The sequence below is a fragment of the Theropithecus gelada genome, chromosome 9 (assembly GCF_003255815.1).
Source record: "Theropithecus gelada isolate Dixy chromosome 9, Tgel_1.0, whole genome shotgun sequence".
Lineage (NCBI taxonomy): Eukaryota > Metazoa > Chordata > Mammalia > Primates > Cercopithecidae > Theropithecus > Theropithecus gelada.
The window spans coordinates 43,578,126-43,650,214 of NC_037677.1; the positions used below are offsets into that span (position 1 = coordinate 43,578,126).

At 41.6% G+C, this 72,089-nt stretch overlaps 2 protein-coding genes across 3 annotated transcripts in view; one reads left to right on the top strand and one right to left on the bottom strand.

The window, feature by feature from the left end:
* Nucleotides 1-2,969: 2,969 nt before the first annotated feature.
* LOC112631028 (WASH complex subunit 2A-like) lies at nucleotides 2,970-34,135 on the top strand. Its single transcript, XM_025395531.1, has 17 exons — nucleotides 2,970-3,152; nucleotides 3,265-3,387; nucleotides 4,865-5,029; nucleotides 13,970-14,032; nucleotides 16,059-16,232; nucleotides 19,374-19,467; nucleotides 20,796-20,857; nucleotides 22,111-22,158; nucleotides 25,120-25,230; nucleotides 25,770-25,857; nucleotides 26,482-26,553; nucleotides 27,590-27,708; nucleotides 28,179-28,236; nucleotides 29,452-29,511; nucleotides 29,901-30,074; nucleotides 30,900-31,019; nucleotides 34,047-34,135. The coding sequence occupies exons 1-17, from the start codon at nucleotides 3,150-3,152 to the stop codon at nucleotides 34,133-34,135; spliced, it is 1,623 nt and encodes a 540-aa protein (XP_025251316.1). The 5' UTR covers nucleotides 2,970-3,149.
* A 27,399-nt stretch (nucleotides 34,136-61,534) lies between these two features.
* TIMM23B (translocase of inner mitochondrial membrane 23 homolog B) overlaps nucleotides 61,535-72,089 on the bottom strand; it is a 258,583-nt gene continuing 248,028 nt past the window's right edge. For both annotated transcript variants that reach the window (XM_025397912.1, XM_025397910.1), the window contains one exon: nucleotides 61,535-63,382. In XM_025397912.1, the coding sequence (XP_025253697.1) occupies nucleotides 63,330-63,382 (53 nt within the window). In that variant the 3' untranslated portion in view covers nucleotides 61,535-63,329. The remainder of the gene's footprint in view (nucleotides 63,383-72,089) is intronic.

Sequence of the window (72,089 nt, forward strand, 5' to 3'; positions counted from 1 at the left end):
GAGTGAGACCTTGTCTCTAAATAAATAAATAAATAGGCTACCCTATTCAGGAGAAGTTCAGATTTTGAAGTCACAATGTTTCAGTGATAAAGTCCAGGGTGTGGGACGTAGATTAAGGGTGTTAAGTACGTGGCCACTGAAGTTGCCCATGATGGTGTTAGATGAAATGCAAGTTTGGTAATTGACTCGCCTCAACTTTACCAACCAAGTTCCAAGTTCTAAAGAGTGTGTGTGTGTGTGTGTGTGTGTGTGTGTGTGTGTATTTTAATGAATGTGAGGGAAGTGGAAGAGCTTGGTACATGGTGACTTAAAAATGAAGTCCCCTTAAGACACTAAGACTTTTCTTGCAGATAGCAGTCTTACTCTTTGTCCAGGCTGCAGTGCAGTGGTGCAATCTCGGCTGACTGCAACCTTGGTCTCAGGGCTCAAGCAATCATTCCACCTCCATCTCCTGAGTAGCTGGAACTACAGACCTATGCCACCACGTCCAGCTAATTTTTTTTTTTTTGGTAGAGGTGGGGTTTCACCATGTTTCCCAGGCTGGTGTCAAAACTGCCTTGGTCTCCCACAGTGCTGGGATTACAGGTGTCAGCCACCACGCCAGCCCAGCCTTAGTGTTAACAGTTATATGTTACTGTAACATATTGGTTCACAGTGTGGGTTCTTGGGTCTGTCTCTTTCCTGGTTACTTAATCATGACTAAGTTGCTCCTTTCTGTACCTCAGTTTCTTCAACTATAATCTGGAAATAATATCCCCTCCCTCATAGTCATTGTGTGAATTAAATGAAAAATGTATAAAGTGGTAAATACTGAACACTTGATAAATGTTAGCTATTACTAAAGGAGAGACCAATATTTAAATGATTACAATACAATGTAATACCTTAGGATAAATACATCAATAATGACTTTTTTCCCTTCATTATTTTACAGCTTTTTTACTGATTTCCCTCTAAAAAGAGACCCAAATAAATGTGGAGTTGACTCATTATCTATAGGGTAAGGAATCACAAAGTACCATAGTGACATAACAAAAGCAAAAAAAAAAAAAAAAAGATAAGCAATTGTTTTACCTTTCAACTGCTGATGTTATGTACGATCTATCAAAAGAAGCATAGCTGTGCGTTCATGAGCTGATTGTATTAACCTCTAGAATTTTAGAAACAAGCACATCTAAGCATATGGATAGTCTCTTACCTTACAAAGTAAAAGCAAGCATTTTCTATTTTAAAATTTTTATTTCTGTGTAAAACGAAGAATTCCTAGAGGTCAAATAAGAAAAATATACCAAACACAGAGCACTATTAAGTCATGAAACAAAGAATATTCTGAGGTAGAAGTCAAGCAATATAATCCACAATTTCAGGTATTCCCAGCAACCATCACATCTTGCAAGTAAGATCTATTTTTTTTGTCTCAAATTCCAAAAAATCAATAATCCATTCTGTAAAATCACATGGAAAACTATGACCGACAGAAGACACCCAAACTTTTGTCATAGTAACAGAGTAAATGCTCTTACTAAAAGCTGCCAACATTTCTATTAGTAGCAACTGTAAGGAGGCTGCTGGTTGTTAACGTTCATATTAGTGGGGATAGTAAGGTTCTTGATTGTGTTGTGGGTAATTGTTATCCCAGAATTGTCCACTCTGCTGATTGGATCGGTTGTCACTTTGCCACTCTCATCTACCGTCCCTGCCTCTGAACTGTTATCTTGCAACCGATTGCCTGTTTATTTGGTTCCCATCAGCTCTGCTATTCCATTACTGAACAATTGGAGGGGACTCAGGAGGGTGTTTCAGATATTCCTGATACTCCTTGTCATCTTCTGTGAATCTACTAGCAAACATCTCTTCAAAATTTGGAACAGCTTCAGCAGTGTCAGTCATTCTGAAATTCCCAAAGATTTGAGGCAGCTGTATTAATGTTTAAATCGGTCGAGGGCTGTGTCTATCTAGCTTGGGCTGAACGCCGCCGGCGAGACACTGAGAGGCCGCAGGAGAGGTGGCCTCTTGCCCACCACACCGTGGAACTCCAGACCACTCCAGCTCTCCAATGTAGCGCAGTCCCTTCCGCTAGCCATCGAAAATAACTTAAGTCACTTAAGCTGCACTTGGGATAATCAGGTTGTTATTTAAAGAGGTGATAACTGAGGTGACTACAAAAGAAAAGTCGGAGATTGGGTGTGAGCAAGCTGCATGGGGGCAGTAGCATGTTCTAGGTTGAAGGCTCACCCTAGGCCAAGCACCGTGGCAGATGTTTTACAATATTATCACTTTAATATCACATCCTTGCAAGATACGTAGCTTCGTTTCACTGAGGAAAGCTCAGAAAAGTTAAATAACTCGCCCTTGGGCACACATGACTGGAAAGAAAGTGGGATTTTTATTTCAATAAGTAAGTTTGTCTGGCACAAGGGCGACTCAGCAGAGGGAACTTCAAGGAAATGTGAGACAGAACAGCTGGAGCCCTGAGCTGGGAGAGTGGAGGACGAATTATAAAGAGCTTTATGCCTGTCATAATGAAAAGCTTGTCCTTGAACTTGAGAGCAAGGCTGAGAGGGCAAAGCAGGCCCTACACAGTAGCAGCCAAGCAGGTCATAAAGAGCAAGATGATGCCCAGGCAGATGAGGATTCTCTATCTACAGAGCGCCCGCCTGCCAGCTCCTTCACAGCAGCGGATTTTGCTGCAAGAGCAGAGGCAGCAGGCCAGGCCTTTTCCTTCGCCCACAGCGCCGACGTCGAAGGCTCCCAGACTGGTTGCTCCACTGGCTGCTTGAGGTCCCCTCTCTCCAGACCCGCCGGACTGGCGGCCCGTGCTGTGGCCGATCCCGCGCCTCTGCCTCGGGCCTTAGGCCGCAGCGCCACCCGGCCAACCCGCCTCTGCACCTTTTCCTGGCGTCTTCCCCTCTCCTCCAGCTTCCTCCGCCCCAACCTAGCGTAGAACCCCAAACTCCAGCCCCAGTCCACTTCCGCAGCTTCATCTCCTCAGCATCGCAGGTCGGATCACGTGCGGGCTCTGTCACGTGACATCAGGTCACGTGAGGCCGGTCACGCCCCGGGCAACTTGGTTGGGGCTGGGCTTCCGGGGCTCTGCGGTCCTCTGCGCGTGCGGGTGGCCTCGGAGCCCACCGAGCCGGGCGGCTGGGATGGTGAGGGCTGCTGGCCGGGCTGCGGCCGGGCAGGAGAGGGGCCGGCCTGGGCTGGGGTCGCCGTCCGTGCTGCCCTCAGGCTCAGCCTGTCTTCTCGTTTTTTTCGCTGCAGATGAACCGGACGACCCCAGACCAAGAGCAGGCGCCGGCCTCGGAGCCCGTGTGGGAGCGGCCGTGGTCGGTGGAGGAGATCCGTAGGAGCAGCCAGAGCTGGTCGCTGGCGGCCGACGCGGGCGTGAGAGGCGGGCCCCGGGGACGCGAAGGCGGCAGGGGTGACGCTTGGCCTGCGCGCGGGAGGACCGGGCGGCGACTGCCCCTGCACCTGGCCCGTCCCGTTGCCTGCCCTCTTAGGAACACACGCCCCGCTTAGCCCCCGAGAATGCCACCCTGGCAGTCCCCGGCCACGAGGGATGGGGCAGACCCTGACCGCGGCCCAGATACGGCGTTCCCTTCACGGGGTTTCTGGCAATGCACTCAGCTCCATCCAGAGGGGGAGATCCGTTTCGGCCACGCTGAGGGATTGCTCGGGCACTAGGGAGGCGATTCCTGTTGGGACCTGGACTAACTGGGGTGGGAGGCAAGCCAGTATGTGGATATCCTTTAGTGGGATTCTTCAAGTCGGGGACCCAAAAAGCTCAGAACTGTTCCAGTGTCCCAGATGAATAGCATTTTTGAATAAGAGTGGTGGTTGATTACCTCACCCTTGGTCTGTGATCTCTGTAGATTGACAACCAAAGAGGACTTTTAAAAAGAGACAGGGTTTTGCCCTGTCACCCAGGCTAGAGTGCAAGTGGCTCGATCTTGGCTCACTGAATCCTCCGGGGCTCAGGTGATCCTCCCACCTCAGCCTCCTGAGTAGCTGGGACTATAGGCGTCCACCACACCTGGCTGATTTGTTTATTTATTTAATTTTAGTAGAGATGGGGGTCTTGCTATGTTTCCCAGACTGGTCTCCAACTCCTGGACTCTAGCGATAACACCGCCTCAGCCTCCCAAAGTACTGGGATTACAAGCGTAAGCCACCACACCCAGTGCCAGACAAGGATTTTAAATTTTTCCAGAAACAAGATCGGTGTCCCATTAGCTCAATGCCACTCTTTTGATGAGCTTTCTTAGAGTTTTTCAATGTCACGTGGTCTTAGTACTTGTCAAAAGCAGCATTCCGGCCAGGCGCGGTGGCTCACACCTGTAATCCCAGCACTTTGGGAGGTCGAGGCGGGCGAATCATGAGGTCAGGAGTTCGAGACCAGCCTGGCCAACATGGTGAAACCCTGTCTCTTCCAAAAAATACACAAAATTAGCTGGGCGTAGTGGTGGGCACCTGTAATTCCAGCTACTTGGGAGGCTGAGGCAGGAGAAGTTTAAAGTTAAACTTCCTTTAACAGCAAAGGAGTACTCATGAGTTTGAAAAATAACAAGTATTCGGCCAGGCGCAGTGGCTCATGCCTGTAATCCCAGCACTTTGGAAGGCCTAGGCGGGCAGATCACCTGAGGTCGGGAGTTGGAGACGAACCTGACCAACAAAGCCGAGATGACGCCACTGCACTCCAGCCCGGAGGACAGACTGAGACTGCGTCAAAAAAAAAAAAAAAAAAGCATTTCTTTAGCATTCTCACACTCCAAGGTGAAAGGAAATGGGTTCTTTTTTGATATGACATGCAAAATAGATACATGTAACACTGATACTACTGTATGTTTATTTTTTAAAATAGCTACTACAGTTTCTACAGGAATTCTCGCAGCAAACTATCTCTAGGACCCATGAAATCAAGAAACAAGTGGACGGACTAATACGGGAAACCAAAGCCACAGATTGTCGCCTGCATAATGTCTTCAATGACTTCCTTATGCTCTCTAATACCCAGTTCATTGAAAATGTGAGTTATTTAGTTATATCATAATTCTTTTTTTGGGAGTAGGAGATACTGTAATTTTAAATAACAGTGTTAGGTTCCCTCCTAAATTTTGGTGGAAGTATGGTTCTTGGTAATTGCAGTTTTTTTCTCTGGGATTAATGCCTCTTTTTTATTTGTAAAGTTTTAAGTCCTTTTTTCCAAGCCTCTAAAAAAGTCTAATGATAAAATTTTCTTATACTTTAGTGCTTCCATCTTTTGTCAGTTTTGAGAGTAGTCAGCAATTGTGCTGAATTTTGTGGCACTCACACTACCTTTGTTGTGGCGTGATCTGTAAGGACAGCTGTATACCTGGTTAGACCCTCTGGACACCAGCATGTGGTTTCAGTTGTTGATTGGGTTCATTATGTTCTGATAAATTATATTCAGGGGATATATATGTCTACTTGCAATATTCTCAACTAAAGTTTATGATGGTTGAACTTATGATATGGAATCAGCTGTAAACAGATTACTGAGCTTAAATCTATGTGTGATTTTTGTCTGTTTACTGAGTTTCTTCTAGATGGTAGGAATACACAGGTAAATTAGATAGAGCCTCTCCCTTGGCAAATAGTGTAATTCCAGCATACAAAGGAAGTAAGTGTGGCTGGAACCGAGTGGAGACTTAAGAGATGAAGATAGAGAGGAAGCTTAGGTAACAGACCTGTGTTTCTCATAGGGTGTCCCAGCTTTCTGAATATCAGCGTTCATTTGTGGAAAAAGGATTATTGAAGTAAGCTATCTCCTGAGATTGTTAGATATAAAGTAATAAAATTTTCAGAATCACAAAATTATTTAAAAAGTCTAAGATTTAGAATAGTTAAGAGAACACCAGATAATGCCATGTCGTCAGCTTGTGCAGCATGTTTGTGCATTTTTTAGTAGCTCGAGTTAAGTGACACTTCCTGTCTTTTTTTGGAGAGCTATATGTAAAATAAAGATATTAATAAAGGTCTTAGAGATCTCTTTGCCAGTTACTTCCTTTAACAGCAAAGGAGTACTCATGAGTTTGAAAAATAACAAGTATTCGGCCAGGTGCAGTGGCTCATGCCTGTAATCCCAGCACTTTGGAAGGCCTAGGCGGGCAGATCACCTGAGGTCGGGAGTTGGAGACGAGCCTGACCAACATGGAGAAACCCCGTCTCTACTAAAAAAATACAAAAGTAGCCAGGCATGGTGGCATGTGCCTGTAATCCCAGCTACTCGAGAAGGCTGAGGTAGGAGAGTCACTTGAACCTGGGAGGCGGAGGTTGCGGTGAGCCATTGTACTCCAGCCTGGGCAGCAAACGAAACTCCATCTCAAAAAAAAAAAAAAGTATTCAAGTGAAATCAGTAGTTTTCTGATTGTCTACACAGAATGTCCATGCTTGGTCCTGATCATTTATCTCACTGGAAGAGTCAGGGACTCAAGACTCAACTTCTCTGGTGTGCATAGCCCCATAATGTTTTCATCAAGATTAATTTGGTGTCCTTTTAAGCACTCCTGTTCTTTTCATTCTGTACTTTTCTTGCTGGATCAGGTAGTCAGCACTTCCCTACAGTCAGTGCTGCAGCACCAGTCGCAAAGGATATGGGAAGTTTTCTTTTTTTTTTTTTTGAGACAGTCTCCCTCTGTCACCAAGGCTGGAGTGCAGTGGCGCCATCTCGGCTCACTGCAAGCTCCGCCTCCCGGGTTCACGCTATTCTCCTGCCTCAGCCTCCCAAGTAGCTGGGACTACAGGCGCCCGCCAGCACGCGCGGCTCATTTTTAGTGTTTTTAGAAGAGACGGAGTTTCACCGAGTTAGCCAGGATGATCTTGATCTCCTGACCTCGTGATCCGCCTGCCTCGGCCTCCCAGAGTGCTGGGATTACAGGCCTGAACTACCCCGCCTGGCAAGGGACATTTTCTTTGTCCCCAGTGTGCCTGTACCGGGTTGGTACTAGATTGGTACTAGATTGGTACCAGATCCACACTTCAGTGGGGAGAAATGGGGAACATCATACAGTTTTTCTGAATCACAGTCTTAGGTCTTGTCTTTTCTCGAGCTCTTCTTTTGTAGCCAAGTTTTCGTAGATTCTGAATTTTCCATGATGTAGTTTTTGTGGTTTTGTTTTATTGTGTTTTGGTAATTGTTCTTTATTTCTGTCCACTACTGGGGATTTCCTGTTTTCCATCCATCTCTCCATCCCTTTAGCCTTAGCTTTTTTTTTTTCTTCCAAGACAGAGTCTTGCTTTGTCACCCAGGCTGGAGTGCAGTGACATGATCTCGGCTCACAGCAACCTCTGCCTCCCGTGTTCAAGCAATTCTCCTGCCCACGCCTCCCAAGTAGTTGGGATTACAGGCTCCCGCCACTAGCCTGGCCAATTTTTTTTTTTTTTGTATTTTTAGTAGAGACAGGGTTTCACCATGTTGGTGAGGCTGCTTTCAAACTCCTAACCTCAAGCAACCTGCCCACTGCAAGCTCTGCCTCCCTGGTTCAAGCAATTATCGTGCTTCAGCCTTCCAAAGTGCTAGGATTACAGGCGTGAGCCACTGCGCTCGGCCCTTAGTGTAAAGTCTTGATGCCCCTTCGCCTTCCAGTCTGCTGCCAGAACTCTTCTCCGGATGTGCTGGTTGCCACTGCCAAATCTTAATTACTTCCCACACCTTCTGTAAGGCCACATGCTATGTAGGTTTTTTCCATTTGTGGCAGAGCATGATGATACTGAGAAAACAGTTAATGCTTAATAAAACTGTGAAAAAATCTACTTGCTGATATATATTTGTAAGTGATCTGGCTTTTTTTTTTTTGTTTTTGAGATGGAGTCTCACTCTGTCACCCAGGCTGGAGTGCAGTGGTGCGATCTCGGCTCACTGCAAGCTCTGCCTCCTGGGTTCATGCCATTCTCTTGCCTCAGCCTCCTGGTGGCAGGGACTATAGGTGCCTGCCACCACACCTGGCTAATTTGGCATTTTTAGTAGAGATGGGGTTTCACCGTGTTAGACAGGATGGTCTCGATCTCCAGACCTCGTGATCCTCCCACCGTGGCTTCCCAAAGTGCTGGGATTATGGGCGTGAGCCACCATACCTGGCAATCTGGCTTTTTAATGTTTTTTTTTGTTTTGTTTTGTTTTGTTTTGTTTTTTAAATCCTGACATCAGTACTTAGGTCTTACAATTCCAGCTTGAATTACGGTGCCATTTGGTTTCATGGTAATTTATCAGAAACATTCAAAGTCAGATAACTTTCTGGGTTTTATTAATTAGCCTCAGAGGCAGCCACAAAGTTGCAAACTGTATTATAAAGTTAGTGAAACAATCTGGACTTTCTAGGGCGAGAACAGTCAGGACTTTCTAGGGCAAGAGAAATTAGTACCATTAGTAAAGGCTCAAGAGGGGACTCGGAGGGAGAAGAAATACTAATTAACATTGGCCAGTGTTATAGTGTCTAATTAGAAGGCAGCACAATTCTAAAGGCTTAATTAATCTGTTAATTTAGGAATTGCATCCTGAAATACCAAGTGCCATAGTTAATGACTTTAGTTTGTTAAATGAACTGGTGAGGGAGGATTTTTTCTTTTTAAAGTCAATTGTTTCAAAATCTTAGCTTTGTAAAATTAAAAAAAAAAAAAATTCCAGAATGAAACAAATTAACCCGTTTATGCCCAAGGTTCAATTTTTTTTTTTTTGTGAGAAGCCAGACCTTGGCAATGACTTTGAGCAGTAAGATATATGTAACTCCCACAAGCTTAGCGTTCCAATAATGGGACACTAGGCATAAATGGATTAATTTTCCAGATCATCTTCCTGTTAATTTATGAAAGCTGAATTTTGGTCATTTTTCCCTCCTTTTCTACTTTTCTATTGAAGAAACAGACGGAGTTGCTGAAACTGTCAAGTACTCAGCAATTAGAGAGAAGGAGGTAAAGCCCAAAAGCCTTATTGGCATATAATTTCCTGCACAGGCTTCTCCCTCACCACCTAGACCTGCTTTGTTTTACATAATGCCTCTTGCTTTTGACACTCCAGCCTTCTCATTCCTTGGAAATGCCATATGCCCTGCTGCTATGAGGCCTTTGCTTACATTGCTTCCTGTGCCTCTACCCTTTGATTGATATCTATCTGTCTTCTAGGTCTCTGCTCAATTATATTACTTCCTCCTGGACCCTCTGCACTAGGCAGACCCCCTGGATAAAAGCACTTGAAGCATCACATTCTTTAGTAGACTTCTTATAATTGTAATTTTACAGTTATTGATGGGATTTGATGAGTTGAACCCTCCTGCTAAATCAAGCCCCATATTTTTAACAACAAATATATTTGAAGGGTCCAGCACAGCCTGATATTTAGGGACCCAGTGAATACTTGAATGAATGAGAGTACGCATGAATGAAAGGGACCGGGGCTGTGTATAATCTGTTACTCTCCAGCCCTGGTTCCTTTTTCCCCACTTCCCCACTTTCCCCTTTTACCTTGTCTCCCCAGATGAGGATCAATAACAAAGATACTTAACAGTCCTGGGTATAGCTATCTGACTGTAAATTGATCACAAAACACATGAAGCTGTGAGTTTAGCAGGTGAGGATAAAAGAAGTTAGCATTGGTTATCTGCTGGATATAAAGTACTTGAGACTGCATAGTCCTGCTCACCCTGAAAAGACCCCATGGGCTTTAGGTACCATGGGTTTAGGTTTCTTAGATGTCGTGTTTGGCTTTCTAGCTGCAGGCTGCTGCTAGGTGACCTTGGTAGCTGCCAGGTCTTAAAGTCTCACTTTTGAGATTTACTTACCTTTTTGGGGTCCTGACTTTAAAAATTGCCAAAGTGATTTCTGATCTATAGAGCAATTAGGAAAAGTAATAAAAAGAAAAATCATGTGAAATTTCCTCAGCTGAAGGGGAGACTCCCAGTGTTTAGTACATATAGTCTAATTCCATTTCCCATGCAGATGTCAGGCTTCAAAGAATTGAACCTACAGTAGGCCGGGCATGGTGGCTCACGCCTGTGATCCCAGCACTTTGGGAGGCTGAGATGGGTGGATCACGAGGTCAGGAGATCGAGACCATCCTGGCTAACATGGTGAAACCCCGTCTCTACTAAAAAAACAGAAAAATTAGCCAGGCATAGTGGCAGGGGCCTGTAGTCCCAGCTACTCGGGAGGCTGAGGCAGGAGAATGGCGTGAACCAGGGAGGCGGAGCTTGCAGTGAACCGAGATCGTGCCACTGCACTTCAGCCAGGGCGACAGAGCGAGACTCCCATCTCAAAAAATAATAATAATAAATAAATAAATAATTGAACCTACAAAAAATCAGCTATTCCAAATTAACCAACCATTGAACTTTTCAGTGTATTTCTTTCTGTCCTTGTTTTTTAACTTTAACTTTTTCTAGATGACTTTATGTGTGTGTGTGTATTTGCATTTGCAGCCTACTTTTTTTCTTAATGTGAACTTATTTAACCCGTCTTTGAGACTTTTGTGAACTTAATTTTTTTGTTCTTAAACCATATCATAATTTATTTAATCTCCCAGTATTTATGAAATGTTTCATAAATAACATAAATGTTTCATAAATAAATAGTAAACTTCAGAGAGAAACCACAAGTGCTAAGAAAATGTAGCACCTAGCATCAGTAGTTTCATATTTTGCCACATTTGCTTGAAAGATGCCAACCCTGCATATTTGTCCTTGACTCTAATCATTTTGGGTGGGGATTCCTTGGTGTCTCTGCCTTTTTATTCTTTTTTTATTTTTGAGACAGGATCTCCCTCTGTTGCCCAGATTGGAGTTCAGTGGTGCAAACAGCTCACTGCAGCCTCAAACTCCTGGGCTCAAGCCATCCTCCTACCTCAGCCTCCCGAATAGCTGGCTGGGACCACAGGTGTTCACCACCATGCCTGGCTAACTTTTTATTCTTTTTCCCTAGAGAGAGATTTCATTTTTATCCCTTATAGATAACCTTTATTGTGTAGTTGTTCTTTTCCTCATTGACTATTACGTATGAATGTTTGTGTGTGTTTATGTGAAAATAAAATCAGGCCTCCATGGAATTGTGGGTCTATTTCTGCCCTCTACTGGGCAGAGTTTGTTTTGTTTGTCTGCTATCTGCCAGTATCATAATCTTAAATACTGCAGATTTCTGATGTCTTATTAGGGCAAGTCCCCATATTCTCTTTATTCAGAATTGTCATGGTTATCAGTCTTTGGCTTTTTACTTTTCTGTGTGAATTTGAGGATTATCTTTTACTTACTTATTTTTTTCGAGATGGAGTTTCAGTCTTATTGCCCAGACTGGAGTGCAATTGCGCAATCTTGGCTCACTGCAACCTCCCCCTCCCAAGTTTAAGCGATTCTCCTGCCTCAGCCTCCTGAGTAGCTGGGATTACAGGCGCCCGCCACCACACCCAGCTAATTTTTATATTTTTAGTAAAGATGGGGTTTTGCCATGTTGGCCAGGCTAGTCTCAAACTGCTGATGGCAGGTGACCCCAAAGTGCTGGGATTACAGGTGAGAGTCTCCCAAAGTGCTGGGATTACAGGCATGAGCCTCCCAAAGTGCTGGGATTACAGGTGTGAGCCACTGCCCCCAGCAGGATTATCTTACTATATTGTGCCACAGAATATTTTATTAGCATTTGATTGGAATTGCATAGAATTATAAATTTGGTATTTGTGACTTTCTGCTGGAAATCATGACACCATGAACATTCTGATGTTTGCATTTATGATAATTTTCATTGGAGCTAAATTTCAAGAAGTAGAATGTTGGGTTAGAGGATATGATCATTTAAAAACAACATTGATCAGATTGGCAGATACTTAAAGATGAGTGGACAGGAGCCATTGCTGGCAAAGATTTGGGTAATGGGCACTTGAGTATGCTGCTGGTGACAGGGAATTCTACACATTTGTGCACAGAATCTGGTAATGGCTATTAAGATTTATTTATTCCCTCTCTAGGTAAAATCCCTCTCTACGTAAAAAGAATAAATAAATAAATAACCAGTTTCAGCCAGGCACAGTGGCTCACACCTGTAATCCCAGCACTTTGGGAGGCCAAGGCTGACGGATCACTTGAGGTCAAGGAGTTTGATACCAGCCTGGCCAACATGGTGAAATCCCCTCTCTACTGAAAAAAAAAAAAAATGCAGGCCAGGCACGGTGGCTCATACCTGTAATCCCAGCACTTTGGGAGGCTGAGGCGGGTGGATCACGAAGTCAGGAGATCAAGACCATCCTGGCTAACACGGTGAAACCCCATCTCTACTAAAAATACAAAAAAAATTAGCTGGACGTGGTGGCGGGGAGGCTGAGGCAGGAGAATGGCATGAACACATGAGGCGGACCTTGCAGTGAGCCAAGATGGTGCTACTGCACTCCAGCCTGGGTGACAGAGCAAGACTCCGTCTCAAAAAAAAAAAGGTAAAAACAAATTAGCCGGGCATGGTGGTACGCGCCTGTAATCCCAACTACTCAAGAGGCTGAGGCAAAAGAATCGTTTGAGCCTGGGAAGTGGAGGTTGCAGTGAGCCAAGATCGTGCCACTGCACTCCAGCTTGGGTGACAGAGCTCGACTCGGTCTCTAAATAAATAAATAAATAAGCAGGAAGGGTAGGAGAGTTCTAAATATGTGCACGTGTTTGCTTATATTTGTGTTAAGAGGCTCAGGAAACGAGCATACACACCAGGCTTAAATTGGGTATTCCAAGGATCAGTTTGGGGGTAGGGAGGGAACTAGTTTAAAATATGTCTCTTTTACATATGCCTTTATATTGACTTAAAATTTTAAAAATTGAGATAGAATTCACATACCATAAAATTCACTCCTTTAAAAAGTATACAGTTTGGTGGTTTTAGTGTACTCATAAAGTTTTATAATCACAGCCACTAATGCCAGAAGATTTTCATCAGTTCATTTATATTGACTTTTTATTTCTTTCTTTTTAAAAAATTTTAATTTCATTTCATTTTAGTTTTGAGATAGGGTCTCACTTTGTTACCCAAGCTGGAGTGCAGTGGTTCGATCAGGGCTTACTGCAGCCTTTACCTCCCCAGCTCAAGAGTTCCTCCTGACTCAGCCCCACAAGTAGCTGGAATTACAGGTGCGCACCACCACACCTGGCTAATTTTTCTATTTTTTGTAGAGATGAGGTCTCACTATGTTGCCCAGGCTGGTCTTGAACTCCTAAGCTCAAGTGATCCCCTCGCCCCAGTCTCCAAGAGTGCTGGGCTTACAGGCATGAGCTACCGCACCTGGCCTATACTGACTTTTTATAACATGCGTGTTGTACTTTGGTAGTTTTTAAAACATAAAAATAATTTTAAAAACCAAGAATCACAGTGATCTGGCAGAGCCGTGGGTCTGTTCTGGAAAAGAGAGTCATGCCTACCCATGCTCTCAGGGTCAGTTAAGTGCCCAGCCTTTCTGGCAAGTCAGTGGTAGATTTTTCTCTCTGCTTTCATACAAATGGGATAATAAACATTTATCAACCATTTTAAGCAACTGAATGAAAATAAGTTTTGCCTTTACCATTTTACTTGTTCAAAATCCTAAAGTTCTTGTTTCCTAGTTGATAAATTATACCAGTTAACATTCTCCGTAACCTGGGGCGAGAATACTGTATCATTGCCCATCAACATTATTAAGTTAAATGAAAAGGTGTGAAAACTGATATCATACTGTTTTTGCAGCTCTTGGTTTACAATGAGGTTAAAGTTTCATCATGTTTCCTAGTCATTTGTATTTAAAATTTTTTTTTTTTTTTTTTTGGTGAATGGACTACTCTTTGTTGTTTGTCCATGACCCACTGTTACGGACACCCACTAGTAGTAGTCTCAGCCCTTTGTTGAATAACCATCTCCTTCCCCATCTTTGTCCTTAGTTACTTCGTGTTTAATTCTTATATTGTGATTTATGTCCAATGAGATGCTGACCTTTTAACATTGAGTTTGCTTCCATATTTAGCGTGTATACGATGAAGAAGTGGAGGAGCCAGTACTCAAGGCTGAGGCAGAAAAAACAGAGCAGGTACTTGTATGAAATCACTCTTCAGCTGAGTTTCTGACTTTGAAAAGTGTGATGGAGATTGATGTGTTTTGTGGGAGCTGGGGGATGGTGGGTGGGGGTGGAAAAGGGAGGGACTGCTCCTGACAGCAGCGTAAGAGGGGATTCTTTCTTTCGTTTCTGAAATGCAGTGTATTAACTAATACAGAGATCAAATCCTTGAATTCTGGTATAAGGATAGAGTAGAAGTCAGCAAATTTCTTCTGTAAAGGGCCAGATAGTAAATATTACAGATTTGGAGGGTCACAGAGGTCATTTTTTTCCTGTGGCTTCCTGAATTACAGATGGACCAGCCTTCTTCCTGAGGTCCTCACACCAGAGCCCAAAACATAGCTTAAGAGGTTCTGGGTCACACTGACTTCTTAGCACTCCAGCGGAGATTCCTATTTCTTCCACTCAGGAAGGCACATGGACTGTGAATAAGTTTATTATTGGAGTAGCTTTGAATTTGTTCTCATTTATTCAGAAAATATGGATTACCTGTGAAGGTTGGCGCTTTGTCAGCAATTATTACTTGTAACAGATGAAGCTGTTAGACTAGGAAAAGGGTATTCGAAACCAGCTATCGTTTTGCCTGTTGCCAGCATTAAAAAAAAAAAAAAAAAAAAAAAAGTTATTTTATTTTATTTTATTTTATTTTTTATTAAAAAAAATTTTTTTTTGAGATGGGGGCTCTTTGTCGCCCAGGCTGGAGTGCAGTGGCACATAATCGGCTCACTGCAACCTCTGCCTCCTGGGTGCAAGTGATTCTCCTGGCTCAGCCTCCTGAGTAGCTGGTACTACAGACGTGTGCCACCACCTCCCCTGGCTAATTTTTTTGTATTTATGTAGAGACAGGGTTTTGCCATGTTGGCCAGGCTCGTCTCAAACTCCTGACCTCAAGTGATCTGCTCGCCTTGGCCTCCCAAAGTGCTAGGATTACAGGCATGAGCTACCATGCCCAGCAGATTGTTTTATTTTTAATAGAACTCAAGGATTTGCTAGCCATTTAAGTGCAGTAGTATCTGGTTATACCAATTCAGGGTTTAATTTGAAGGTGATAGGTATTTAGTGAACTATTTTTAAAAACCGCTATATATTTCATACACATTTTCAGAAACTCAGTACAATATTAGCTATTCAACTCAGAATCAAGCATATCCAAGTAGAAAAATACACAACCAAGATAAAAAAAGTTCAGTTAGAAAGACTTCAGTACTTGAGATAAAAGACTAAAATACTCATAAAGTTTTTTTTGCCTTTGGCCCTCAGAACAACCTTCTAGAATATTTGTGGGGGGTGGAAATGATGCTAAATATTTTTCGGTATTTCTCACAACGGCACACTTGTGTCTGCAGGGACTGCCCCTGAGAGCTGCTGTTGCAGGAAGAGGACACCTGAGGGAGATTCTCAGCCTGTTGGGGATATGAACAAACCTTTTTTCTTGAGTGGGGCATTGTTGTAGGGTATACACAGAATACACCAGAGATGAAAATGACCCCTTTTGATGTAGAACAGATTTATAAAATAATTGTAATTGTCCAATTTTTTTTTTTTTGTCTTTTTAAACTGGTAATTGAAAAATGAGACCTCTGTGACCTTCCTTCTAAGTCTTAACACCTAAAATTACCCAAGGGATAACCAGGGCTTGTGGGATAGTCATGGTGAGTCTGAGAGTCTAGGCCCTCCAGCAGTGGGGAAACAGCGTGCATTCATTGTTAGGATACTTCTCCACACAGTAGTTGCACCTCTGCTTTTGTAGACAATGACCCTGGAGCTCTGGAACCTTGGGTAGTTTGATGCATGTCCAGAAAGGTGCAAACTTGGGATTTAAAACTTGCAGTCTTACTCCAAAGTCTGTGTCAAGGCATTCAGCAGAATTTGACTTTGTTAACATTTTTAAGTAAGTTTTTTTGGAGCTTGAGGCTAGGCTTTAGAGAACATTCACAGTATTCTCTTGGGGTGGTATCAGTATGTTGGAGATCCATATTGCACGGTATTTATTTTGTAGGAGAAGACTCGGGAGCAGAAAGAAGTGGATCTCATTCCTAAAGTCCAGGAGGCTGTGAACTATGGCTTACAAGTATTGGACAGTGCCTTTGAGCAACTTGATATCAAAGCAGGAAACTCAGACTCTGAGGAAGATGATGCTAATGGGCGAGTGGAACTGATCCTTGAACCAAAGGTGAAGACATTGAACTTAAATATTTATTGCACACCTGTTAATGTTTGGGCTATGTTACTTGGGCACACGATTAGTAAGTGATGGACTTAACCTCTGGGATGTGAGTATGTCATTTAGTAGTGTCACATTGACTCCACCAGAAAGACTCACTTTACCCGAGCACTGATGGAGTACTTGTGAGGTGCAAGGCAACATGTCAAGTTGGGGGTGCAAAGATGCAGAGCATGGCCTCTACTCTCAAGGTGTGTGTTGCAGTTTGGTGGGAGTGAGGAGACATTCATACGAGTAACCATTGTAAATTCCCTGAGAGAGAACTGACTTCCAGCTGGAACTTTGGGGCAAAGATGATATTTGAATTGGGGTTTGAAGGGTGGGGAGGCTCAAGAGAGATAGAGTGTTGGGAACCTGAAATTATGTAGCTTGGACTAAGGAAGACTGCAGAAGAGCTGAAAGGCATTTGGGTTGTTTCCGGTTTGGGCAATTATTAAATACAAATGAAGCTACTGTGAGCATTCATGTCCAGGCTCCTTCATAGCCTAGTGAGTGTTGGTTGCTTGACTAAGACTTTCTCCCACATTGTTCAGAGAGATAATTGGGGCAACACAGAGTCTCTCAGTAGTGAACACGAAGTTACCACGGTGATTTATAGGAAGAGGCCTTGTGACACATAAGGCCTTCCGAATTAAAACATGCCACGGAACCAAACTCTTTTTTTTTTTTTTTTTTTTTTTGAGACGTAGTTTCACTCTGTCCTCTAGGCTAGAGTGTGTGGTGCAATCTCAGCTCACTGCAACCTCCGCCTCCTGGGTTCAAGCGATTCTCCTGCCCCAGCCTCCCTAGTAACTGGGACTACAGGCACCCACCACCATACCCAGCTAATTTTTGTAGTTTTAGTATAGACAGGGTTTCACCATGTTGGCCAGGCTGGTCTTGAACTCCTGACCTCAGGTGATCCGCCTGCCTTGGCCTTCCAAAGTGCTGGGATTACAGACATGAGCCACTGCACCTGGCCTGAACCAAACTCTTCTAGTCATTCTTTAGCTGAACATTTCTCATCCAGTTTGAGCTTTGCTGAGTCACACCAAATTGAAGCAGATCATTTGACACTGACCGGTACACTTGCTGCTTGGATTTTCACTGTATGTCTTTAAAAGTCAGCAGTGGACTCTGGGAAATGTATTGCCTGGACCACATGTGATACTTCCAAGACAGATAGCACTTTCTCTCTTTTTTTTCCCCTGGCAGAGAAAGTTGTGGAGGTACACTTTTCTTTTGTAGGAGGATCTGGGGATGTCTTCTGAGTCAGTGAGAATTAGTCCAAATTCACGCTGTCTTTGCCTTATACTCCATTGGTTGCTGTGACATCATTGAACCTTTACATTAACCTTCCCAATCTTTCTGTTGTGTGAAGCATCAGAATTATTCTCCCCTGACCCAGGGTCCTTTGACAAGGAAGAGAGATCATTGCCGAAGGGCAGTGCCTCACAGGGGACAGCATTTCCTTCAGCAGTGGAGGTAGGAGGCTGTACAAAGAGTGGAGCACTTTCTTGACCCTTGACCCTTTTTTTTTTTTTTTGAGACAGTTTCACTCTTGTTGCCCAGGCTGGAGTGCGGTGGTGCAATCTTGGCTCACTGCAGCTTGTCTCCTGGGTTCAAGCAATTCTCCTGCCTCAGCCTTCCAAGTAGCTGAGATTACAGGTGTGCGCCATGACACCTGGCTTATTTTTATATTTTTTAGTAGAGATGGGGTTTCACCATGGTGACCAGGCTGGTCTTGAACTCCTGACCTCAAGCGATCCACCCACCTCAGCCTCCCGAAGTACTGGGATTACAGGTGGGAGCCACTGCATCCGACCGACCCTAAATTTTTAACGTGTGTTTGGTGTGGGACTGACAGGAGAAGATGGCTGACATGGGCAGATCTCCAGCATGTGCTGCTGGGGCCACAGTCTCCTGCACCTCACTCTGTTTTCTCATCTGGTCTTATTTTACCAACTTCACTTTTCTAAATTCGACAGTGTGGAACCATTAGGGGGTATTGTTCTTCTGTTTCTTGGGTTATAATTTTTTTTTTTTTTTTTGAGACAGAGTTTCGCTCTTGTTGCCCAGGCTGGAGTGCAGTGATGTGATGTTGACTCACTGCAACCTCCACCTCCTGGGTTCAAGAGATTCTCCTGTCTCAGTCTCCTGAGTAACTGAGTAACTGCACCACCACACCTGGCTAATTTGTATTTTCGGTAGATACTGGGTTTTACCTTGTTGGCCAGGCTGGTCTCAAACTCCTGACCTCAAGTGATCCACCTGCCTCAGCCTCCCAAAGTGCTGGGATTGCAGGCATGAGATTGCCCGGCCTAATCTATCTTTATGTTTTTATATATATATAAATTATATATATATATATCTCTATATATAATCTCATTAGTACTATCTTTTAGAGGACAGCTCGCCAGAATGTTCAGTTTCTTTCCTTGGTCCTCCTCTTGGACCTTATAATAGGAGGTTGTACCCTTTTCCCTGTTTGCTTGCTGCTGATAAACTTTTGGTAGGCTTTTGCCATTTTTGTTAAATTTTGTTAATTAGGCCCTTGGGGAGGGAGATTCTGTGTGATTCAGCTTTACTTCGGCATGTTTTTTTTTTTTTTGAGATGGAGTTTCGCTCTTGTTGCCCAGGCTAGAGTGCAGTGGCGCTATCTCAGCTCACTGCAACCTCTGTTTCCTGGGTTCAAGTGATTCTCCTGCCTCAGCCTCCCGAGTAGCTGGGATGACAGGTGCCGGCCAACTTGCGTGGCTAATTTTTTTGTGTTTTTAGTAGAGACGGGGTTTCGCCATGTTGGCCAGGCTGGTTTCAAACTCCTGACCTCAGGTGATTCACCCGCCTCAGCTTCCTGAAGTGCTGGGATTACAGGCGTGAGCCATGGTGTCCGGCCTTACCTCCTTGGCATCTTTACCTAGGATTTGACTTTTTTAAAAAATCAGTGAAAAACGTAATTTTTTTTTTTAACTTTTAGTCCTGCTGTGTTTCTTATTCACCTTCGTTATGTAGCTTGTTTAGGCTAGTCAGATGGAACAGGGTATCAGGTGGCACATGTAAGTTTGTTTTCAGCTAAAACATTTGATAGTTTATTCCTTTCATGATGTACAGGATCTATACATTGATCGTCCTTTGCCATATCTCATTGGGTCAAAGCCGTTCATGGAACAAGAAGATGTAGGTCTTGGAGAGCTGTCCAGTGAAGGTACTTTTCTTCACCAAGTACTTTTGTTCCTTTACATTTATTTTTTATTTTAAAATAATTTCAAATTTTACATTAAAGTTTCAAGAATAGTTCAAAGAACTCTCATATACCCTTCACCTGGGTTTACCAGTTAATATTTCACCACATTTGTTTTATTGTTCTTTACATATACATAATATTTTGTCTTGAACCTATTAGGGAGACATCATGCTCATGCCGTGTTACTTCTAAATGTTTCTCTGTGTGTTCTTTTTTTCTTTTTTTTTTTTTTTGAGACGGAGTCTTGCTTTGTCGCCCAGGCTGGAGTGCAGTGGTACGATCTTAGCTCACTGCAACCTCGGCCTCCCAGGTTTAAGCGATTTTTCTGCCTCAGCCTCCTGAGTAGCTGGGACCACAGGTGTGCACCACCACGCCTGGCCAATTTTTGATTTTTAGTAGAGACGGGGTTTCACCATATTGGCCAGGCTGGTCTTGAACTCCTGACCGCATGATCCACCTGCCTTGGCCTCCCAAAGTGCTGGGATTATAGGCATGAGCCACTGGACCCGGCTCTTTTTCTTTTTCTTTTTTTTTTTTTTTTTGAGCTGGAGTTTCTTCTGGTCACCCAGGCTGGAGTGCAATGGCGTGATCTTGGCTCACTGCAACCTCCGCCTCCTGGGTTCAAGCAATTCTCCTACATCAGCCTCCTGAGTAGCTGGGATTACAGGCACCCGCCACCACGCCTGGCTAATTTTTGTATTTTTAGTAGAGATGAGGTTTTACCATATTGGGCAGGTTGGTCTTGAACTCCTGACCTCAGGTGATCCTCTGTGTGTGTTTTCTAAGAACAAGGACATCTCTTGTGTAACCACAGTAGAATTACAAAGCCAGGATATTTTCCTGGACATAAGGGTATCATCCAGTCTGCTGCTATGTTCACATTTTGCCATTTGTCCCAGTGACGCCCTTTTCAGTCTCTCTCTTTTGTTCTCTGGTCCAGGACTCAATCCAGGACCAGCCACCACATTTAGTTGTCAAATCTCCAGTTATGTTTTAGTCTGATGCCATTTCTCAGCCTTTCTTTGCTTTTTATGACCTTGACACCTTTAAAGAGTACAAGCAAGTCTTTTTTTTATTTGTAATGAATAATTTTTTGGGAGGGAGATACTTCAAGACTACATAAATATGTAATTCCTCACCATAATGAAGACACTTTCGATTCCAGTAAGTGGGTATAGATGGTTTTATCAAGATCTCTGTGATGCTGTTGTATGGTGGTTTGTGATTTTGAGCTAAGGACATTTTCTTGTGAATATTGGTGTGGTGACCCTTGTCTCTCTTCTCAACAGAAGGCTCTATGGGCAGTGATCGTGGCAGCATTGTGGACACTGAGGAAGAGAAAGAAGAGGAGGTAAGGGCTGTTTGGTATGACCAGGTCACAGTGGGCAGCAAACTTAAGATGGGCCTAGCAGGTTGAGTAAATAGCATAACTGTGAATTCGTAATCTGCTTCTGTAAAGCTTTTAACAGTGATAGAAGCCACATTCTGATTATTTTTTCCCAAGGGTTAGATTTCCTTTTTGTCTTATGTACAATAATAAGGAAAGCTGCTTTAATCTCTTTCACTATTATCCTCTCTCCTACCTTACCACCAAATATCTCTTTCACCCAATGTATTTTTGAGAAGGGCAACTTAGATGTTTTGGTGGAATCTCTTCCTAGGATATAGTCTTAGAGTATATTCTGTCTTTAAATAATTCTAAGGAAAAAAAATCTACGTTTAAAATTTTTGTAAACCATAAAACCTAGAGCAGGATATACTGAAAGCAACCACTTACATTCTATTTTGCTGCTGCCTCTAGTGCCTTCATGTCCACAGAGCATAATCTCATTCCCTTGCCTAGAGTTTGAGGTTGTGGGCCTTGACTACAGTTGAATCTGCAGTTGTTCTTTAGATGGGATGTTCGTTATTGCAGGGGACACATCCATGTTGCAGGAGAGTCCTCGAGTATGGGATTTCTGAAAGGAGACAGTGTTGTGTGTGTGCTTTTCCCTTCCCATTGGTCCCGCTTTCTGCACTCTCCCTCCCCTGCCCTTCTTCCAGTCCTCCAAAGAAAAACCTAACAGCTGGAAATAAGCTTTTCTTAAGTACCTTCGTATAACAAAAGCAGTGCTCATTAGCGGAATCCCTTGCTTTTAGCCACCGATGTAGCACTTTACCAAGCTGCTGTTAGCAAATATTGATGTTCCCTTCTTGGAGCTAATGAAGTAGTTACCCTAATGAGAGGAAGTAGAGACAGTATAGTCCGAAATGTAAAATAACACAAACTGACTTTCAGTAATTTAGTTAAATGTGCAACTCTTACTTTAAATCCAAAGGCAAGAGTTGAAAGTGCAGGTGATATGAACAAATTGTCAGAGGCATTTAAGTGAACCACAAAAATTACATGTTAACTGGAACAACCCTTCACAATATTGCCAGCTACCCAGCTTATCTGCACCGTAATACTTAAAGTGACCAGTAGTCTGTACAAAGAGACAGAGTGTCAGAGCTTTTTCTCCACTTGACATAGAATCAGCCCGCCTCAGAGACTTAGACCTGAAATCATTTCTGTGCTTCTAGGTAAAGTCTGTTTAACAACAAAGCCTTTTTTTCCCCCAAAAGGAGTCAGACGAAGATTTTGCCAATCATAGTGACAATGATCAAAACCGGGTAAGGCTCATGTACTCAAGTGACTTCGTTTTTACATTTTAATTGAAGCATAGTTATATACTAAAATTACTTTGGAATGATTTATGACAAAGTAAGGATTTTTTTCATGTATACAATTTATTTTCCTTTAAGCATTTCATGTATTTAGGCTAACTACCTCCTTTGTATATTTTTTTTTTCAATTTTGCTTTATAGTTTATTTTTCTTAGAAAACAAAGAAGTAAAAAACAAAATTAGAAAACAGCCTCTAAAAAAAGACTCAGTTACTCAAACTGAACTACTTTGCATGAGTCCCTCTTCTGTTTTAAAATTGGAGACAATCTAGCAGTAACATTAATGAATATTCACAAGATGAAAACTTTGATCCTACTGTCTTAGCACAGTTATCTTAATTTTTGAATATTTGTCTAAGGGCATATTCTTGTCACAGTGTGCATCGTTTATTTTCTGCCGTTTTATGTTAACATTTTATAAATATTTCCTTATGTATTTATTTATTTATTTATTTTTTGAGACGGAGTTTTGCTCCTGTTGTCCGGGCTGGAGTGCAGTGGCATGATCTCAGCTCCCTGGAAACTCCGCCTCCTGGGTTCAAACAATTCTTCTGCCTCAGCCTCCCAAGTAGCTGGCATTACAGGTGCCCACCACCATGCTCGACTATTTTTTTTGTATTTTTAGTAGAGATGGGGTTTCACCATGTTGGCCAGAGTGATCTTGAACTTCTGACCTCAGGTAATCCATTCACCTTGGCCTCCCAAAGTGCTGGGATTACAGGCATGAGCCACCACACCTGCAAAATAGCCTTTGCAGTTTGCATTGTAAACTTCTATACTTTTAAACATACTGAATATGATACTGTCATGGTCTCTAAACGTATAAGGGAAAGAGTTTATTTCTAGAGTTGTACTTTTGATGTAATAATGTATTCAATATTTTCTTTTTCTTTTTTATTTTATTTATTTATTTATTTTTTTGAGACAGAGTCTCGCTCTGTTGCCTAGGCTGGAGTGCAGTGGTGTGATCTCAGTTCAATGCAGTCTCCGCCTAAAGGGTTAAGCAATTCTCATCCCTCAGCCTCCCTGAGTAGCTGGGACTACAGGTGTGTGACACCATGCCCAGCTAATTTTTTGTATTTTTAGTGGAGTCGGGGTCTTCCCATGTTTTCCAGGCTGGTCTTGAGCTCAGGCAGTCTGCCCACCTCACCCTCCCAGAGTACTGGGATTACAGGTATGAGCCACCATGCCCAGCCAATATTTTTATATATAGAAATCCTTTGCTTCTGTGAACTGTTTCTTCAGAATAAGGTGGTATAGACTTACATTAATAACTTAATGTCTGGTGGACATTCTACATTAAGTATTATGCATGTTGATTTTCCTACAATCTCATCAGTGGGGTGATTAAATTTTTTTTAGTTAAAAATTTGCGTTTGAATTTCATAACTGGGAAATATTTTTTTCACAAAAATGTTTAACTATCAAATGATGGATTTTACACTTTCTGGTTGGTACTGTATTTTCCTGGTTGTATTCATAAATGTTGATCTTTATAATTTTAATGATCAGTCTTCACAGGATATTTGTTTCTGTGGAATTTCCTATTAACATCTGTAAATACAAAGAGTTTTTCTTTTCTTTCATTTTTTTTTTTTTTTTTTGAGACGGAGTCTCTCTCTGTTACCCAGGTTGGAGTGCAGTGGCACGATCTTGGCTCACTACAACCTCCACCTCCTGGGTTCAAGTGATTCTTGTGCCTCAGCCTCCCGCATAGCTGGGATTACAGGCATGCGCCACCATACCCAGCTAGTTTTTATATTTTTAGTGGAGACAGGGTATCGCCATGTTGGCCAGGCTGGTGTTGAACTCCTGACCTCAGGTGATACACCTGCCTCAGCCTCCCACAGTGTTGGGATTACAGGCGTGAGCCACCATGCCCAGCCACAAACAGTTTTTCAAAAACAGTACTGTATAGAGAGTAAAAGCACTAGCTTATGCAACAGGTTGGTTTTGTGTGCTGCAGCTAACCTCAAAGTTGTAAGGATTAAATTAGATAATAAAGTGCTTTTAGTAACATGCCTGGCACAGTTCGTTGATTCAGACATTGAGAAAAAAATTTTTAAATTATGCATGGTAGTGTGTACCTTTGGAAAAATTAGAACTTAACAGATAAGGCTAAGTTTGAGCCTTCCAGTCCTTTCCTTCGCTGCATACTCTTCAGAGGTAACTGGGATCGTGCTCTGGGAGCATGTCTTTCCAAGTCTGTTTCTTTGCTTTTATAAATACATCTGTTTCCATAGAAATGCTGTAGTGTTTGCAGAGGGGTCGTGGTATCATCCTGGATTTGTTATTCTGCTAATTGTTACAGCTTTTACCTTTTAACTATTATTCAGTATTCTTACTAAGGTAAGACTATGCTGATTTTGTTTATATTTCTCTAGTAAAAGGCTGTGCGCGGTGGCTCATGCCTGTAATCCCAGTGTTTTGGGAAGCCAAGGCGGTCAGATCACCTGAGGTCAGGAGTTTGAGACCAGCCTGGCTAACATGGCGAAACCCTCTCTCTACAAAAATACAAAAATTAGCCAAGCATGGTGGCAGGCACCTGTAAGCCCAGCTACTCAGAGGGTTGAGGCAGGAGAATGGCTTGAACCTAGGAGGCGGAGGTTGCAGTGAGTTGAGATCACGCTGATACACTCCAGACGGGGTGACAGAGCAAGACTCCATCTCAAAAATGTGTGTGTGTGTGTATATATATATATATATATATATTTTTTTTTAATTTAGATTTGAAGTAAATCTTGTGCATTATTTGTTCCAGCACATCTTTTGCTTCATAACTTGCTGCGTCATGATTATGATTATTATTTTTAAAAGCTGTTACCTTTTTGAAGGAGGAGCCTAAAGGCTGACAGTATCTCTTTAGCTTAATAACTAGTAGTTCTAATTTGGTATTTTATACTCTTAGCACACCACACAAATGAGTGATGAGGAAGAGGATGATGATGGCTGTGACCTTTTCGTTGACTCCGAGAAGGAGGAGGAAGATATTGAGGACATTGAAGAAAATACTAGACCTGTAAGGAAGATTGTAGTTGCTATCCCTTGGCAGGGTTTTAGAACCAATGACTTGTTTCTTTTATTGTCACTTACTTTGTACCTCTCTCATTTTTGCATATTTGTCATTTCATTTCCACTTTGGAAAATAATGGCAACCTTCTCAAATTGCCTCACAAGTACCACTTTCTTGTCCAGATATTATGGTTTTATGAGTCAGATCATTCAGAATATGTCTGGTTCCAGAGTTTGAAGACTGTAGTGGTCCTGTCTCTCTGCCCCTGCACTTTTTTCTTACTTTCTTATTTGGATTTTTAAGTATTAAAGTGAAGTATTAAAAAAATAAGGAAATAAAGAGCATCTCCCTTTGAAGGAACATTTTATGAGTCCTGTTCCTTGGGTGAGCTGTGTAGGGTATATATGTTTAAATTCATTTAATTAAACTGTTTTCTCCTCAGTTCAATTTCTTTGCTCTTGTATACACAACGTTGTTAGGTGTCCAAACTTGAAGTGTACTAGTTTGTTACAAAAAAGCAATTCTTTTGATTTCTCCTGCTGTAGAAAAGAAGCAGACCTACATCGTTTGCTGATGAGCTGGCTGCCCGCATCAAGGGGGATGCCGTGGGCCGAGTGGATGAGGAGCCTACAAGTGAGCCCCAGACGCACTGACGGGGAGTCGGGGAGGGGTAGTGCAGGGCCCTCTGCTGGCTTCATCAAAGGCGGATTTCCCTTTTTATTAGTAATTACTATGGCAGAAGAGGCTTAAATTGTAGCGCTTATTCCTTTTTTGGTTAGTGGACTCCTTTTGATAACTAAACACTGTGGACCCACAAGAAAAACGTACATGTACACATGTAGATAACACTTTACATATAATTTCAGGGGATTAATGGAAACCAGAGAACGATGGGTAACAGCTTAAGAATTCCTGTCTGAATATTTACTCCTGTATTTTGAACAAATAAGAATGTGCTATATAGCATATTCTAGTTATATAACAGAGTAGAAAGATAACATAATAATTCTTTCAACAAATACAATCCCGTTATGCACATGAGCCTGGTATGAAAGCAGAAGCCTTCGGCTGTACAAAGAGACTCTTGAGTGCCCACTATGGGCAGGGCAGGGGGTTCAGTGCTCTGGTGGAGCTGAGATGAAAGGCAGATGTCTTGCTCTTAGCTGTGAGTTATGAGGATGACAGATGTGGAAAGAACCAGGATGTGTATACTGAGGGAGGACTTAGTACTATTAAAACTGTGAACTATTCTTCAAGCCTTATCCTCAGGAGAAGCAAAACCTCGGAAGACACTCAAAGAGAAGAAGGAAAGGAGAACTCCTTCAGACGGTGGGCCTTTTCCCTCAATTTTGTTATTTTAGGAGCCCTTTGACTCAAGATTGTTGCTTACATAAATCATAAAGTACTGCTTTACATGCTGTTTTCCCTCTGACAAGTGGGTCTGTCTCCATTTACTTTGCTAAAGCCCCTGGGCTGGGCGCAGTGGCTCACGCCTGTAATCCCAGTGCTTTGGGAGGCCGAGGCGGCCGGATCACGAGGTCAGGAGTTTAAGACCAGCCTGACCAACATAGTGAAACCCCGTTTCTACTAAAAATACAAAAAATTAGCTTGGCGTGGTGGCAGGTGCCTGTAGTCCCAGCTACTTGGGAGTCTGAGGCAGGAGAATCGCTTGAACCTCGGAGGCAGAGGTTGCAGTGAGCCTTGATCACGCCACTGCATTCCAGCCTGGGTGACAGTGCGAGACTCGGTCTCAAAAACAAACAAAAGCCTCGGAAGGCATGTTTTGGAGTGCTGGGAGGAGATGTGGGTGTGGGGTAAAAATTCCTGTAGAGATTTAGTTTATTAGATTTTACAGCAATCATTTCTTGTCTTTCTAGAATTCTTTAGAAGTATAGAAACTTAGGGATCTCTAGCTTTTGTTTTCAGTAAAGGATACACCAGGCCTTTTCCTATTGAACAGCCATGTCCATTACATTTCGCTTGTCCCTGTGTCAGTCTGCAGATCCCTTTGTTTAGTCTGCCCTTCCTTCCCCCAGATTTGTGGGGAAATGGGTCTTGAATGTGACATCTGACCTGAATGCTTGCTTCAGAGTAAATCTAGATCCAGGGTGCTGACCTAGAGAATGAATGCTGTCTGCTGCAGACATTGACAGACTTGAGAGTGGAGGCCCAGAGAACCTTTTGAGTGTGTCAGTGGACTGTGCCAGGGGTTTAGTGTGAAATTCGTCAGACTGCCTCACGCTTTGTTAAATAGGGTCAGATAAACTCCATGCCAGTTTGGAGACGTTGCAGATGCCAACCCGGGAATTTGAGTTCTAGACCCATCTTTAATGCTCTCTGCAAAACACTGCTTTCTGTTTGCTAGATGAAGAGGATAACTTATTCGCACCCCCCAAGCTGACCGACGAGGACTTCTCGCCATTTGGCTCTCGAGGCGGCCTGTTCAGTGGGGGCAAGGGGCTCTTTGATGATGAGGACGAGGAGGTGAGTCCATGGTACCCAGCAACACTCCCTGCAGCTAGCTGTGTCGGGGGTCCACAGGGAAGAAATAGGCTTTGTTTGTTTACTGGGGGAAAAACAGCTCAGTTGGAAGTTGCTTCTAGTTTCATATTTTGCGACATTTTGAATTAAGAATCACTGAGTGAAAAATACCATATCCTTCTATCCTTTGTTAGGTGAGGAGAAGATATGCACGTGTTAATGTGAATAATTTACTAGGTGATTGTTTCTTGCCTTATCTGTTGTCTTCCGTGTTTGTTTTTAATTCCTGGACAGGCCTAAATTATTTTAGGATCTGATTTTACCGTAGTTATCACTTTGCAACTGATTTTCTGACAGAGTAGTAAATATGTAGCTTTAAATCTTGTGGGTTACTTTTCCTTAGAAATCCTCAAATGCAGCTATGCTTTCTCCTGGTTTTTAAAATTCTTTGTCATATACCTTATTACAACCAGAGTGACCTCTTCATGGAAGCCCCCCAGGATCGGCCAGCTGGAGGCTCTGTTAAGGATGGTAAGCTGGGGCTGGTCAGCTGCGTCTCGGTGTGCGGAGTTCCTTCTCACTAGGAGATGGAACCCCAGGGTTGTTCCCAAGCCTCGTTTCTGTGTTAAGCAGGAAGCTGTTGTTTTTACCTTGGTCCAATTGAAAGTAATTCATCTTCACTAATTGATGTCTTGGAAAAAACAGAGTACCATCTGTAAACTCGTATCACAGTCCTGCCTGTTTGTTAGGAGAGAACTCATAAAAAGTCAGATAAGAAAAGTACCCTAGAGCAGTGTTGAGGATGGTTTTCATTGAATGAAGTTTAATTTCAAGAAACATTTTTAACATTCTCTATAAAAGTTGGAGACCAGTAATTCCCCAACGCAGTGTGCATTAAAATCTTCTGTGCAGTTTGGTGTCTTTTTTGTATTTTTAGTAGAGACAGGGTTTCACCATGTTGGACAGTTGGACAGGCTGGTCTTAAACTCCTGTCCTCAAGTTATCACCCACCTTGGCCTCGCAAAATGCTGGGAATACAGGCATGAGCCACTGCACCTGGCCCATTTGTGCAGTTTTTTAAAAACACAAATACAAATATATTTTTTAACATACAAATGTCACTCAATAGGTTTGTGGTAGTTCTCCAGACTTGGGAATTAGTGATTCTAAGTGCCGAGTCTTCCCGGCACCCGCATCAGAGCTGGGCCTTGGAGGCCACTCCTTGTGCTTGCTGTGTGGGCTGCTAGCCTGGCTCTGCTCTGCTTTCTGCTGTCCGCGTTTTGGCATCAGTGACTTGCTTGGTTTCCCCCTTTGCTCTTACTGTCTATTTTTTTTTACTGACGACTCACCTTTTTGCGGTTCTTTTTTTGCTTGTTCATTCTCATCCAACTGGAATGGGTAGAGCTGGAACTGTTTGGGGGAGCCTTGGTCGTTCTGTCCCTGCCTCTGCCAGCTGTGCTCACCACCTCCCTTGGTGTCCCCCAGCTGACCCACTGCTGTGACTTGATCACAGTCAGCATGCTCTTCCTTTGGAGTCACAGCTCAGATTTTGTTAATCCCAAGAAAAATGTCCTGACATCGGTAGAGAGGAAAATACTAAAGAATTTTAAAATGGCTTGTTCAGGAAAAATTAGTTTCAAAAGGTCTGGTAGTAGCTGTGTGTTACATTGCACACGTTTCAGGAAGAAAATAGCAAGAAAAGTTATTTCCCTTGTGAAATGGTTATCACTTGCTTTCTCATTCTAGAGTCTTCCTCATCCAAACCTGGAAAGAAAATCCCAGCAGGAGCCGTTTCTGTATTTTTAGGTAACATAACTTAAGGTTTGTTTTCTAAAAACTGTACAAATACTGTTTTTTCATTTTCAAAATTATCTTCTAAAGCCTGGCTGGGGACGAGAAAACACCTGGGAGCTTCAAAGGGCTTTGAGCAGCTTATAGAAAGAGCTCATTTCCTGATGTTAGCTCTTATTCTCCTAGAGCTCAGTGGCCTTGGACTTTTTTGTGTGTGAATGACCTGGTGATTCTCCATGGTGAGATGTTCTGTAGCAGTAATGGATAGAGGCTATCTGGCCCCGTTAACGCACTTTGTGGATTAACTGAAATGAAAAGTACTTGGTGGGTGATAATTATTTTCTGTAAATCCAACAGGCGCACACTGGCTCACAGCTGTGGCTGTCTTGTCCCTCCGCCCACAGGAGACACGGATGTGTTTGGTGCTGCCTCCGTTCCATCACTGAAGGAGCCCGAGAAGCCTGAGCAGCCCACTCCAAGGAAAAGCCCCTACGTTCCCCCTCCCACTGGCCTCTTTGATGATGATGATGATGACGACGACTTTTTCTCGGCACCCCGCAGCAAACCTTCCAAAACAGGTACCTGCTCCTGCCTCTGTTTCTGGGACTTCAGCCAGAAAAAGAATGTTGCCTAAAAAGGACTTAAGCTCCCCTAGTTTTGTATCTCTTATAGTACCAGAATCCCTTCTCCAGCATTCCTGTCATTGAACTGTTGTGTCTGTACTTACATAGGTGTGGTGCCTGGCAGGTCTGTTTTGTAAACCAATCTTTTCTGCTCTGTATGCTGATTACTATGATTATTTTCCCTATAGAGAGCAGAAATCCTTTTCCCTATAATTTTTGCTTGCAATTTCCAGTTCTGACCTTTTGTATTGTAAAGTTTTAATCATACTTTCTTCCAGCCGACCTTAGTTAATTACATGAGCTACACGTTGCATGCTGGCCGTTTAGTTCCCAGCTTCTCTTCTCTCTGCCAAAATGCTCGGGTGGCCTTGGTCTTTCCTCAGATGATGGGGTTTTCATCCCCTTGGCCACTTTGGCGTTCTCCTTCCTTTTCCTCTTAAATGTAAGTCCTGTGTTCCTGAAGTCATTCCTGTAAATCATTTGTTTTTAAATGTGCAGATGAATCTCCCAGAGGCTTTTGTCAAAATGAAGATTCCGATTCAGTAGGTCCAGGGTGGGGCCTGAGAATTTACATTTCCAGCAAGCTTCATGGTCTGTAGATCACACTTGGAATAGCAAGACAGATTCGTTGACTGCTTTTCTGGAAAAGAAAGGTAGCTCCCTAAGGTGCACAAGATTTTCAGCAAGTTGAAAAAATAAAAAAGGATGGTATAGGAATAGATGGAACTGAATATATTTAGAAGCAGACTGTCTGGACTCACTCTCCTTTTCAAACGTTAGATGTAGAAAGTAAGGATGGAAGCCGAAGTGTGAGGGAAAACGATAGCCTAGTTAATCTAGAAAGAGTGCAAATGGATACAGAATGCACGCAGGTCTCAGTGAAGTTGACAGTGAGTGAAGGTANGAGCTGAGATCATGCCAAAGCACTCCAGCCAAGTGACAGAGTGAGACTCAGTCTAAAAAAAGAAGTACAACTATCATTCTCAAAAATAAATGGAGAGGTTGTCCCTTCAAGGAAAATAAGTATTTGTTCCCAACGATAAAATGTAAGCTTTCCTGAGGACTTTGAAAAACTTCTTCCTGCTACTAGGCTTGACAGCTTTTCAATAGTTAAAGGTGTTTTAAAGTAAGATTGGTGGTTAAACTAAAAGTGATTTTTGACATAATAAAACATAAACCAATATATTCCAAGTAACTAATGCATAACATTAGAAATGCAAGTATGGGAGGAAAGATCCATTTACTGTGCAAGAAAGATCAATGAGTACTGATGGAATACATTTATTAACATGGAAAATGCCACTGTAACTAATTTAAGAAACTAGCACTTGTGAAGTTTTGATTTAGTATTAAAGAATACCCATAACTAGGCAGTTAATATTTTTAAAGTTAAAACTTTAAAAATACACCTTTTACCAGCTACATATTTATATGAGGTTAGGTCATCTTACTAGTGCTTTTTTTCTTTTTTTGAGACAGAGTCTCCCTCTGTCACCTAGGCTGGGGTGCAATGGCGAGATCTCAGCTCACTGCAACCTCTGCCTCCCAGGTTCAAGCGATTCTCTGGTCTCAACCTCCCAAGTAGCTGGGACTACAGGCAAGCACCACCATGCCCAGTCATTTTTTGTACTTTTAGTAGAGGCGGGTTTCACCATGTTAGTGGGGCTGCTCTCAAACTCCTGATCTCAAGTGATCCACCCATCTCGGCCTCCCAAAGTGCTGAGATTACAGGTGTGAACCACTGCGCCCAGCCATCTTATTTTTTTTATTTTTATTTTTTTGAGACAGAGTCTTGCTCTGTCACCCAGGCTGGAGTGCAGTGATGCAATCTCAGCTCACCGCAAACTCCGCCTCCCAGGTTCAAGCTGTTCTCCTGCCTCAGCCTCCAGAATAGCTGGGACTACAGTGCGTGCCACCACGCCTGGCTAAGTTTTTGTATTTTTAGTAGAGATGGCGTTTCTCCATGTTACCCAGGATGGTCTCCATCTCCTGACCTTGTGATCTGCCCGCATCAGCCTCCCAAAGTGCTGGGATTACAGGAGTGAGCCACTGCGCCCAGCCTCTTATTGCTTCTTTAAAGCAAATTGCAAAGAAAGATCTAGAGAATCCAGTTGTCTCCTATTAAGCTCAACATGAGAGACTTTAAATAATATAAATACATGACACACTTTTTACTCAACTTTTTATTGTAGAAAAGTTATTTTTCAGTGGAAAATTTCTGTTAAAAATATTGTTCTCAAGGAATATTTTCTGGTATTACAACCTGGGTCAGGGTTACTACTGACATCTAGTTGGTAGAGGCCATGAAAGCTGCTAAACTCTCTGCAATGCACAGGACAGTCCTCACAACAAAGCATTATCTAGCTCATAATATCAACAGTGGTAAGGCTGTGAAATCTAAACTAAAAAGATTTTGAAAAAAAATCTCAGTTTTCTGTTTCTACCACAGTCAATATCAATATAATCAACATAAACACACTCTTTGAGATGCTCAATCATTTAAGAATTAAGAGTCTTAAGGAATAAAGAACACAAATAATTTGCTTCAATATTTTAGCAGGCACAATACAGCTTATGATGTCTACAGCTGTGACCTAACACTGAGCTTGATATCTTGCAAAGTAATTAGCCAGAATAACAAGACAGGTTTCTAAAAAGCTCACCTTTGCGTGATATCATGATGTATCTCCAAGGTCACTCTGTGGAAGGAAAAACAATTCACAACAATAGATGTTACCATTTGTTAGGCCTGAAGACATTTTTTAAAAAGGGGGCAGAGGAAACTCTCCTAGCGGCCCTGAAATTCAAATCTTCTAGTTCAGAACAGCACCATAAGGGCACTTTGTTTTCATTTCTTGGTTTTTCACAAAAATATAAGAACCAAAATGTGAGGCAATATGCTGTTAAGAAGACATTCTTCTGTTGATGATTGTAATATATAAATAATAACAGATTTCCCCGTTATATGCTCTTCTACCCACAAAACCTTTCGTCCCATGTGATTTATTTTATATGTTTGTTTATTTTTTGACGTAGAGTCTCACTCTGTTGCTCAGACTGGAGTGCAGTGGTGCGATCCTGGCTCACCACAACCTCCATCTCTGAGGTTCAAGCGATTCTCATGCCTCAGCCTCTCAAGTAGCTGGGACTACAGCTTTGCACCACTATGCCCAGGTAATTTTTTTGTTTTGTTTTGTTTTTGGGATGGAGTTTCACTCTTGTTGCCCAAGCTTGAGTGCAATGGTGCGATCTTGGCTCACCACAACCTCTGCCTCCCAGATTCCAGCCATTCTCCTGCCTCAGCCTCCCAAGTAGCTGGGATTACAGGCATGAGCCACCACACCCAGCTAATTTTGTAGAATGAGGCTCAAAACAACTGAGGGAAGGCAAATCTCAATTTTAGTTACTAGGTCTACACAATATTAGCACTTTTTAAAAAGCCTGTAACATTAGCATGTAAGATGGATATGTCTATAGTGCTTCAAGTAGTTTTCATCTCTGAAATAATTTCACAATCACAGAATTTAAAGTTACATGCTGGAAAGGACCAATGACCTTACATGATATTTAATTCAACACTCATTTTACAGATCAGGGAAACAAACCTTAAAACTGACTTGCCCAAGGTCCCACCAAATAGGAGCAGTTTCTCGTCCTAAACTCAGATTAAGCCGTGGCTCTCCAACTTTGCTGCACATTAAAATCACCTGAGAAGCTTTAATAACGGCCTCATCTTCAACATGAGACATTTTAATGTAATTAGTGTTGGGAATGACTCTGGGCATCAAGATTGTTGGTAGAAGTTTCCCAGGTGATTTCAATGTGCAGCAAAGTTTGGAATGATTGAGCTGGGGTGAAAATCAGAATCTTCTGGGATGCCTTTCTTCACATAAAGATGCCTCACATCCATCCCTATTTTCCTAAAAGGCTTCTCAGTGCCTAGAGATAGAGGGAAAGTGGAGCTGGGAAGATACATGTGTTTGCAGACCTGTATTTTGAAAAAAAACCTTGCATAAGTGATCTCAGTGAGTTCCACCTATCCCACTGACAACACTGCACTACTGACTCATCATAAACATTTTTCAGAATCTTTTCTTGAAGCCAATTTGCCCTATTCATTTGCTTAATAAACCTTTATTTCACCAATAGTTAATATACCAAATAATTATTTCTCAAACTTGCTGATGGCAAATTAAAACTTACTTTACTTTCAAAAGTAGACTTCCAAAAAGTAGAATAATGAGGAAAAAAGCATGAAATTTGTTTAAGCAAGATTAATCTTCAAAGGTACTTTTGAATTGTATGCTAACACATCAAAATCTTTTGAACTCAAAGAAGCCAGGGACTCTAGTCAAAGTAGTTTTGGTGTATGTGTGCTCAAAGATTTCAGAGACTTGGCTGACTACAGACATTTAGTGATTACTCAGTAGGTCCCAAAGCTCAGGACTTGAGACAGAGTTTGAGTCCAGTTTTTGCTGAAACACAATTTCATCACAACTATTGTTAAAAGGGAGAGAAGAAAGTGACATTATTATGAGTGTAAACTTGCCATTTTTAATTGAAGTAAAAGTTACTGACAATTGAATTAGCTAAAAAGGCTAGTGCATTTGAAACAAAATGGTTTATAAGCTAGTTATGTTTACAGAATGAAAAGTAAAATTAAAGATAAAGACATTAATATTCTAAATTACTACTTTCCAAACTGTGTTCTAAAAATCAACACTCATAACCCAAGGAGATGATAATAACGTACAATGGAAAGCCCTTATGGAGCTGGTGCTGGTGTTGGTTGTTGTTCCTTTCAAAATAAACTTCATCTCAGGGTGCTCTCAAAGCGCATCTTTGTGGCCCATGAGGTGCTCATGCACAATGGGAGAAATTCAAATGCAGATACACTGTGGTGCCAGAAGAGGAAAAGCTGTTCCTTCTTCCAAGGCTACTGTCCAAAGTAGTACACACTGATTTAGGCCTATAATGCACTGAACGACTAAGTTTTCATGAAAAAATTCAATAAAAGGAACCTCTCCTTCTCACTGCATTCAACAGTGTCTCAAGGCATAAAGGCATCAAAAAAATACACTTTTTCTGGGACTGTTTCTTTGCTAACTGATTTTTCCTTCCACCATGACATCTAAGATTAAAAGAGAAATTGATACTTAATATATACTTAATATATAGAATCTGGATATCAATATATAGTTGACTCCAATTTCTTAAACTGATTGCTGAAGAGGACAACCAAATGGCTGAAATAAGTTTAGAATAAAGGAATCTATCCCTTGGCAGTATAGTTGTACTCACGATATTATTGTCATTGTAAGATAAGACTCGCTGGCTGTGTTGTCATCAAGGAGTATTGTCGAACATGAGCTGTATTGTTGACTGAAACGCACAGTAGATACCTGAAGGGGAAGGGAAGTGTAAGTTAAACTTATCAAAGTGTATTTTTTCTTGGTTAAAATGTGAAATGACAAAGCACTAAGATATTTCTTACACTCCATGAACTGCCTGAGTGCGGCATCATGTGCACTCTACAGAAAACCCATTGGAGGCTCTTAACTTCCAGAGACGATGTTTAAGATACGGGTTATAAAATGCTGCCCTTAATATGGTACCTGCCATCAAACCTAACAAGGATTTTATGAATTCCCTTTAAAAATCATGAGAAAAGTTTAAAATAAGATTTCATTGCTTTTTTCTATAGCAATATAAAGCAGCCAAGAATTTCTATTTCTATGATTTATTTACTACGATAAAATACAACGTATTAAATAATACTGGTACAAGAGCATTTTATTGCAGTGACTACAAGACTAATGCATATACTAAATTACTCATTCTAAATGTATTATTTCAGGCGATATTGTGACAAAACAAGTGTTTCAGATTCAGAGGCTCTGTTGTGCCAGGGTTGCTAGGCCACCAACAAGCGAGGAAGCCATAGGTTTCTCTAGTCCTATTTTCTTATGTGGAAGATAAAAACAGTATCACTTAAATATTCTCTCACACCCTGAAAACAGATGACAACTTTAAAAATCTTTTGCTTCTGGCCCGGCGCAGTGGCTCACGCCTGTTATCCCAGCACTCTGGGAGGCCGAGGCGGCTGGATCACGAGGTCAGGAGATAGAGACCATCCTGGCTAACACAGTAAAACCCCGTCTCTACTAAAAAGTACAAAAAATTAGCTAGCCATGGTGGTGGGCGCCTGTAGTCCCAGCTAATCGGGAGGCTGAGGCAGGAGAATGGCGTAAACCTGGGAGGCGGAGGTTGCAGTGAGCCGAGATTGCGCCACTGCACTCCAGCCTGGGCGACAGAGCAAGACTCCGCCTCAAAAAAAAAAAAAAAAATCTTCTGCTTCATGTTTAAATAAGACTGCCATGACATGCCTCAAATGAGACTCTCAGAGAATACTTTCCGTTCATTTCAAAACTTGATCAATTTCATTCTGTAAATCATCTGACCTGCACCTAGCCATTTTCCTGCTCTACCCCTGCTCTCTGCCTAGAATACTGCTTTTCTCTTTCCTTGCTTCAGCAAGCTCGACTCCATCTACCCTCTTGGATCTCTTTGTCCGCAGTCACTCAAAAAATGTTTTTTCTACACTAATTAGTCGAATTCACAAGATACGAATTCTTGCAGAGTGTTCCCCTCATGAGAAAGTACACCTCTCCATAAGAGTACAGGAGGGCCCTTACTCTTCCTACCTCCAGTGCTGAGCACAGAATTTTGAGTAAATCCAAAACTTCGACAAGTGTTTGACAATTCAGTTGTAATTTGGAAGATAAGTCTTACTACATTTAATTACAGCAAAAATATTACTAACAGTTTACTGTTTATAGGTATTATTTAAGGTAGTCAGAAAATAGAAACGAATAATCTAACGTCAGTCAGCATAAATCAGACTATGAAATTTTATGATCTTTAACAAGAAATGGAAGGGGTTACTTAGTAGTTTTAAGGTTTAATAACAAAAACTAGAAAATAATTGTACCTAGTAATTTAGTAAGTCAAACCCAAAGCCTTACCATCAAAGGTCCAGTACCCGTTGGACGCTGATGCCCACCCACTGACTTCTTCCGCTGTGCTGCCTCTCATTTTAACCCATTAAAAATATTAAAGTTGTTTTCCTTGTAGAGGTCTTCATCTCCTTGGTTAGGTCTATTCCTAAGTATTTTATTTTATTTTATTTTTGCAGCTATCATAAAAGGGGTTGAGTTCTTAGTTTGATTCTAAGGTTGGTCGCTGTTAGAGTATAACTGAGTTACTGATTTGTGTACATTAATTTTGTCTCCTGAAACTTTCCTGAATTCATTTATCAGTTCTAGGAGCTTTTTGGAGGAGTCTTTAGGGTTTCCTAGGTATACAATCATATCATCAGCAAACAGCAACAGTTTGACTTCCTCTTTACCGACCTGGATGCCTTTTATTGCTTTCTCTCATGTGATTGCTCTGGCTAGGCCTTCCAGTACTATGCTGAATAGAAGTGTTGAGAGTGGGCATCCTTGTCTTGTTCCGGTTCTCAGGGGGAATGCTTTCAACTTTTCCCCATTCAGTATTATGTTGGCTGTGGGTTATTACATTGAGGTATGATCCGTGTACACCGATTTTGCTGAGGGTTTTAATCATAAAAGGATGCTGCATTCTGCAAATGCTTTTTCTGTGTCTACTGAGATGATCATGTGATTTTTTTGTTTTTAATTCTGTTTATGTGGTATATCACATTTATTGACTTTTGTATGTTAATCCATCCCTGCATCCCTGGTATGAAACCCATGTGATCATGGTGGATTATCTTTTCTTTGAGATAGAGTCTTGCCCTGTCACCCAAGCTGGAGTGCGGCGGCGTCATCTTGGCTTATCGCAACCTCCGCCTCCCAGGTTCAAGTGATTATCCTGCCTCAGCCTCCTGAGTAGCTGGGACTATAGGCACGCGTCACCACACCCAGCCAATTTTTGTATTTTTAGTAGAGACGGGGTTTCACCTTGTTGACCAGGCTGGTCTTGAACTCCTGACCTGGTGATCAGCCTGCTTTGGCCTCCCAAAGTGCGGGGATCACAGGCGTGAGCCACCGTGCCCAGCTGGATTATCTTTTTGATATGCCATTGGGAACTACAAAACATTGCTAAATGAAATCATGGACACAAACAAATGGAAAGACATCCCATGCTCATGAATGGGTAGAATGAATATTGTGAAAATGACCATACTGCCAAAAGCAATCTAAAAATTCAATGTAATTTCCATCAAAATACCACCATCCTTCTTCACAGAACTTGAAAAAATAATCCTAAAATTCATATGGGACCAAACAAGAACCCACATAGCCAAAACAAAATTAAGCAAAAACAAATCTGGAGGCATCACATTACTTATTTCAAACTATACTAGAAGGCCATAGTCACCAAAATAGCATGGTAGTGGTACAAAAATAGGCACATACACCAATGGAACAGAATAGGGAACCCAGAAATAAACTCAAATACCTATAGCCAACTGATTTTCAACAAAGCCAACTAAAACACAAGGTGAAGAAAGTAAACCTTATTCAACAAATGGTGCTGGGATAATTGGCAAGCCACATGCAGGAGAATGAAACTGGATCCTCAACTCTCACCTTACACAAAAATCAACTCAAAATGGATCAAGGACATACATCTATGACCTGAAATCATAAAAATTCTAGAAGATAACATTGGAAAAACCTGTCTAGACATTGGCTTAGGCAAAGACTTCATGACCAAGAACACAAAAGCAATTGCAACAAAAACAAACAGGTGAGACTTAACTAAAGAGCTTCTGCACAGGGAAAGGAGTAAACGGGCAACCCACAGAGTTGGAGGAAATCTTCACAGTCTACATATCTAACAAACAGCTATTATCCAGAATCTATGAGGATCTCAAACAAATTACAACTGCAAAAACATGGAACCAGCCCAAAAGCCCATCAATCAAGGAGTGGATAAAGAAACTGTGATATACATACACATATAATTTTGAGGAATACCACTCAGCCATAATAGGGAATAAATTAATGGCATTCCCAGCAACCTGGATGAAAGTAAAGACTATTATTCCAAGTGAAGTAACTCAGCATGGAAAACCAAACATCGTATGTTCTCATCCATATGTGGGAGCTAAGCTATCAGGATGCAAAGCCGTAAGAATGATACGATGGACTTTGAGGACTCGGGGAAAGGCTGGGAGGAGGGTGAGGTATAAAAGACTACAAATTGGATTCAGTGGATACCGCTCAGATGACGGGTGCACCAAAATCTCACAAATCATCACTAAAGAAATTAGTCATGTAATCAAATACCACCTGTTCCCCCAAAACCCTATGGAATAAATAAATAAATAAATAAAGTACAGCATTTTTCTCAGCAAACATAAATAAAATAAAACAAAGCTAAAGTTCACATTTTTCGCTCTCCTTTTGGGCAGGACAAATTTTAGATATGTTTTTAAAGAATTAATAACTGTTTTCCTTTTTCTGAGACAGGGTCTCCCTTTGTTGCCCAGGCTGGAGTGCAGTGGTACAATTACAGTTAACTGCAGCCTCAAACTCCTGAGCTCAAGCGATCCTCTGCCTCAGCCTCCTGAGTAGGCAAAACGAAAGGCACATGCCACCAGGCCTGGCTAATTTGTTATTTAACCTTTGTGTAGACGTGAGGTCTTGTTATGTTGACCAGGCTAAAAATGAACAAATCTTAATTAACTTAAATATTTCTAACACTTTGGGCCTTCACAAAAACAGCTCCATCTCTGTTGTGAAGTAAAGGGAAGTATATGGCAGTGGATAAAGTTTGAATGAAAATATTAAACAAGGTCTTAGGAGAAAAATGTAATATGCTTATTATACATACATTAATTTTAAAACTTCTCTGGATTAATATCATTAATTATACTCAAATTAGACTTTGATTTAAGCATAGGTCCTAAATTTGGATTAAATATAATAGATTGACCACAAATTTATTTCCCCTCCCTCCGCAAGTCTCATTAATCATAAAATAAAGGTTAACACATGACCAGGAGAGAAGGTTGACAGAGATAATTTTTAATAAATGCTGAGACATAAAAAGTAGATAAAAGAGTGGTAAATAACACGGAAGTGCAACTTTGGTGCTTACAGAAAGTGACTGGAACAGAAGTGAGCCAGTTTGTCTTGCAAAACTAAAGGCAGGCTGTGAACTTACAGGCAAATGGCACTTTGGAAAGTAGGGTAAGATGTAAAACAAAAGCCAGCAAGGTCAGTTGAAAATCTCTAACCAGAGCCCCGAGTCCACCTGTCTTTCCATCTGACAAGAAACTTAGATGTATGTTCTCTGGATGTATCAAACCTGAGAATTTCTGGCTCAGAGATACCATGACTTAAACCTGAGATATAAAGAAAACTATATACCAAAAATGGAACTCCAACTTCCTTCGCTAACTCTGCTTTTGGAAAGCAAGTGGCCATGTTTTTACTTCCCAGGCAGAAAATTGGGAGATCCTTCTCAGAAGAAACTGAAATGTCTCAAATAAAGATCCCCAGATAATACACTGAGGTCCCCCAAATGAAAAGCTAGTTTGGCTTCCAAAACCTCACAGTGAGTGCTATCAGCTAACAGAAATCCTGCTTCCAAAAAAAGCAGGCCGGGGACCACCACACATTGGAGGGAAGCCTCCAACAACAGAAATCAGAGCAACAGAAATAAAGGAATTCATGGGAGCAGTCAAAACCAGGAGCAAAACTAAAAAAAAAAATCTTGAAACACTCTCAAAAATATAAAATTCAATAGAAAGAGTAGAGGATAAAGTCACAGAATATCCCAGAACTTGAATAAAAGGACAAACTGAAAAAAATAGAAGGGGAAAAATTAAAAACCAATGCAAGTGTACTGGTCTAAGCAGCCTAGCATCTGAATAACAAGACTATCAGTAAAAAAGTAACATAGAAAATTTAAAAAAAAAATTCTCAAGAAGAGATAGTCTCAGGTTTAGTAGCCTCAATAAAACGAAAAGATCTCCACCAAGCTGTTATTATAAAATTTCAGAACCTGAGAGAGAAAGAAGATCCTAAAAAGCTTCTGCAGATACCTAAAACCCGGTTGTAAACAGTGTATCACACACTGGCAATAGATTCAAGAACAACACTGTAATGACAAGCACAACTGCAAAATGTCTTCAGAACCATAAAATCTAGATTCAACCTAGAGGTGTCCTCTCTATCAAAGAGGAGGGATTTTAAGACTGGCCAGCTCTCTAAACATCTCCACCCAGGAAAATGTGTTCAGGTACAACTAGAGAGGATTACCGGACAGAAGGAAACACAGAATCAGGGACTCAGGCAATCCCACACAAGACAGCAGTTATGTGAGATCCCAAAAGACTTTAAGGAGATAGCACAGAAAAGCAGACATCGAGCACATCTAGGGAAAGCCACTCCATACTGAACTAGGATGACAAAAGGCCAAAGAAAGTTGCTCCTCCAACACACACACAAAAGGAACACATGTGTTTTCGCAGATGGAAAGTATCTTTGAAAGGCATGTGATAAATGCTACAACACTTGGGGGAAAACGGCTATTAGAAAATAAGCAAAGGAATATAGTCAGAAAATTAGCTTCATGCTAAAAAATAATGGATGTGAAAGCAAACAGACCACCCAGAGGCTCCTTACTATATTTGGATGGATAAACTAACATAGGCTAGGAAAAAAGAGAAGATCCAGGAGAATTGCAGAAGTGCTCAGATTTCAGAACTGTTTCAGAGACAGGATGAAGGACATGTAATGCAGAGGCACAGTGAAAACACCATATGACTTAGCAGTGAATAATATTTGCAGAGTCATAATCATGTAAATATTACTGATTTAATGAAGAAGTGTGCTACTATTAGAAGAAACAGAGGGAGGAACATAAGACCATGGTGTAGCGAGGAAGGTATGCTTTCACCTGCTGTGATAGAAAGTCAGTAGACTGTGCTGGCAATTAACTTAGCTCTTCTATTTTTGTTATTTCATTAAAAATAAGATTAAATATTTCAGGCAGATTTTTTTTTTTTTTTTTTTTTTTTTTTGAAAAAGAGTTTCACTCTCTTACCCAGGCTGGAGTGCAGTGGTGTGATCTCAGCTCACTGTAACCTCCACCTCCCGGGTTCAAGTGATTTTCCTGCCTCAGCCTCCTGAGTAGCTGAGATTCCAGGCATGAGCCACCACGCCCGTCTAATCTCATATTTTTAGTAGAGACAGAATTTCACCATGTTGGTCAGGGCTGTTTCGAACTCCTGACCTCAGATGATCCACTCGCCTCGGCCTCCTAAAGTGCTGGGATTACAGGCATGAGCCAGGATGCCCAGCCTTAAGGCAGATGTTTTTACCACAACCAGACTATTGAAATTCAACTTAAATATCAGAAATCCTTAAAAGGACACACTAAGCTAAAGACTTTTCTGGATACATTTAATACTTAGGAAAATAGAAGAGTTTTAGAAAATCCACAGAAAGGGGTCCATGCTATCACCACTGGGTCCACATTGTAATTTAAAGAAATCAAGAGAGACACACTTTTATGTCAAACTATCAATTTCTTAACTATTTGACTGTTTACTTACGTGGTTTGTACAGTTGCTTCTTCTTATTTCTATAACTAAGAATAAAAAAGAAAAACTGGTCACTTCTGATACAAATACCATAAAATAAAAGTAGTTGTTAACATCTTACTGATTACTCCTATGTAAAATGAGACAAAATTCCATTTAAAAAATTATTTTCAATAATTTATAATTTAAATTATCTGGCATGATTAATTTCATAAAGTTTCTATTACATACAAATGAAAGTTTCTATTTCATAAAGTTTATATTACATAAAAATGAAAGAATCCTCATGTACAAAGGAAAAGGGCAAAAAAATTAGGCCAGATGAAAAATTTAGCTAATAAAAAAGTTTAACTGTTGCATATATGAGCCATGATCCATTAGTATTCTCTCATTCTGCGTTTACACATAGGTTACTTTAATTATCAGAAGCTAAGAGCTAACAGCTCTAAGAACTACTTCCTGACCAGACACCTATCTCTAGATGCAACAGAATCCCTGTAAGCATCTTGAACCACACTTAATGGTTACCTACTAATATGTCACTAAGAGCAAAACAAAACATGGGTCTTTACACAACTGGAAAGTAATCTCATGTTAACATGTGACCCTTAATGTTGGAGAGAGGGCCTAGTGGGAGGTGTTTGGGTAGTGGCGGTGGATTCCCTATAAATGGATTGGTCCCATTCCCACGGTAATAAGCAAATTCTCATTATGGTAGTTTAAAAGAGTGTGGTACCACCCAGGTGCAGTGGCTCAAGCCTGTAATTCCAGCACTTTGGGAGGCTGAAGTGGGTAGACCACCTGAGGTCAGGAGTTTGAGACCAGCCTGGTCAACATGGTGAAACCCCATCACTACCAAAAATACAAAAATTAGCCAGGTGTTGTGGCGCCCGCCTATAGTCCCACCTACTCAGGAGGCTAAGGCAGGAGGATTGCTTGAACCTGGGAGGTGGAGGTTGTAGTGAGCCGAGATCACGCCATTGCACTCCAGCCTGAGCAACAGCAAGAGACTCCATAAAAAAAAAAAAAAAAAGAAAAAAAAAAAGAGTGTGCTACCTTCCCTCTCCTCTCTCTCCTCCCACTTTCACCATGTGGAACCACTTGCTTCCCCTTTGCCTTCTATCATGATTGTAAGCTTGCTGCAGCCCTCACCAGAAGCAGATGTTGAAGCCATGTTTGTACAGCCTGAAGATCTATGAGCCGATTAAACCTCTTTTTGTTATAAATTACCCAGCCTTAGGTATCTCTTTACAGTAACGTAAAAAAAGAACACAAATTCTAACCAGAAATAACTGATTCAAAATTGGCAAAGTCTACCCAAACTATAAAAACAAAGGTTACAAACTCCCATGTTTCACTGTGTTGCATTACTTCACATATTATTATAGAACCCTCACTTGTATTCTTGCTGTTTAAGTCAACTGGAAAACTTGGCTGTGTATGGTTTTTTAGCAAATAAATGAGGATTTAGCATAACATTAAGGAAAATAAGCAGGAGTAGGGCATGTTTAAATTCACATTACATCAAATGAAAAGGTTAATAGCTTAAAGTTTTGAGTAGCATGAACTTGGATGTGGTAAATGAATGTGGTCAGAGGACTGTGTGAGAGGAGGCCCAAATCACAGATTCAATCCCCGATGATAAACAACTATGTTTTTTAATTTATTTAAATGAAAACCAAGTTGAAGCCTAAGTTCTATCATTCAGCTTTAAAATGTACTCTTTGGAGCAAGGGAAAAGGGACCAAGAATTATGAATAAAGAGAAATCCATGACTCCTCCGTCACATGACAAATTAATTGTGTTGATAAAAAGATGACAAAATGTATAAACAAAAAGTTTACATGTTTTCACTAAAACGATAACAACTAAAGGAAAGTATATCACATGTTAAAATAAGACAAGTGAATATGTGAAAAGTTGAAAAATTTAAACCAATATGAGTTTTTCTAAATACTTTCTATATTACACCTGATCAAACAAGAGTTTGTACTGTTTCTCTTGGTGGAAAAAACAACGTTGTCTCACCATCTGTTTGAGAGTTCCTCTGGAATATTGTGCTTGCCTCTGGATTGGCAGGAGGGTTAAACTCCAAAGCTATATGTATAGAGGGAGAAAAGAAAAAAAGAGGTAATCATTTATAAAATTTATCAATTTGTTTATTCAACTGCTGCATTTAGGCTATTTCACTACATCTACTTGTATTCTTATCCATCGAAATGAATGTATAGACATAAGATAGAGCCAGGCAAGACGGCACATGCTTGTAGTCCCAGCTACTCAGGAGGCTGAGATGGGAAAATCACTTGAACCCAGGTCAGAAATTTGAGGCCAGCATGAGTAACACAGTGACACCTTCCTTTATTTAAAAAAAAAAAAAAAATGAAGAGGTAAATGTCGGCTTTGAGTTGTGTAAAATCAACTTTGCATAAAATAAATAAAGATGTCAGTAAGTTTTAAAAGACAGGTCTATTTTATAGGCAAAATATAAGATGTATTCTAGAGTTTTTTTTAATTTTTAGAAGTAAATTCAGCATATCTGTCACTTTCATGTCATTCTGAGGACACAGAACCTCAGTTTTGTTGAGTAACTGTCTTCTACAGTCATGTGATATCTGTAAGTCTTCATTTCTTCATTAGCAATACATAGGGAGATACACAGGCCTTATTTGTATTGGAAAGGGCCAAGTGAGACATACATAAACTGTGTTGTAATCCTAAAGAATGACAATAAAGAGCCATTTTGGGGCTCTCATCCAACACTACCCATCTACTAACTGGTGTGTAACATCACTCAGAGGCTTTCCTTACATCACCGAACAGAGTATAAGTTTACACAAGTACTTACATGCTTTGTGTATAAAGGTACAATCAATTAATTCACATATTTGTTTATTCTAAAGCAATCCTTAAATATCTTGAAAAGTGAGGACAGTACTTACAAGTTACAAAGTCACACTCATCAGGTGTCATAATTATCCTACCTCTTAAAAAATTAAGAGCCCAACCGAAGTTTAAATAGAAGAGCTACAAGACATTTCCTCTACAGTAATGAAATCTCTGGCATTTAAATGAAAAAAATAAGCCAACTGGATTTCATATCTTTATGATGCAATGCTTTCTATTTTGAACATTTTAGTTTTTATTCAGGAATCATATTATTACCCAGAATTACTTTTACTTAGATTCATCTCTCTGCAAGATTTTAGAGGCAAACCAACTAACTGTTTTCTCTTTTCCGCCGCCTCTATCCCCCGCCTCTCTCAGCAATGTAGAGACTTAAAAATCTCCAACTTTCTTCCTTTTTTTTTTTCTGTGAGACGGGGTCTCGCTCTGTCACCAAGGCTGGAGTGCATTGGCACAATCTCTGTTCACTGCAACCTCTGTCTCCCAGGTTCAAGCAATTCTCCTGCCTCAGCCTCATGAGTAGGAGGAACTACAGGCATGCACCACCACACCCAGCTAATTTTTGTATTTTTTTAGTAGAGATGGGGTTTCACCATGTTGGCCAGGCTAGTCTCGAACTCCTGACCTCAGGTGATCCGCCCACCTCGGCCTCCCAAAGTGCTGGGATTGCAGGAGTGAGCCACCATGCCCAGCCAAAACTCTGACTTTCTTATCTTTCAACAAGATGCTATTGTCAGGAGGGGAAAGGACAAAGGGGGAGCCACAGCAACGAACACTCTTACAGGGAAGGTCTGACATTTTTAACCTGCAATCTTTATATTACACATTAAAAGTCTACATTGACATTCCATGTTTTGATAGTTTTGACCATGAACCAATCCCCATCTCTCTTGTAGAATAAGGAGGTAAATAAAGTCTGTTAAGTCACCAGAATAAATCTGGAGAAACATTTTGTGTTAAAGTAAGAATTTTAAAGTAATCAGAGCCTCATGGGTAAACTCCTTTGACAAACCATCCCCTACCCCGACACAACCATTTTTCTGCAGTCCTGGCCGTGATGTTTCACACCTTTCACAATTATTTTAAGCACCTTCCTTTTATTTCCTCCTCCTGTGTTCAAATTACAGTTAGAAGAAACTAAGCAGCCTCTATCAAGGTGACTTACAGCAGCCCATTAAGAATACCATATAGCCTTTCCCATGGCAACCTCCATTCTGATTTTAAATAAGAAATCCCCGAATATCTGAATATGAACTGTCCTGAGATTTAGCTACTTTAACAAAGGAAACAATTAGGCACTTACCTGGTTCCTTCACTTAGGTACCATGTGGATAGGTACAAAGAAAAAATAAGATGGGTGCTGGAAAGTTGGGATATTTGAGCTTTTATTGAGAAAAGGAAGAGAATGGTCCAAAGGAGCCTCAACAAAGTCCCACAGGATAATACACAGAGATACAGACAATGTTGTCTCACCATCTGTTTGACAGTTCCCATGGAATATTGTGCTTGCCTCTGGATTGGCAGAAGGGTTAAACTCCAAAGCTAAACGTATAGAGGGAGAAAAGAAAAAAAGATTTAATCATTTATAAAAATTTATCAACTCATTTATTTGACTGCTGCTTATTCAACAAGAAGAGCCATAAATAAATGGTCCCATGGCAGCCTGGGAGAATGAGATGAGAGAGCAAGAACTGGGCAATTGGGAAGGGAGGTGAAAAGAAACTGACTGGACTCGGTGGGGAAAGACTAAGGGGTGGGAATGCAAGGCAGAGCCAGCTCTTGTTCCTGGCCAGCCCCGGGAAAGCTGGCTACAGGCAGAAAGGAGCTCGAAGTGGGCGATGCCTCCCAGGGGACCTTGGGGACAGCAGCATCCAGAGGCAATCCGAGGGCAGATGGCACCCGTCACCTCCTTACCTTCAGGCATCTCCCGGTCATGGATGTGGTGCATGTGGAGGTCCTCACCAACTTCAACAGTCACCGCAGCAGGCTGCACAGCAGCAGCCATAGGCGCCCCTGCCATCCCGTCCCCAGCTCCTGCCATCCTGTCCCCAGCTCCTGCCATCCTGTCCCCAGCTCCTGCCTCATAGATGTCGGACTTAGAGGGGCACACTGACCCCTGCGGCTGGTCAAACTCAGGGCTGTCCTTGGGGCACACACAACAGGTCAGTACGTTCCCCATGGGGCACCTCTACTCCTGTCTACGACCTGTGCCTCTGCTCACAACTTTGGCCACGCACTCCTGCTGCCCTAGGCTGAGGCTATGCTGCACTTGCAGAGATGGTCTTGCCCGCTGCTCGCCTGACTACCTTACAGCCTGGCCCTGGCCCCGGCTGGGGCTGCGGGCCAAGGCCCGTGCCCTGCTGAATCCCCTGAGCTGACTTGTCTGGGAGGGTGAAGACCTGCCGGCTTATTCAATAGGTTGTGAACCCAACAAGCGCTGAGAGACACAACTGCCTGAAGAGAGAACAGACGGAGCTCCTCCTCCTTCTGTAGTCACCTACAGACTGAAGCCCACTGGCCCAGGTGGGAGCCCAGGCATGTGGCACACAATGCCCCACCCCACACATCACAATGCCCTCCCCGACAGCTCACAGTGCCCCACCCTGGCTGCCACCCCTCCCCAACAGCTCAGAATGCCCCTGCCTGGGCTGCCCCGCCCTGTGGCTTATGATGCTGCTGCTCTCCTGGCCCCTCCTGCAGTGCCAGCAGGACTAAGGTTTTCATTCATCACCAGCTTCCTGAGCTTTTTAGTCCTAAGAAAAGCACAGGGTAGTTCGTTACTTGAAGCCATCTTCCTCTCTGAGTTCTATACAAAGCCTCAGTAGAGTGGGTCCCATTAGCAACCAAGCTGAACAACTTCTATTTACTGACTGAATGTAGATACACCTGAATGGCTGACTGCTTTTGTAACTAAACACTCCTCTCCTGTCTTCCAATGAGTGGTCGTTTTTGTCTACAACTTGATCACAGCAATCCCTGGGGCCCTAGCTTACTCTTAATAAAGAGTTATGGCTGTGTGTCTTGAATGACACCTTAGGACCCATCCTGCCTCCACCTCCTTCTCCATAAAATAGAAACCTAACTTGTCCCTCCATGCTCTGAAATGCTGAAACTTACCAACTCCCTTTTCTCCCCACTATTTCTTCCTTCCATGCCAGGGACTTTCAGATTTTCTTTCTTTTACTAACAAAGCACTAAGCATGATTTTGTCATACAAAATCGAGAGCCATAAAGTGGGTTACCACAGTCCTAATTCAATAAAGATGAATACTTGACATCTGGCAAGCAGTGTGTGTCTGACAGTGTCCCCACTGTTATGCTCATTTAACCCTCAGAAACAATCTCATTTACAGATTTTACAGAAGAAGTGGAGATGGAGAAGGTAAGTAACCTCCCCAAGGTCACGTGACTGCTAAGGGTGGGGCCACAATTTGATCGCAGGTAGTCTGAATTCCCCAATTCCTCAAGCATGGTTATCAGAAAATATATCAGTCTGTTTTCACACTGTTATAAAGAAATATCTGAGGTTGGGTAATTTATAAAGGAAAGAGGTTTAATTGATTCACAGTTTCACATGGCTGGGGAGGCCTCAGGAAACTTACAATCATGGCAGAAGGGGAGCCAGGTCCGCCTAACATGGTGGCCGCACTGAGTGTGAACATGTGAAGGAGCAACTGTCAAACATGTATAAAACCATCAGATCTCAGCTGGGTACGGTGGCTCACACCTGTAACCCTAGCACTTTGGGAGGCCAAGGCAGGTGGATCAACTGAGGTCAGGAGTTTGAGACCAGCCTAGCTAACGTAGTGAAATCCCATCTCTACTAAAAATACAAAAATTAGCTGGTTGTGGTAATGCATGCCTGTATTCCCAGCTACTCAGGAGGCTGAGGCAGGAGAATCACTGGAACCCAGGAGGCAGAGGCTGCAGTCAGCCAAGATCGTGCCATGGCACTCCAGCCAGGACAACAGAGCAAGACTCCATCCCAAAAAAGCAAACCAAAACACTATAAGATCTCATGAGGACTCACTGAATATCATAAGAACAGCATCAGGAAAACTGCCCCAATGATCCAATCACCTCCCTCCAAGCCCCTCCCTCAATACATGAGGATTATGGGGATTACATTTCATGATGAGATTTGGGTGGGGACATGGCCAAACCATATCAGAAAGTACGGGTAGAAGTCAAGCTTGGACGGGAAGTGGCATTGTAGATTATTATTATTTTTTGAGATGAAGTTTTGCTCTTGTTGCCCAATGAAATTGTTTCTCTAATTTCATTTTCAGATTATATCTTGCAGATGTATAGAAATACAATTGATAAATGATTCTGGCTATTAACCTTTTATGCTTCAATCTTGCTGAACACATTTTTTTTTTTTTTTTTTTTTAACGGGGTTTTCCTCTTGTTTCACAGGCTGGAGTGCAATGGAGCAATCTTGGATCATCACAACCTCCGCCTCCTGGGCTCAAGTGATTCTCCTGCCTCAGCCTCCCAAGTAGCTGGGATTACATGCATGCGCCACCATGCCCGGCTAATTTTGTATTTTTAGTAGAGACAGGGTTTCTCCATGTTGGTGAGGCTGGTCTCGAACTTCAAACCTCAAGAGATCTGCCCGCCTCAGCCTCCCAAAGTGCTGGGACTACAGGTATGAGCCACCGCGCCAAGCCAGATTAGTATATTTTTAAAACAACTTTTTTTTTTTTTTCTTTTTTTTAGACAAAGTCTCACTCTGTTGCGCAGGCAGTGACACAATCCTGGCTCACTGCAATTTCTGCCTCCCGGGCTCAAGTGATTCTCATTCAAGTGCCTCAGCTTCTCAAGTAGCTGGGATTACAGGAGCACGCCACCATGCTCGGCTAACGTCTGTATTTTTAGTAGAGATGGGGTTTCACCATGTTGGTCAGGCTGATATTGAACTCCTGACCTCAGGTGATCCAGCTGCCTTGGCCTCCCAAAGTGCTGGGATTACAGGCATGAGCCACCACTCCCAGACAGAAGAACATTTTTTTGATGTGGATTTTAAAATGCCTCCCCTTCATTCAACATTGATTAAGTCCCTTCTACATGCCAGGCACTGTATGTGTGAAATAGTCCCAACTCTCAATGAGTGTAGGCAGATACACAAACAAAGGCTTAAGGAGTTCCGTTTTCTGAGACCACACTGCTGGACAGTATATGAACCTGGGATGCAAACCCACCTCTATTTGACCTCAAATTTGATGCTGGGGTGGTTTTGATTTTATTCTGGGAATTTCAGTCATTGAACCATAAAAAGGTGAGAAGTCTCTGTCAGATGTGTGTGTAGCGGTCTCTATAATAAGGAAGAATTGAAGGAAGCTACCAGACCAATTAAGAGATTTTATCTAAAGGCAGAGTAATGCTAAGGGCAGTGGCAGTGACAAAAGTGGAGGAAAAAGTCTGTGATCATTTGGAAGACAGACTAGGAAGTGCTTGGTCATGAGATGTGAAAGAAGAGGCGAAGCAGAGGAAAAACAGACCTGCTCAGGCTCTGCTGGGGAAGACTCGGTACGTAGTGGTGCCTTCCTCCTGGCAGAGAATGTAGGAAGGGAAATGGGTAAGGAGGAAAGTTTTTTACTCTCAGTGTCACATTAAAATGGAACTCTCTGATCAAAAGTTGAATATAGGCCGGGTGCGGTGCCTCATGCCTGTAATCCCACCACTTTGGGAGGCCGAGGTGGGTGGATCATCTGAGGTAAGGAGTTGGATACCAGCCCAGCCAACATGGTGAAACCCCATCTCTACTAAAAAAAGTACAAAAATTAGCCGGGCATGGTGGTGGGTGCCTTGGGAGGCTGAGGCAGGAAAATCACTTGAATTCGGGAGTTGAAGGTTGGAATGAGCAGAGATCCACCATTGCACTCCAGCCCGGGTGACAGAGTGAGACTTAATCTCAAAAAAAAAAAAAGTTGAATATAAATCTCTGTAGGCTAAGTCCATTTGTGACATCCCAACATGTTTTCAGAAGTAACACACATACTAAATCAAGCCATCAAGAGTAACTGGGGAAATTTCCTAAAATTTACATGCTAAGAATTTTTCATTTATTACTTTCACTGAGCAACTTTGAATCTATGGTTACAGCAAATGAGGCATCTTGTGTAAAATAAAGCTCATACATGAAACAAAACATTAAAATTCTATTGTTCTCAGAGAATGGAGAAAGCAACTGAAGCCATGGGCGTGGAGGTGATTGCCTTGAGAAGTTGTGTACAGTAAGGAGAAGTGGGAACAAAGAAGATCTGGAGAATAGGGTGATTTACACGGCATTAAGTGAAGCCTGCAAAAGTGAGCACTGGGAGTCAAGAGACCTGCGTATGAATCAGGAATGGCTGCTCCTGTGAGTTGTTAGAAAGGAGATGATGCCTTCTTTTCATTTCTATAACAGCAGCACCTAGCACAGTGCCTGTTCAATAGGTACTCAGCATGTATTATCCCAATGCACAGAGTCAAATTTTGCCAAGGGGGCAGGAAAGCTACAAATCAGCTATGGCAACTTAGTGATTGAGCTTGTGTGTGTGAGTGAGCTGGGTGTCAGGCAGTGGGTAAAGTAGTGAACTAGAGGTGAGAAGACAATGACACAAACTCAGGGCTTCTCTTCCCATGTACTTGGCTGAGAAGAGAGATGTAGTAGTAGTTAAAGGGAGATACGTGGTAAAGAAAGCCATTTATTCCAAGATTCAACAAAAGCACGAACATACTTCCATGTTAAAGGGAGACAGCCAACACAGAAAACCCATTTTTTGAGGTTAGAAGAGAAAGAAGAACGAATGCACAAGGGCCCCAAAAGGCACACGTGCATGCAATCCGATCAGAGACAGATTAGCTTTGGACTCCTACAAAAGCAAGAAGGGAGAAAGGACCATGTGACTCTAGGGATATTTCTGGTAGAGGAAAGGCTTAGGAAAAGATCTTTTGATGACCTTTATTTTCACAGACTTAAAAAAAAAAAAAAAAACTGCTGTGTAAAAAAGGATATTATGTACAGAAAAGTCTACACTTCTTGATACAACGAACTAAAAAAAAGCCTGATACACTAAACAAAACCCAAATAATGTCTTCCCTAAAAGTGGGCAACTTGAAAAGCAATTTGAGCAAAAATCAAGGAGTTCAATTACAAATAAGCATATCAACAAAGTGAAAGATGGGTTTAACTTTTCCCACAAAAAGTTAAAAGAAATAACAGCAACTTTAGAGGAAGAGGAAAAAATAATTAATAAGAAAATTATATGCAATTGCAAAATGTGTGAATATTTACAAACTCTAACATATAACTACGAAACGGACCAGAAGAATCATTATCATAGGAAGCAAAGGGTCATTTCAAAAATCAGAGAAGGAAGGATGATTCATATTTAATTTAATTCTGTGAAAAATATTTAAGTAATATTTGAGGACAAAAATCAGTGATATGTTGAAATGTGGGAAACCACAGTGGAAGGAAAAAGAATTCAAGAAAGCTCAGTTTCAGTAACCAGTATCTAGGAAAATCTTCAGGATCTGGAGGTTACAATCTGCGTTAATAGTGTCTGAAGACCTAGAAATGTCATTAGATACCATTTTGGACAATTCTTGTAGACTTGAGATGATGTCTACTTAAAGTTACAAAATAATGCTTGTATTTCTGTATTCATTACAGAAAACAATTGGATATGGAAAGGAAACTAGCATGCTGTGCCACAATCTCTAAAGAAAGATTAGGGAAGTTTCAGCTTAAAGCAACAATAATCACAACAAAATTTTACAATCCTTTGCAAGCATATATGAAAAACATACAAAAGTTTGTAATGATCTTTTCTTAAGCTAAGAGAACAGAAAACATGAGAAAAATTAAATTATAAGATGAACCTTTGGTTTAGAGGTAAGAAATTTTTTACGACAGTCAGGAGATCAGGGTTGCACAGTGTATTATGTGAATGTTGTGACTCATTGGTTTCATCTTGGATATCGTAACTTAACATTTTGTAAAAGTGATTTTTCATGAGAATTTTTTCAGGTGCCCTATAAAGTCCTGTCCCATGAGAAGCGAATAATAATCTTCCATATTCTTAAGATATCTTAATGGCATCTTCTACAGTCTTCCATTGTTTAGTTTAGGTAAACCTGGGAATCATGTTTGGGTATCGTCTCATCCAAGTTCTTTACCCATCCCCATCATAAGTCAGGAAGGTCTTGGATATTTTCTGCTCTAGCAATTAATTCATCATTAATCCTGGAGTTACTTGCTATTCCAGTCATTTGTCCTACTTCACTTCCAGTAAACATGATGAATTTAACCACCATTAACTCCTAAACCATATTAAATTTGTACATCTGATTTGACTTTGTGACCAAAGGTTCTATGTCTATCCTGTAATTCTTGCCTAGTATGAAACTTACTTTCAGTAGAGATTATATTTCTGCATTCATGCACCTATGCCACTTGTACTGTTACTGCTGGTCGGGCTTTCCAGGGGTCATGATAACCTCCTGGGTTCTCTGGAAGAGGGACATATTCTTCAGGATGACGTTGTAATATTTTGTTAGCTAAAATCGTCTATCTAAACGGATAGTTCCTAATGTCTTGAGTAATAAATCTGGTACTTTTTATTTTTCTTTGCTCTTCGAGTTGATGTGGACAATTCCTGAGGTTGGATAATCAGGCCAGTATCAGACTGGTCTTTGCCAGAACTTTTTGCCTAATACATTTCTCTACTGCTTTCTACAGGTCACTGGATGTTAATATGGGTTCTGGAATGCAATTTTTAAAAATGTCTTGTGAATGACTTGCAACATGGTCATTTAATTTTCAAATATAATTTGCAAGTGAAATGCATAGGACTCCAATAAGGCACAATGACCTAGATCCTGGGTATGATCCCCTCGAAAGAGGCAAATAGTGAATTGAACAAGCTCACTCATGTCTGCTTACACCAGTCACTCCTGAAATGCTCAATGGCAGGCAGGGGGAATGACCCCTGGTTGGCAGATGCCCACTCACTATGATCCTGGATTGGACATATAGTTACCTTGAGTCTGGCCAGTCCTGTGTTGTTGGACTGTTCCCTGGAGATACACTCATTAGTGACTGTTAAGGTACCTGAGTTATTAGGTGCCTGTAGACTATGCCCAGTGACATGTGCATTAGGCACAAAAGCTCCCTAGCTGTGCTGACACTGACTGAAGCTGTGAGGTTTCACAATGACACATCAGCCAAATACAGATGCTCAGATTTACCATTTATCAAGGTCTTCACACTATCAATTATACAATTATCATTCTACACACAGGTAGTGACAAAGGGAGTAAAAAACCACAGCCATGGCTCGGGAGACCAGTGTACCTCCAGAAGAGTCCAGTGGGTCCAGAAGCCCTTTGGATGCTGGTCAGAGGCTCCTTTTGGGCAGAGATCACAGCGGCAGCCAACAGATCTGGAGAATTCCTTAGAGTTCTCATGGACACAGCTTCTGAAGGCAACTTACACAAGACCTTGTCTTTGCTGGTTTTATGATTCTCTGCAGATGGCTCTATTCTCATTATTTCAGCCACCTTTCACTTCCTATCAGTTCATTTCAGGTCTGTCATGATCCCAGGCAGCAGTAGTTGTTATCACTTGAGTTCATTCATATATGTTTAACTCTTTGGGGATGGGGGGACAACTCACTGTGGACTTAATTCTACTGGAGATGAGTGACCACATTTTAAGACAACAGGATCACAAAGTATCATATATCATCAGGGCAGACAATAGCTACCACCTGGGGCTGAAAGCAGGTAACTCCATTTATTCTGAAAACATTCTGTCTTGATTATGGCGCCAGTTGCTGCAAGGGACTTCCTTTCTACCACCTGTTTTTCACAAGGTTTGAGTCTGAACTGCTAACATTCTACTGATTTCTGGGTGAAGGGACTGACTGCACCATCCTAGCCTGTCAGAGCACTTGCCCCAATACTTCCACTTTAAGAGTTTTCCACCTTGTCCAGAACTACAGTCCATTAATGCACTCATTTTCTCTCTTAAGAGAATAAACAGGCCAGGCGTTGTGGCTCACACCTGTAATCCAGCACTTTTGGGGGCCAAGGCGGGCAGATCATTTGAGGTCAGGAGTTCGAGACCAGCTTCACCTACATAGTGAAACCTCATCTCTACTAAAAAAGAAAAAACAAAAAAATTAGGCAGGTGTGGTGGCGGGCACCTATAATCCCAGCTACTCGGGAGGCTGAGGCAGGAGAATCGCTTGAACCCAGGAGGCAGAGGTTGCAGTGAGCCACGATAGTGCCACAGCACTCCAGCCTGGGTGACAGAGCGACACTCTCTCAAAAAAAAAGAAAAAGAAAAGAAAAGAAAAAAAAAGAGAGAATAAACAACACATCTCGTGTACACACCCACACCACTTTTACCCCACATACCAAACACGATAAAATCCAATCTGTCTCCTTCTACCTAAGCAATTTTAGATAGTCACTTTCTCATAATTACCTTAAGCTCCCTGACTTGCTGCTCATCCTTTCTGTGGCAAAATCTCATCCCTGGATGAGTCCCATTTTGTGTTTACTCAATGACACCACTCAGCTGAACCAGAAAAAAATATCAAAAAGTGGTCAGAGATATCATCATACATTCAATTTACTTACATAAAAGTAAGTAATTTTTTAATGTATTTCATACATTCAATTTACTTACATAAAAAATTGGCGCTAAATGTTTCCAGAAATCAGTAAAAGTTTTGTTTCTCCAATGACATCATTTCTTCAGAAACCCAACATGTATAACCTATCTTTTCTATGTTCTTCTAACATTTATTCAACTTCTCTCATCTGATATCTTGTGAAATCATTCAAGGAGAAAATATATCCCATTAGGCAAGAGCCGACCATATTCAGGCTGGTCTCGAACTCCCCCATCACCTGAGAAAAGAATATGCACAAGATGCGCCCACCTCCCCTTTCTCTGCCTCATCATGTCAGAAAAAGTATCCCTCCTTTTGTCACAAGGCAAATCTGAGATAAAAGATTTAGATGGCCTGTAATTCCGGCACTTGGGGAGACCAATGCAGGCAGATTATTTGAGTCTAAGAGTTCAAAAGAAGCCGAAGCAACTTAGGGAAACTCCATCTCTCAAACAAATACAATTAGCCTAGCATGGTGGTGGCACGTGCCTGTAGTCCCAGCTACTCAGGGTGGGGAGCACTGAGGTGGGAGGATCACCTGAGCCTGGAAGGTTGTGGCCGCAGTGAGCCGTGATCACACCACTGCACTCCAGCCAGGGCAACAGAGTTCTAAACGGATCTTCTCTGCTAAAAATAATCAAATAAACAGGTGGCCATGAGGCTGAGGTGGCTGCAGTACACTCAATTCCTCCTTAAACAAACCAAAACTTGACTCAGTGACTCAGAGAATTTCCACTGTAATGTTGCAAATGAGGCCACTGCTTTATTTCACCCAATCAAGTATTTTCTTTCTTCCACACTCACCATATAAAATTCTCCCCCCACCGTCCCTAAGCCTCTCTGTAGGACCTCTGAGCTGCCTGCAGTCTGGGGCTGCCTAGTTTATAAATTTCTGGATGCTCAAATATATTTTCTAATGTTTCAAAGTATCTCTGGTGTAGGAGGTTGTTTGTGGAGTGACCCGAGCGTGTACAGGAATTGAGGGCATATGAGATCTCTGCACTCTGCACTCCATTTTGCTGTACACTCAAAACTACTCTAAAATAATATATCTTTAAGAATCTATATCACATAGCCCTTTCAGGTATCCAACTGGTCAGAGCCAATTCTATTAAAGCTCAGAAAACACTGATTCATAAGCTAGTTCTGACCCAACTGGCAAGAGGCAGGAAAGCCCCAGGCCAGGGGAGTATATTGCACATGCATGCACCAGGAAACTGGAGGAAGCTTGGAGGCCCTTTAGCCTGGTCCTGAGCCTGCTGAAACTGCAGTTACAGGCACAGATGCCTGGGGCACCAATCTGAATCTGTCAACATCCAAGGCCACATGAACACAAATGTGCAGTCTCCTCTGCCATTGGTAGCTAAGGATGTTAGACCATGATTGAACTAGGATGGGAGATGAACTGAGAACAAGAGATTCTGTAAGCTTTTGTTGTCTCTTCCCACCCCCAAGCAACAAGTGATGAACACACACACACACAGACACTCACCCCATAGTGACTAACAGGATCTCCCTCCAGGGGGGTTAGTGAGGGGGTGGACTAGGGTGGGCTGAAGAACTCCACTTGGGCTCTGCACACCTGGGAAAATGACCATGAAACATCCCATCTTCACTGCTCAGAGGAGGCTAGATCTGCTGTGAGCTAGAAAGCCATGTGGGGGCAGCTGAAGAGTCATCGAGTAGGAGAAACCTGACAGCCATGTGTTCCACAAGCCTCTGGTCCTTGTTCAGACAGCAGGCACTGTGAGATGTGGCTCCTTGGCCCCTTCCAGCCACCACCTTGATTGCATGCTGCAGGAAAAGACACTGAAGCCCAAGAATGGGGTCTTGCTCACCTCAGGATGACAGCTCAGTGCAGAGCCGAGCTATGGCCCAGGAGGCAGAAGGTGGGGATGACCCAGGCTGAGCTGGGGGATCCAACTGAACATGCACTTACTAAGAAGCTGTGGGCTGCCGAAATGCCTTGGGACCCCAGTCTGGGTCTAGAACTGCAGTAAAACAGGCCACTGGAAAAAGTTCTTGAGAAGCCAACCCACTTTTGCTATCATCCACAGGCAAACAAACCAACCCCCGCCACTTCTCACTCCCTGTGAAAGCCACCTGCCCCTCTGATCGACCGCAGCACAATGGTGTCACTCTGTAAGGCACAGGTAGACAGGGCATCCAGCCACGCACACTCCAGGGCCCACACATGTCCACGATACACTGGTTCTTGTTGAGACTCCACTCTTCCAGCTACAGACAAAAGCTCCCCACTCTCCTCAGCCACTCCCAACAACTGAAGGCCTGAAAACTTTCATGCACGCCGCTATGGTCTAACCACTTGTGGCAGTTTTGACTTTCATTTTCCCGGTAATCAGTGATGTTGAGCACCTTTCCATATGCCTTTTCACCAGCTGGATGTCTTCTTTGGCTAAACGTCTACTCAAATCCATTGCCCCTTTATAAATCTGCTTTTTTGGGGGCTTCTTGATATTTATCTCTCTTTTTTTTTCCTATTTATTTATACAAGTTCCTTAGGCATTTTGGATATTTGTTTAAATGATTTTCAATTCCACTGTCCAATTATAAATCTGCCCTTTTTTTTTTCTTTTCTCTTTGAGACAGAGTTTCACTCTTGTTGCCGAGGCTGGAGTGCAATGGTGCGATCTCAGCTCACAGCAACCTCCATCTCCCAGGTTCAATCGATTCTCCTGACTCAGCCTCCCGAGTAGCTGGGATTACAGGCATGGGCCAACATGCCCTGCTAATTTTTGTATTTTTAATAGAGACAGGGTTTCTCCATGTTGGTCAGGCTGGTCTCGAACTCCCGGCCTCAGGTGATCCGCCCGCCTCAGCCTCCCAAAGTGTTGGGATTACAGGCGTAAGCCACTGTGCCTGGCCAATTATCCCTTTGCGTGCACGTGTGTGTGTGTGTGTGTGTGTGTGTGTTTTGGGTGGGGGGAAAGAACAGAGTCTTGTTCTTTCTGTCACCTAGGCTGGAGTGCACTGGTATGATCTCGGCTCACGGCAGCCTTCGCCTCCTAGGTTCCAGCGATTCTCCTGACTCAGCCTCCCGGGTAGCTAAAATTACAGGTGTATAACAGACGCCCAGTCAATTTTTGTATTTTTAGTAGAGATGAGGTTTCACCATCTTGGCCACGCTGGTCTCAAACTCCTGACCTCAGGTGATCCACCCACTTTGGCCTCCCAAAGTGTTGGGATTACAGGCGGGAGCCACCACTCCTGGCCCCTTTTTGTGTTTTAACATCAGTCAACACTCGTATTTTAAAATAATAACAATGAATGGCGATACCTTAGAACAAGGGAATTATACCTCTTCCTCTTGTCCTGATCCTAGTGCAGACATTTTGTCTATAAAATGTTATTCACAGATGAATTCATGAGAACATTACTATGAATTTTAAATCCATATACAAGTCTATGCTCATTCATGAATATTTCAATAAAATAAAACTAATAGCAAAAAAGAATTCCAGGATAGAAGCAGTTTCAAGAAAAAGGAGTTGGCAGTATGAAGTAAAATAGTAAAAAACTTTTTTTAAACAAAATGGGTATGTTTTTGTCTATGACTTTTTTGAAAATAAATTTAACACACACACACATACACATATAAAGCAATAGAAGTAGCATTGTTTTCATACGAGTCTAGAATATTAAAATATATGTATAATGTGGTCAGCAAAATAATGGCCCCCCAAAGATGTCCACAGATTCCTAGAACCTTACATGAAAACGGTACATCATGCATGTGATTAAGGTAAAGACCTTGACATGAGGAGACTACCCTGGTGCTATGGAAGGAACGTTGTGTTCCGTCAACGTTCATGTGCTAAAATCCTAACCCTCAAGGTGATGGTATTAGGAGGTTAAGCATTATGGGAGATTCTGCCCTCATGACTGGGATTAGCACCCTTATTAAAGGCACAAGGGAGCTTGTTTGTTCTTCTCATCATGTGAAGACACAGCAAGAAGGAGGCCTCCAAGAGAAAGCAGACCTTCTCCAGACACCAAAACTGCCGGCACCTTGATCTTGCACTTCTCAGCCTCCAGGACTGTGAGAAACAAAGTTCTGTTGTTTATAAGCTGCCCGGTCTAGTGCATTTCCTTGTAGCAGCCTGTATGGATTAGGACAGTGGGCTCATGTGGATGATGATGGCATCTCCATTCAGGACTAAGTAAGCACATGAGTCCTTAACAGTGGAAGGAAGGGGGAAGGAAAGAGCCACAGAGACATGTGGCCATAGAAGAAGGGTCCATGAGATGCAGGGTCGCTAGTGGTGAGAGTGGAGAAGAGCCCAAAGCCAAAAAATGCAGGCAGACTCCAGAATGTGGAAAAGGCGAGAAAAAAGATTCTCCCCTAGACCCTCTAGAGATGAAGGTAGCCTTTCCACCACCTAGATTTTAGCCCAGGGACATCCACATCAGACTCTGACATACAGGAGTGTAATAAATTTGTTTTATGCCCTGACATGGTGGTTTGTTGTAGCAGCAATGGACTACACACACACACACAAACACTCCCCACTAAATACACAGAACTACATACATCCTGCCCTTCAAAACTGAAGCAAATAAACTATACATTAGCATTAACTTAGCGGGGTGTGGTGGTGCATGCCTGTAGTCCCAGCTACTCAGGAGGCTGAGAGGGAGGATCACTTGAGCCCAGGAGTTTAAGACCAGCCTGTGCAACACACTGAGGCCACATTTCAAAAACAAACAAAAAACACAACAAATCTTTGATTAAACTCATTTCCCAAATTTGAAGAGGAGACAATTATTAGATAAGGAAAAAAGAGAAAGGTAGAGCTGCTGACTTCTGTGGTGGAAGCACAGGCACAGGTCCAAACATACTCCTGTCCTCCTGGCTTTCCTGTCCCTTCTCTTAAGGGACACATGAACCTCTCAAACTGAAGCACGGATCACAGACCTATACTCAGAACTCAATGCAGTTTTGTGCTATGATTTTTTATACATCTGTGTCCTTGTTTCTGCCTCCTGTTCCCAACTCCCTTACTCTAGTTAGAAAAGAAAAAGCCTATTACCAAATATGAGTACATCCTCGTATACTAATGCCAACTGATCACCAGCTGGTTTTCTTCTTTTACAAAGTCATAAATCTTTAGGCTTTAACACAACTTCCAAGCAATCGAATGTTATTTTCCAGTTCATTAACACAAGTTCTATATTTAAAACGAAGACTTCACAAGCTGATTTAACTAACATATTAACCAAAATAGACTGGCCATGGTTCAAACTGACATTTTAATTAAATGTGATGATAGGTTGAGTAACCTAGCAGTACTCTAACATGACTTTTGGTTATGGCTTTTTCCATAGTATGTTTAGGCTGAGGCATCCCTAAATGATTGAATTTTAATTCCCCTTCTTAAACATGAGATTTATCTTTAAAAAAACAATTTATTTTCTTAAAATTTCAAGCTAATTCTATAGTTCATGCATACATAATCTCACTAGATATCAGCTGTATGTGTACACACATACATATAAGTATTTGTATACACACATATTACAAAACTTTTAAAAAACTTACTAGTAGGGTATGACCACGAAGAAAAAGAGGCTTTGCGTAATGTGATGGAAACATAATTGCAGGACAAACAACAGGCTGCTGTGAGGGCTGTATTTACCGTTGCTGCTGTAAGACTTGGAAAAAAACTGGATAGTGGATATTTAATCCCCATAACAGAAAATTTAGGGTGCAGAAAACTTCCCACAATTTTTACAGAGAATATCAACAGAAAGGCATTCAATGCAGGGAATACACAGTGTGACAGTATACAAAAATAAGCAGGTTGATGGTTTAGACTTATGAGACAAGAGACAGAAATAGTAGATGATGTCATAATTCTTTTATGGAGTTATGAAAATTCTTCATTTTATATATGGCCAGATGCTTTCAAATGTCAATGAGAAAAATATTTAAAGGAAGAATCAAATCTAAGACATGGAGAGATCTTTATGAAAATAACCTTCAGGCCAGGCACGGTGGCTCACACCTGTAATCCCAGCACTTTGGGAGGCCGAGGCGGGCAGATCAGGTCAGGGAATTGAGACCATCCTGGCCAACATGGTGAAACCCCGTCTCTACTAAAATACAAAAAATTAGCTGGGAGCAGTGGTGTGTGCCTGTAGTCCCAGCTACTCGGGAGCCTGAGATAAGAGAATCACTTGACCCAGAAGGCAGAGGTTGCAGTGAGCCGAGATAGTGCCACTGCACTCCTGCCTGGTGACAGAGCGAGACTCCATCTCAAAAAAAAAAAAAAAAAGAAAAGAAAAATTACCTTCACTCTGAGAAGGTATAATCATTTCATCAACACATTCTTGAGCACAACTATGCACACATTCACTTCCGCATTCACAAGCCATGTTGCGTGCACACACTGATGCCCCTAGATTCCTTTTTTGAAGACATGGTGTCTTGGTGTGTCATCCAGGCTAGAGAGCAGTGTTAGGATCACAGTTCACTGCAGCCTCAAACTCCTGGGTTCAAGCGATCCTCCCACCTCAGGCTCCTGAGTAGCCTGAACTACAAGAAGGAGCCACCATGCCCAGCCAATGTTTTCATTTTTTTGCAGAGATGAAATCTTGCTATGTTGCCCAGGCTGGTCTTGAACTCCTAGCCTCAAGGAATCCTCCTGCCTTGCCATCCCAATGTGCTGAGATTATAGGTGTGAACCACTGTGCCCAGCCACTGGATTCTTTATTAAGAAGAAAACTTGTTTGCTGACATGTAGGCAATGAATTGATAAATAGTAGCTCATAAATTAATAATTTACAAATCAATATAAATGAGTTAACACAAAAATAATAGCACAAACTAATAAACAGTTTACGACTTCAAGTTTCTTTTTTTTCCTTTACAAGGTAGCTCTGACAGAGGCTACTACTTGTCCATTCCATGGAAAAATCAGACGGGGTTAAAATGTCAGAGGTACATTTATTAATACCTTGCTGCCTTTTGTGTAGCTTCCTCTCAAGACTTCACCAGTTGGGACTGACACACCTCTCCAGCTAGGTTCAGGAGCCAGACAGGAGCGCACAGAACTGGGAATCCAAAGCCATCTCTGACACTAAAATCAATGAAAACAGCGGGATCAGGTTCCAAGATGGCTGAATAGGAACAGCTCCAGGCTATAGCTTCCAACGTGAGCAACGCAGAAGATGGGTGATTTCTGCATTTCCAACTGAGGTACCAAGTTCATCTCACTGGGGCATGTTGGACAGTGGGTGCAGGACAGTGGGTGCAGCCCACTGAGCGAGAGCCAAAGCAGGACGAGGCATTGCCTCACCCGGGAAGCAGAAGGGGTAAGGCAATTCCCTTTCCTAGCCAAGGGAAACTGTGACACACAGCACATGGAAAATTGGGTCACTCCCACCCTAATACTGTGCTTTTCCAAGGGTCTTAGCAAATGGCACACCAAGAGATTATATCCCGTGCCTGGCTCGGAGGGTCCCACGTCCACGGAGCCTCCCTCATTGCTAGCACAGCAGTCTGAGATCTAACTGCAAGGCGGCAGCAAGGCTGGGAGAGGGGGGCCCACCATTGCTGAGGCTTGAGTAGGTAAACAAAGCGGCCGGGAAGCTTGATCTGGGGGAAGCCCACCAGAGCTCAAGGAGGCCTGCCTGCCTCTGTAGACTCCACCTCTGGGGACAGAGCATAGCCAAACAAAAGGCAGCAGAAACCTCTGCAGATTTAAAGGTCCTTGCCTGACAGCTTTGAAGGGAGTAGTGGTTCTCCCAGCATGGAGTTTGAGATCTGAGAACAGACAGACTGCTTCCTCAGGTGGATCTCTGACCTGTGAGTAGCCTAACTGGGAGGCACCCCCCAGTAGGGGCAGACTGACACCTCACAGGGCCGGGTACCCCTCTGAGATGAAGCTTCCAGAGGAACGATCAGGGAGCAACATTTGCTGTTCAGCAATATTCACTCTTCTGCAGCCTCCGCTGCTGATACCCAGGCAAACAGGGTATGCAGTGGACCTCCAGCAAACTCCAACAGACCTGCAGCTGAGGGTCCTGTTGGAAAACTAACAAACAGAATGGACATCCACACCAAAACCCCATCTGTACGTCACCATCATCAAAGACCAAAGGTAGATAAAACCACAAAGATGGGGAAAAAACAGAGCAGAAAAGCTGAAAATTCTAAAAATCAGAGTGCCTCTCCCCCTCCAAAGGAACACAGCTCCTCGCCAGCAACGGAACAAAGCTGGATGGAGAATGACTTTGACGAGCTGAGAGAAGACGGCTTCAGACGATCGAACTTCTCTGAGCTAAAGGAGGAAGTTCAAACCCATCACAAAGAAGCTAAAAACCTTGAAAAAAGATTAGACGAATGGCTAACTAGAATAACCAATGTAGAGAAGTCCTTAAATGACCCGACAGAGCTGAAAACCATGGCACGAGAACTATGTGACAAACGCACAAGCTTCAGTAACCGATTTAATCAACTGGAAGAAACGGTATCAGTGATTGAAGATCAAGTGAATGAAACGAAGTGAGAAGAGAAGTTTAAAGAAACAAGAGTAAAAAGAAATTAACAAAGCCTCCAAGAAATATGGGACTATGTGAAAAGACCAAATCTACATCTGATTGGTGTACCTGAAAGTGATGGGGAAAATGGAACCAAGTTGGAAAACACTCTGCAGGGTATTATCCAGGAGAACTTCCCCAACCTAGCAAGGCAGGCCAACATTCAAATTCAGGAAATACAGAGAACGCCACAAAGATACTCCTCGAGAAGAGCAACTCCAAGACATGTAATTCTCAGATTCACCAAAATTGAAATGAAGGAAAAAATGTTAAGGGCAGCCAGAGAGAAAGGTTGGGTTACTCACAAAGGGAAGCCCATCAGACTAACAGCAGATCTCTCAGCAGAAACTCTATAAGCCAGAAGAGAGTGGGGGCCAATATTCAATATTCTTAAAGAAAAGAATTTTCAACCCAGAATTTCATATCCAGCCAAACTAAGTTTTATAAGTGGAGGAGAAATAAAATCCTTTACAGACAAGCAAAGGCTGAGAGATTTTATCACCACCAGGCCTGCCCTACAAGAGCTCCTAAAGGACGCACTAAACATGGAAAGGAACAACTGGTACCAGACACTGAAAAAACAAGCCAAAATGTAAAGACTATGGATGCTAGGAAGAAACTGCATCAACTAACGAGCAAAATAACCGGCTAACATCATAATGACAGGATCAAATTAACACATAACAATATTAACCTTAAATGTAAATGGGTTAAATGCTCCAATTAAAAGACACAGACTGGCAAATTGGATAAAGAGTCAAGACCCATCAGTGTGCTGTATTCAAGAGACCCATCTCATGTGCAGAGACACACATATGCTCAAAATAAAGGGATGGAGGAAGATCTATCAAGCAAATGGAAAGTAAAAAAAAGGCAGGGGTTGCAATCCTAGTCTCTGATAAAACAGACTTTAAACCATCAAAGATCAAAAGAGACAAAGAAGGCCATTACATAATGGTAAAGGGATCAATTCAACAAGAAGAGCTAACTATCCTAAATATATATGCACCCAATACAGGAGCAGCCAGATTCATAAAGCAAGTCCTTAGAGACTTACAAAGAGACTTAGACTCCCATGCAATAATAATGGGAGACTTTAATACCCCACCATCAACATTAGACAGATAAACAAGACAGAAAGTTAAAAAGGATATCTAGGAATTGAACTCAGCTCTGCACCAAGCAGACCTAATAGACATCTACAGAACTCTCCACCCCAAATCAACAGAATATGCATTCTTCTCAGCACCATATCACACTTATTCCAAAATTGACCACATACTTGGAAGTAAAGCACTCCTCAGAAAATGTAAAAGAACAGAAATTATAACAAACTGTCTCTCAGATGACAGTGCAATCAAACTAGAACTCAGGATTAAGAAACTCTCTCAAAACTGCTCAACTACATGGAAACTGAACAACCTGCTCCTGAATGACTACTGGGTACATAACGAAATGAAGGCAGAAATAAAGATGTTCTTTGAAACCAATGAGAACAAAGATACAGCACACCAGAATCTCTGGGACACATTTAAAGCAGTGTGTAGAGGGAAATTTATAGCAGTAAATGGCCACAAGAGAAAGGAGAAAAGATCTAAAATTAACACCCTAACATCACAATTAAAAGAACTAGAGAAGCAAGAGCAAACACATTCAAAAGCTAGCAGGAGGCAAGAAATAACTAACATCAGAGCAGAATTGAAGGAGATAGAGACACAAAAAACCCTTCAAGAAATCAATGAATCCAGGAGCTGATTTTTTGAAAAGATCAACAAAATTGATAGACCGCTAGCAAGACTAATAAAGAAGAAAAGAGAGAAGAATCAAATAGATACAATAAAAAATGATAAAGGGGACATCACCACCGACCCCACAGAAATACAAACTACCATTGGAGAATACTATAAACACTTCTATCCAAATAAACTAGAAAACCTAGAAGAAATGGATAAATACCTGGACACATACACTCTCCCAAGACTAAACCAGGAAGAAGCCGAATCCCTGAATAGAGCAATAACAGGCTCTGAAATACAGGCAATAATTAATAGCCTACCAACCAAAAAAAGTCCAGGACCAGATGGATTCACAGCCAAATTCTACTCCAGAGGAGGAGCTGGTACCATTGCTTCTGAAACTATTCCAATCGATAGAAAAAGATGGAATCCTCCCTAACTGCTTTTATGAGGCCAACATCATGCTGGTACCAAAGCCTAGCAGAGACACAACAAAGAAAGAGATTTTTTAGACCAATACCCCTGATGAACATTGATGCAAAAATCCTCAATAAAATACTGGCAAATTGAATCCAGAAGCACATCAAAAACCTTATCCACCATGATCAAGTGGGCTTCATCCCTGGGATGCAAGGCTGGTCCAACATATGCAAATCAATAAACCTAATCCAACATATAAACAGAACCAAAGACAAAAACCACATGATTATCTCAACAGATGCAGAAAAGGCCTTTGACAAAATTCAACAGCCCTTAATGCTAAAAACTCTCAATAAATTCAGTATTGATGGAACATATCTCAAAATAATAAGAGCTATTTATGACAAACCCACAGCCAATATCATACTGAATGGGCAAAAACTGGAAGCATTCCCTTTGAAAACTGGCACAAGACAGGGATGCCCTCTCTCACCACTCCTATTCAACATAGTGTTGGAAGTTCTGGCTAGGGCAATCAGGCAAGAGAAAGAAATAAAGGTATTCAGTTAGGAAAAGAAGAAGTCAAATTGTCCCTGTTTGCAGATGATATGATTGTATACTTAGAAAACCCCATCGTCTCAGCCCAAAATCTCCTTAAGCTGATAAGCAACGTCAGCAAAGTCTCAGGATACAAAATCAATGTGCAAAAATCATAAGCATTCTTATACACCAACAGCAGACAAACAGAGAGCCAAATCATGAATGAACTCCCATTCACAACTGCTTCAAATAGAATAAAATACCTAGGAATCCAACTTACAAGGGATGTGAAGGACCTCTTCAAGGAGAAGTACAAACCACTGCTCAATGAAATAAAAGAGGACACAACAAATGGAAGAACATTCCATGTTCATGGATAGGAAGAGTCAATATCATGAAAACGGCCATATTGCCCAAGGTAATTTATAGATTCAATGCCATCCCCATCAAGCTACCAATGACTTTCTTCACAGAATTGGAAAAAACTACTTTAAAGTTCATATGGAACCAAAAAAGAGCCCACATTGCCAAGACAATCCTAAGCCAAAAGAACAAATCTGGAGGCATCATGCTACCTGACTTCAAACTATACTACAAGGCTACAGTAACCAAAACAGCATGGTACTGGTACCAAAACAGAGATATACCAATGGAACAGAACAGAGCCCTCAGAAATAATACCACCACACATCTACAACCATTTGATCTTTGACAAACCTGACAAAAACATGAAATGGGGAAAGGATTCCCTATTTAATAAATGGTGCTTGGAAAACTGGCTAGCCATATGTAGAACGCTAAAAATGGATCCCTTCCTTACACCTTATACAAAAATTAATTCAATATGGATTAGAGACTTAAATGTTAGACCTAAAACCATAAAAACCCTAGAAGAAAACCTAGGCAATACCATTCTGGACATAGGCATGGGTAAGGACTTCATGTCTAAAACACCAAAAGCAATGGCAACAAAAGCCAAAATTGACAAATCAGATCTAATTAAACGGAAGAGCTTCTGCACAGCAAAAGAAACTACCATCAGAGTGAACAGGCAACCCACAGAATGGGAGAAAATTTTTAATTGGGCAGTGGGGAAATCTTATGCGTGGAAAGAATGAATCTGGAAAACTGTTCTTCCCTAAGAGTTCATCAGGATTTGATGGTAGAGAGCTTTGTGTACAAGGGTTCCAGTTCCACATAGTTCAGGTCTAATTTCAAAGGCAACTTCTAGTGCAACCTGTGATTCACCTTGTCCTAAAGTGCCATCTGTAAAGGGTCTGGAGATAACCCACAGGCAGCACTGTGAACCCCTGACAGCAAGCCTTTCCAGATAAATACCAGGTCAGTGTCTACAGCTGATGACACAGAGCAGAATATCTGAAAAATAATACTTCTTTGGCCAATGGACTGCCAGTCACTATTATTTAGTGTAAAATATTATATTACATATATGTAATTTTTTAAATTGCAGTGTTCCACATTGAAGCAATTAAATATAAACACCAAATGTTTATTCAGTTTAAAGGCAACTTAGAAATACTGATGCCAGATAGAAAGATGCTTTAGCCCCAAGTCAGGTGTTTGGAAGTTGTCACAACTAAACCAACAAAGGGATCTTGAGGCATAATAAGCGTTCATACATTTTCAGCTATACCCCTGCTTGTCTTGAATATGAAAACCTAAGCTGCAGTTATGCCACAGCTCAGAATGTATTATGTTTTACATCACTGAGCCTTAGTTTACAAATGGCAAAAAAAAAATAGGGAAGGTAAACTGTGAAGTTTCCTTAAGGAGCTGTTACATCCAACAGACTCATGAAAATCTTTGCCAAGTGTCCCCGGTATATAGCTCCTCCCCACTGATGGGCTCAATAGGGAGAAGCTATGCACATGTCTCAACTTTCATATGCTCAATGGCAATAAAGGATTCCCAGGGTAAAGTAGGGGATATCGATAACATAGCACACTGAAAAGACTGTAATGTTACTTCAGAGTGTTGCAAAATAAAGATCACAGATGAAAGTTTTAGTTCATTGAAGCATGTAATCATGTATATTTCATTAGTGTGTTTTAAAGCCTTATACTGCTTACATTCTTATGTGGGAAAATATATTTTGTCTCTGCTTTGTGGATGAAATATGAACAGGCAAAACTAAAAATAATTTTACAACCCAAATCACCAGATATTAATGGCTGGTAATTCAACCGGAAACCTGAAAGATAACATGTATTTCATTGTGATACCAAATATCAGTGACAAGGAAAATTTTATTTGTGGTATTTAAGTGTAGGCCTCTGGAACAAATGACTTGGTTCACAGGCAGCACGCCCACTGCTGAACTGCCACGGCCTGACAGCCTGTCTTATCTGCCAAACTGCTCAGATTAGGTTTAGTAATCTTCACCTGTGCCTCCAGTTTATATTTCAGCAAGTAATACACATCAGTCTGCTTTTATCATCTTCTGCAGTGAGCTTCCAACACTCCCTCAGCAGTACGGTGCCCCTGCATCTGCAATCCTCCAAACACACCTTGTATACATGTCATTATTTTCAACTGTTAATTCACCTTCCAGCTTTGGAGGCCAGTTTAGCTTAAATAAAGCAAAAATACAAGACAGAGAATATGCAAGGTAAGTCCTGCATTGTAAATATTAAGTGGGCTGACCATTTAATTTTTTAACATTAAAAAAGAATACCTTAACCATACTAATTTAATATTTAAATACAGATTTCAGAGTGTATTTTGGCATGGGGCACAGGGGACAACAGAGTAGAGGATTCCTCTTCCAATTGTCTCTGACCTATCCAACCTTTGTTACAGGTCAGAGAGTTCTCCAATCCATAAATAAACAACAGAGATAATGTGGCAACCAGGACACAGAGACGTAGTAGAGTACTGCTCAGCTCTCTGCCTAGGACTGATCCTATTGATTCCTGACAATGAGCGCTGTGAAATTTAGAGGCAGATCAATACACATACACACAAACACAAACACACAAAAGAGATACTTCATGGGCAAAAAGCACCAAAGATTTAAAACAAAATGTCTGAAAGACCATAAAACAACTTCTGATGAAATGCTGTTTTCATTTTACAGAAGTAAAATATTCACCACCAACCCTACAATTAGCTTAAAAATTACAATAAGAACATTAATTTTGGATCCCATCTCCAATTCATACCTTATCAACATGTAATAATCACACTGTATCAACAACAAAGCTGGATAGACTTTATATGCTGAATATAACTTGTACAGTAAGAAGGTAATTTTTTGAAATAGTGAGAATATAACATTTGTATGCCATGCTCTACTTCACAAGTTAAAAGAAAATATAATCATTTCCATTTTTAAAATACATTGAAATAAAATACAGAAAAGAGGATTCTAATACCAGTTAACATTAAGAGAATATATCTCTAAATCAAAGATCTTGGATCTTCTAGAAAGAAAAAAAAATCAACCTGTATATACTTAGGTAAGAAAAAAAAAATCAAGAGACTAAGAAAGGAGAGAGGATGTTAGCTTACAATCATTTCCAAAAATGGCTTTCCATTTCCTCCTCTGACGTCAACAGCCTAAATTACCAAGGAAATGCAAAATAATTCAATTTGTGCATTAATCAGCCAACCTAGAAATGGCAATATAGTCAATGAAAATACAAAGAAATAGAAAATGTCAAGGAATTATTTAACATGTTTAAGATGACATAGCGCAGGGAAAAAGTGATCTGATAAACACTGGAAGAGTTAATAAGCAAACTCAGGCATGGTTCCCTAACGCCACACTTCAAAAGAACTTACAGAGAGAATAAAGGAATAATTCTTTTTTAAAAAAATCTAATTTTAGAAAAAAATTGCTTAACAGGGAAGTTAGTGTTTTGTAGATCTTTTGGAAAGCTGATTAATTTCTAAGCTAAAAACACATGATCCTTAAGAGAAATGGCTGAGTCCAGGCCCAAGGCAGAAAGAAGGCAAAATGAGCCTGGATCCTCTTGTTCTGTCAGAAAGTAAGAAATGCTCAAAGACTAACAGAGACAGTTGAAAGGACACAGGAGACAGGCTGAAGGCTCCCACGGCCGAATCTGGGACAGCATAGGCATCAGAAAGAACAATGATGGTGATGGAAAATAACCCATGGAATAAAATGCAAGTGCATTAGTCAGAGGTGATACCGAAATAAAGAGAAGTGAAAGCTCTTTGTTAAAGATGCCAGCTAACAAATGTAGGAGGAATGACAGAGGAAGAACATTCATTTTAAGTCACCAGTGCCATAACTGATAGAGAAGATCATCAGGAGGCTAAAATCACTGAATGAAAGAAAACTATACGAAGCTATTTAACGTAGTACAATATATAAATGTATGAAAACATAAATTAGAAAAAACAAAAAAATCGTACCATAAGAGATACATTAGAATAGAATGGATAAGTTAGAATACAGCAATAATAGGCCATGCATAGTGGCTCACATTTGTAATCCCAGGACTTTGGGAGGCCAAGGTGGGAAGATTGCTTGAGCCCAGGAGTTTGAGACCAGCCTGGGCAA

Coding starts and splice junctions, on each gene's coding strand:
- LOC112631028 (XM_025395531.1), top strand. Junction 20,858..22,110: donor AGGAAGAGAAAGAAGAGGAG/GTAAGGGCTGTT, acceptor TTCCCCCAAAAG/GAGTCAGACGAAGATTTTGC. Junction 22,159..25,119: donor GTGACAATGATCAAAACCGG/GTAAGGCTCATG, acceptor TTATACTCTTAG/CACACCACACAAATGAGTGA.